Source organism: Rhipicephalus microplus, chromosome X (genome assembly GCF_043290135.1).
Source record: "Rhipicephalus microplus isolate Deutch F79 chromosome X, USDA_Rmic, whole genome shotgun sequence".
NCBI lineage: Eukaryota > Metazoa > Arthropoda > Arachnida > Ixodida > Ixodidae > Rhipicephalus > Rhipicephalus microplus.
The window spans coordinates 326,538,218-326,610,306 of NC_134710.1; the positions used below are offsets into that span (position 1 = coordinate 326,538,218).

The 72,089-nt window shown below is 44.9% G+C and overlaps 1 long non-coding RNA gene across 1 annotated transcript; it reads left to right on the plus strand.

Moving 5' to 3' along the window:
• Positions 1-29,357: 29,357 nt before the first annotated feature.
• LOC142777243 (uncharacterized) lies at positions 29,358-30,989 on the plus strand. The gene is made up of 3 exons (XR_012887986.1): positions 29,358-29,566; positions 29,635-29,720; positions 30,119-30,989. It is a non-coding gene; the product is annotated as an uncharacterized LOC142777243 (long non-coding RNA).
• Positions 30,990-72,089: the final 41,100 nt, after the last annotated feature.

The following is a 72,089-nucleotide window of genomic DNA, read 5'->3' on the forward strand; positions in this document are numbered from 1 at the left end:
GGTAGCCAGCATGAGCAGCTGTTGACGGTGGCTCTGGCGGGCGCCATTGGCTATGTCATTGTGGGGTAGTATAGTGACGTGGTGGTGTCTGTGAAGTGTGGTGGCACCGTGATGATATGTACAATGTGCTTGAAGGTGACGGCAGTGGTGCTTCTTGATTGGGCAGTGGAAAGACGATGATGACGTTGGCGCCTCACGTAACGCAAGAAACTGCAGCCCGCCAAAAGCAAGAGAAAGTTTGCGCGAAAGGTTGTGCTGCCAAGGCACGAGAGGGAAGAGGAAGATTGGTCGAGGGCAGAACGAGGTCTAGCAGGCTGGAGTGACAATCCTGGGTGTCGCGCGACTGCAATGTTGGGTTCCGGATCTGAACGCAAGAAGTCAGGCAAGGCCAGGACGCTCCAGCTGCTGATGGTGCACTCGGAGGTACGCGGCCTTCCAGAGTTCCGGCCATGACTGTTCAAGGTCACATCCCAGCTGTCCGGGCTTCGACTCCGGTCCGGAACCACTCGTGGAGGCCGGAACCTTCCGGGTGGTGATCACCTCCTCGAAACGAGCCAGCATCGGTAAGCAGCCGCAGTTCTTGCTAAGGCAAGGGCTACCTCGTCTTCCACCAAGCGTCGCCGTGCTGGTCAGCGCGTGACTCCAGCTGCTGAGACATCGCCAGCGTCCGCCACTTCGACCCATCAAGCCGCCGCCACCATCAACACCACCGGTGACTGTTCATTTTCATAAACAATATAGCTGGACAACTTAGAGGACATATTTTAGTTTGTCATCTTAGAATCGGTGTCTGTACATTGCAACTTCATCTCTTTTTTCTCTGAATTATGCCTAAAGTTTCAACTTTTCTTTTCTTACTTTAAACGGCTTCGTCATTTCTTAGCTCCAAGGCTTTCTCTCCAAGAAACAATTTACTCAATCGTCCACATCCATACTCAACTGTAATTCTTGACCATGCTTCAACTTTAAAGGAATAGCTGTCTACTTCTGTTCTCGCACGTGCCAACTTGGAAGTTTGGACGTACTTGAAGTTACTAGCCATGAAGATGATTAGCAAAGAATATCAGTTATGGTTCTTGCGGGTGACATTGACTGTTTTGGGAAGGTGGCAGGCCAACCCGGAAGTGCTGGTGTGTGTCCCACGGCCGTTGGTTGGCCAAGCTGCAGTCGGATGTTTGGGGAAGCACAGGTGTGAATTTATAAGTCATTTCTCGAAATTAGTTGCGGCGAAGCCTAATGTAAACTTCTTTGAGGTAGTCTAGCTGGCGATTCCTTCAACTGCCTGGTGAAGTGCTACATGCACACGAGGTGTCCAGAGAGGAAACAGCCGGAGAGTTGTTGAACAACAAGTATTAAACCGCAATTGCTTCAGCCTGCTTAGGTGTCTTGGTTTTGTATAGATCTTTTGGTAAATTACCGTCTGCACGACAAAGCGTATTCATGCCTAAAAACATGAATGTTTAAGGCGCCTAAACTTATGACTCTAAATAATTTGGGCTCATCTTGTTCCTATATTCGGGTAGTCCTGCTTTGTGAAATGGTAGAGAATACATTGTGTTACTAACAATTATGCTCTCGCTGTACAGTGGTGTGCAGTTCCTCTGTTGTGACAGGTTATGGCACCTCCATGTTCTCAAACGACGACTGGCGTGATTGCAGTATCTCCGACTGAGGAAGGTCTGGCGGTAATATACATTACGCATACCAACCCAGAAACCAGAATGGCTCTCGGGATCGTGCCTGGTTGCCACCTTTTGGGATGTAGCGACAAATTGTAGCCTAAAAAATTTTAAATGTAAAGCATTTCATAGCAAAATGCAGGCACTTTGAGAGTTTCTATCTATCTATCTATCTATCTATCTATCCCTGGATGCTCTCGTGATCAGCTCTCCAGCTTACTGTAGACCTGAATTGCTATGATAGAGTGACAGAATTGGGAAAATACGTCTGTCTGGTCATCATATGACTTTCACGAAAATCATGCCTCTAACGTCATCAAACCCTCTCCAACAAACACGTGTAGTACATAGCCGTATAGCACAGGTCGCATTATGTGCCACAGGATATTGAATATTTAAAACTGCCAAGAAAGTTAGGCACCTAAATTTCGTGCATAAATGCAGGAAGGTTGAGAAATTACAATTAAGAAGAGGTGATCTATTGATTGCAATTATTGAAAAATCAAGACCGCAGTGGGAATCGAACCCATGCGTTCTGTAGGGCACTCGGCTACTATACCACAGAGCAATGATAGGCATTGGAACTGCTTTGAATAAGAACCAAAGCAAGCGTAATGTTGGCGCAACGTCAATTGTAATGAAGGGTCGGCTGTCTAATTTTGTACGAAAGCAATAAGCATTGATTATGATACAACAAAGACGCCTTTATTATAGGAGACGCCTGCAGCTGTATGTGTTGTCAGATTAATGACAATTGTCCACTTCTATAACAGTCCAATCAGCATTACGTTGGTATTCATATGGTATTGCGAAAAGCATTTGATAAAATATCTCACAGAAAGATGCTTAAAAAGTTGTCTTGTTGGACTGGTGACAGTCAGCTAGTAAAATAGATAAAGGCATATTTGTTAAATAGACAACAATTTGTTGCATTGAATAATGTCTCCAGCACCAATAAACCAGTCAGATCAGGCGTGCCGCAAGGGTCCGTAATAGGCCCTTTACTTTTCTCTATCTATATCAGTGACATGGGTGCCGATTTTTCTCAGCAAATAGCTATGAAACATTATGCAGATAACACCATTGTGTATGCGAAGATAAGCGCCACTGACAATGAGCTGGAGCTTGATAACCATTTACAAAAAAATTAGTCTTTGGTGCGACGAATGGCAAATGGAACTGAATGCATCAAGAACTCTCTTCATGCGCATGACACGTAAAAAAGACACGTTATCCTTTTCTTACAGCGTTAAAGGCACAGTGCTGACTGAAGTAAAGAATGTTAGGTATTTAGGAGTTCATCTTACACATGTCTTGAACTGGTCCATGCATGTTGACAGTATTTGCAATAAAGCCATGCGTAAACTTTGGTCGTTACGACGAAAAGTTTACGATGCCACCGCGGAAGCTAAAACAATGGCGTATAAAATGACTATTCTTCCAGTACTGACCTAGGCAAGTCATCTGTGGGAACCATACATCAAAACAAATGCACTAAAATGTGAGTGTATACAAAACAAAGCCTTACGATTCATCTTCAACTCCTATTCCAGAACTCAGTCTATTAGTGAGCTTAGAGACAGAGCCGTTTTATTGACGGTGAAACGAAAAATGCAACATAATTGACGGTTATTCTTTTGTCAGATACTCAATGGACACTACAAAGTTCACCTAAAGGAACACATCGCACTACAGCCACTTACCACATCCAGAACAAAACAATCGAAACATATCACACCACTTAGCTACAGAACATATTTATTCAAGTATTCGTTTTTTTGTTCGGAGCATCGATGACTGGAATCAATTACCTCAATACATAGTCGAACATTGCGATTTACAAAGGTTCGAAAAGGCTTTGTCAGAATATTTCCTACCAATTAGCTTGTTCCTTGTCGGTTGATTATGTTCAATGTACTATATCAATATGTTCAATATGCACTATATCACTTCAAATCTTTTTTCTCTTTTTGGTGACGTGTACGGGATGTATTCGAACATGTTTCTTTTATCCGTGACCTATGCAGGATGTATTCTGATATAGTTTTGCGTTTTTGTTTTTGTTATTTTCATATAGTGTGCGTCTTGGGGCGTACAGTGTGAAACTTGTTTCAACATATGTTTTTGTACGTGCCAGATATGTAACCCGAACTCCTGTCTTGGCCCTGGGGGTGACAGTATGAATAAAAAAATAAAAAACTAAAAAAGGTATACTCAAGCGTTGCTCGACCCCAAAGAATACGCTAACGAAAGTTACGTATGAAATTCACACCATCACAGCATTAAGTGGAGATTATTTGAATAATATTCACGCCTTCTCAATAACGTGAGTGCTTACATTACGTCAGACTATACATTGTCCCTTAAACGTAGTGACGTTCTTGATAACCCCGTGATGTGTGCGCTGTCACTGCACTAACGAAAACACGTAGATTCACCTTGCAACGCCTGGCTTAGGCGCAAAGTATTCAGCATAGGAAATTACCCGCCAACTTCTTCGCATCAAACTAATTCCCACAAGTCAAGTTGTGGGATTTGCCGATGTTTTCTTTTTATTTTTGACGTGCGGGAACAGCAACCAAGAACAACCTTCTGCGTGACTCTGTGGACTGGCCACAAGAAGTTTTTTTGCACCCTCATAGTGCCATAGTGCATAGCCTAAATATTGTTAATCTGGACACAATGGAAGCAGTTGCTGTTTCATTAACCGCCTATTAGTGAAATTGAAACGTGCCATAGACTCCGAATGAAAGCACAAACCTATCTTCACACACAAAAAACATCTTAGGCCAGAAATCTTCGCACGAAAAGCTTTCAGCCAATCTTGATGCTGGATATTGCATTAAAAAAAACGACCGGCCAACGAAAAACAACACCAGCGATAAGAAAAATTTAAAAACTTGGCCCCTTGTGATCGATTTGTTTTTTTTTTGCGACCTCATTTCATGTATGTACAGGGCCTGTTTGGGAGGTAACAACACTGAGCCAGATAGAAATAATTTAAAATCTTTTGGTGCTTACTCGTTCATTTATTAAGGTAATTTTCTTGGGCATTCACACACTGAATACAATGCATTTCCGACGTGGCAATTGCTGCCTGAAAGTCAGCTGGCATGAGTTCCCTCAGAGACTATGTAACAGCTTGTTGAATGGAAGAAGCACCGTAAAAACGGTGATCTTTATGGCTTTTGTTGAAATTTGTTAGCCAGAAAATGTCAGTGAGACTCACATAAGGGCTGTACGGCTGCCTTTTAAATGCTCTCTCAATGTACCTTTGTTAATGTTTTAATTACACAAAAAAGAAAGAAAAAAATCAAACGAATTGTCAAAAACGCACCTCAATTGACTTACTAGATAGCAGCGTCAGCGGGTAGGCCATTTAACGAAACACAGCAATATATCTGCAAGTAAACAGCGATCTTGAAAAGATAAACAAATATGCCATTAAAATCAACACACATCATGAAACACATTTCCTTGTGTGCGCATGAACAAACACATCTGGCGAATGAAACACTGCTGACAACTTTTTAAACGGCCGTTTTTTTCCGCACAAGTTCATAAGATGACAACATCAGCACGTTATAAAATAAAACATGCCAGTATAGCCGAAGATCCCAAGCATGTTCGGCGATTGGTATTTATTCCTTCGACGCAAGTCCAAGGCATGCATTTTGTAATTACTCCACATACTTCGATTTGATTGTATAAATAAACTATCCTAGTAGAGAGAAATTTTCACTGCTTGCCTTTGCACTGCGGTGATAAGCTGAAGAAGACATTATTGCGCAGTATGAACACAACCGGAGCACCAGCTACGCACCTGTGGCCGTCCATGGACCGTCCAATTGTGGTGCAAACGAAATCACCTCAACATCCATCCAGTGAGCGAGTTGATGTCGTTTTATGCGAATCCATTGTAGTCGGTCACAACGTGAACAAACATATAAGCTACAAGCCCAGAAATGCCGTTTCTCTGCCGTTCGTCTGCGCAAAGGGGTCGCGCTATATAGGCTGCATTTGTTGTAAGCGAGAGGTAATTTTCGCTGCCAATGTAAGAGTACGCATATCAATTATTAAAGTTCTATCGTCCCTTCTAATATTATTATGCTTAGGTTGTGACGTTGGAGTCCTTGGTAAATTCTCCACATAGTTCCAGCTTTCGATCGAAGATGAGTTACGCGAAGTGTCTAAATGGGAAAGGAACATCACGTAAATAAGCAGGTGTGATCAAACGGGCCACCAATGCATGTTCCCTTTATGTGAAATAACAATGGCTGGGGCGACGGGGCTTCTATTCACTCAGAAGTCGTAAGGGACTATCAGAGCATGCAAATATATTCGCAGCTTTTGTCTTATGCGGACGCAGTAACTGATGCACACTGAGACCGATGAATCTACGAATAGTGTTAGCGAACATCATAACCATCGCCGCAGATTGCATAATTACAAATGTTGCGATTGATGTCTTTCTTGCATATCTGTGTCCCTCGCTGCCCCCCAAAAAATAATCAAAATTTTTAGCTGTGTTTCAGCCGCACACGGTAACAGTATGCGAGGCAGTCAAGGCAGGGCTTCATCTTGCAGACAGGGGAAATAGTTTTTTGACAATATTTCAAGTTTCAGCGAAAAAAAGAAGCAGCCCACTGGAGTATTCCAGATTAAATGCCATTTTCATGTGTGCATTCTGCAGTGACACGCTTTTTTCAAAGTTTGTCGCGGGATGTTCTGGTCTGACGTAACGCAGCGTCCGCATTTCCTGCGTGAACCCGGCACGCTTAGATTCAGCATCCCCTGAATCTCAACTTCCAAGTGTGATGATGACTAATCAAAGTACGTTTATTTTTACGGATTTCTGGAAAAGTTTTCATGCTCAAACTGTCGCGTATTGAAACTTCTTCATCAAAACATATCTGGCCTGAAGTGAGCAATAAGTTTTACATGTTCTTGTTATTTCTTCATATGAAAGAGACTTTAGGTACACCAAACTGTTCCCACAATGACGTAGATTTGGTGTGTGAAGACGAGTGCCTAATCATACTGCAATCTTTATAAAAAGTCTACATTGCATTAAAGAAAAAAACACCAACAAAGTGCGTAGGGTGAAGTGCCATGGGTCTACTGGTGTCCGCTTCTTGACCTTTGTCTCACCAGGTACATAATCACATAAACTTCCAGAACTGAATAGAGCGAGTATCATGAAAGTAGACCATGCTTCCTATAGAACCCAACAGACATGTTGGGTCCACGTAAGTGTTTTCTTTATTTAAAAAATGTTTCGAACAAAGCGGTACAGGAAGCTATATTGCCATGGGTGAGGCAAAGAATGATTCGCGTTATAAAAGCGCGAGCTCCACTAATGTCTTTGCGACAATATTCATTCAAATTCTGCTACGCGGACGCACTAAGGCCACCAGATTATTGCGTAACGAAGTTCTAGATAACGCGAGCATCTGTCTCCCTCTGCGCACTTGCCAAAATAAATATTCGTCCCAAGGGTTCCGGCCTGCACTGTTTCCTATTTGTCTTGCGGATGACGTTTCTTTGCGGGCGCCCACGTCGGCTTCGCCTTGATTAAACTTGGGCTTCTCTTGCGTCTTGTGTTTTTCATTCACGAGCACGGAGCGCAATTTCCCGTGTGTCGAATATTAGATAGAGGAGGCGCTCGGGAGCCGTATTCAATAATGCGTACGCCGAAACGGGGACGTCACGTTTTGAAATGTTTCTTTATCCGATCGAAACCATTTTCTCACGGATATTAAGCAGTGAGCACAGGCGCCTTCCTCACGTGGTTCCATGATGGCAGAAAAATACCAGTATTTTGTTGGTTTTTTTTACTTCTACTATGCTATGTGACGTGAATGCGTGGGCGTTCAATTTCCGTCAGGCAACGAAGCAGCTCGGACACCCAACAATTCCGCAGGGAGCCAATCGAAAGTGACACTCGGTGGTCTTCATTCAACAACTGATAACAACCGGGACTTGATGAAAATGAATCAATGATTATGTTATTGCAGCGTAAAACTTTGCACTGAAGTAACTTTCTCATTTAAATGATATAACAGGAAAGTTGAAAAACAATGGGTGGAATGTTACGTCCCAAGACTACGATATTATTACGGGACGCCGTACAGTAGAGGGCTCCGAAACTTTCGACTATCTCGTGTTCTGTAATGTGTACCTGAATCAGAGTATATACACGGGTCTTGAGCATTTACACGAGTCTCGAGCATATACACGCGTCCATCGAAATGCGGCCGCCACGGCTAATCTTCGACCGCGCTCCTTTCGAGTCAGCTAGTTGAGTGCCAAAACCGCTAAACCACCGTGGAGGGTAACCTGGGAGATTGACATAGCAGCTTTTGGGGAAGTTCCGAATTCAATAGTAGCGGCCAGCACATGCAAGTTGTAGTGTTCAACACGTTACATGGTGCATGAATGCAGAGCCACCATGTTCATTCGGCTGAAAACTTACCTTCATTCGTCGCTGCATCTTCGAGGAGGATTAAATAACATTTATTTAAAACAGCAATATTTGAAAGCATGGGCTCCCTTCTCTAAGTGTCAGCCATGAACTACCGGGCTCTGGCGTCATCCTCTGCTCGCTGAAGAACTTTTAGTTGCACTTCAGGGTCGAAGCGTAGCAGTGCGGCCTCCCACTTTTCTCCGTTATATTTACCATTTTGCCTGTGAACACTGTCACAAGCCCACATCATACGACGTAGGTGCACTCATTGCTGATAAAATGTACACATATCTGGATATAGTTCCGCATAGTAGTAATGCAGTGTTCATCTGTAAGAGGAGCCACGTAACCACCTGCGGCTTGCTTAGCGAGGTGTGTGCAAGCGGAAAGCGAGCTCTTTGTAGTCTGCAGCGTTTTATAATTTCTTCATAACTAACCTTGAGGTATTCGCCCGTCCTCAGGCTTGTCGCTAGCCCAGTTCGCCTGGCGATTCCCGAGTCAGGTCGTGTGCGATTTCTTTCCTGGGGAGAGAGGAGCGAGAAATTGCCCAATGTAATATGAAGAACCCGCTTGTCGCAAATGTTAGATAGAATTCTTAACGCTTGTAGAGATATTCTGCCCTTAGAGTAATATTCATTTTTGTTTTTAGGGTTACTGATTATGGCTTCGGTTTTGTGGAGGCTAGAAGTAGTGATACAGGAACCTCTACCACCATTTCTGCCTTTTCTAGGCGTACAGTTCCATTGACCATGGATTCTCTATTAAGATTCGTTGCGACTATCATCCTATGTTGCACCCACTCTCGTATTCCGCTCCACCTACATAGACCACGTCCCAAACGTTGCTGAATTTCACCTTTTCCATCTTTCTATCTCGGTTACGCTCGGGATGCATAGTTCTAGGTAACGGAGAGGCTATTTTTCGTTCCCTCATTTCCTGCCGAAGCTCTTTTTTTGACTCAATGTTGTACGTCGTACCTGACACCAATTCTTTCAAATATATGTGTATCTGTTCGACTGAGTGGTAACTGGTCATACTGCGCCACCGTGTGGGCCTCTATAAGCTCTGCAAGTGCAATATCTTCGACATCAATATTTTCACCAATATTTACTTATCCTTTGTTCGATCGAACTAATTAGCCATTCTCATCAGGAGCACGCACGGAATCCCTGGAGCACAAACCGAGGTTTCACCCCCTAGAGAATTCTTCCCTCAGCACCCCCTCCCTCTTGCCACAGAAATAAATAGAGAGAAAGAGAGAGAAACAGTCGTATGTGTCCCCTGCGGATGTCAGGCATACTTCTTAATGCTTCAGGCAATTGAGGCATCGTGGCATCTTTTTTTTTTTCGGGAGGACGGAGGATAAAGACGTCACACACAGAAAAATCGATTACTCCAGGACGCGCTTTGGTACACGGAAATGTGGGAGCCTAAAAGGGGCAGACAGAAAGCGTGAAGTCAAAAGGGGAACGAAATGACAAAGAAAAGAGACCCTGACTTATCGTTCGGTGCGATCACTGACAACACCGAATAACCTTGGTTGTAATAAAGAGATCGCTTGCTTCGATCGATACTGGTAACGAGTACACACAGAAGTAGGAGTATATTGTTATACAAGAAGAAAACCGTCATTGGTCCGACGTTTCCTATGTTCGTTCCTCAAATGATAGAATCACATTGCATTATTCTCTCTTCTCGCCTTGCAGTATTTCTTGTTTTTTCAAACTGGTCTTTATACAGTCAGTACCCTAGTTTAGCTTTGCGCGGGTGAGCGGAGCTTATGTCGTTTCACCAACATCGCCCTGCAGAGAGCACTTGGCCCGAGTAATGGTTCGGTCGCCTTCGAGCGCGGCAATTTAGACGCAGCGTAATACGCGTACCCGCGGCCAAATGTGCAGGCTTCCAAGAGCCTTGGTATCGGCACGGAAATTGACTGTTAAGCTAAGCGCCCCCTTCACGTTCATGCCACTGACTACGAGTGGGCTATTCATTATTTCCAACTCCTATGTCTTCATGGAGAGCTAGTACAGGTTTTGCGGAACACGAGACATGAAGCGAGCCCGTCGCGCTAGCAGAATGCACTCGAGAAAGGCGCCTCTTAATAGCGGTTCTTTTTCAGGAGGCGTGCAATACCTGCGCGTCTTTCGGTAGTTGTTTTTTCTTGTAAGCCGCTCAGGTACACCAAACAATTAGTGAGACGTTTGATAGAATACACGGCCTCCTTAGATGAAGTTTCATTTCTTTCTTTTTTTCTCTTTCCTTCTTTCTTCTTTTCTTTCTTTCTTGCTTTTTTTCTTTAAAGGTTACATTTCTTAGCCAGAAACTGGTTGCTTTCAAGGACGCAAGGAACCATGTAACAAAGAACACCTTTTTTACTTGAAAACAGGACTTGCTGCGCAAGCTGGTGGAAAACGCGAAGGAGGACAGGAAAAAGCGCAGTTCCTCCTCATTTACTTTCAGCTTGCGCAGCAAGTCTGGTTTTCAAGTATGAACCAACTAGTCTGCAAAGAAGCATTGCTTCAACGTCTTTCTAACCATTGTGGTCTACTCGATCTTGCGTGCACGGAAGCTGTTCCAATTTCTCTCTATTACGCTACTATAAAGTGAAAAACTGGCACCGTATCTGCATGTTAGACTGCAAATGTCGTCGATTTATTGATTGATTTGTTGTATTTAACGTCCCAAAACCACCATATGATTATGAGAGACGCCGTAGTGAAGAGCTCCGGAAATTTCGACCACCTGGAGTTCTTTAACGTGCACCGAAATCTGAGCACACGGGCCTACAACATTTCCGCCCCCATCGGAAATGCAGCCGCCGCAGCCGGGATTTGATCCCGCGACCTCCGGGTTAGCAGCCGAGTACCTTAGCCACTAGACCAGCGCGGCGGGGCTGCAAATGTCGTCGAAAGACGGTAGTCTTGCGTCTGGAGAGATTGAAAAAAACGTTTATTTGAACTTCAGCGCAAGAAAATTGGTGAATGGTATTCTGGAGGCGCTGCGTTAAAGTGCCTCGAGCGTGCAGTGGAGGCGAACGAGTGCATTAAGTCACGTCACACCTAAGACATGAGCGTAATCTGGCAGTTATCGTGGAAAACGAAGCGCGTGGTGCGCGCGCCCGTCTTGGAGGCGATAAGGTGTAAAACGCAAGGCGACAGGTAGGTGCCGCCACCATGTCATCTTAGCAAAGCGTTGGAAACACGTGCCTTTTCATGCAAGCGTTGCATTATCAGCGAAGCGTGTTAAACGCTACGGTCCTTAAAATAATTTATGTATGCCTTTTCTGGTATAAATTCACACAGTATACAGTTTCATACTGTATACAGTGTGAAACTGTATACTGTGTGCAGTATACTGTATGAAACAGTTTACTGTATACACTATACTGTATATAGTATGCAGTATACTTTTCTGGTATAAAGGCACACAGTTTCTAGTATAAAGGTACGTGCCCACACGTCGCTGGATGCCAGCCGACGTGTGGGCACGTACGCTGGATGCAAGCCTGGGCACCGACTGGGGACACCTGTGCGCAACCTCGTCGATAACAACGAGCCAAGGTATAAACGCCCCATTTCCATCGGATTTCTTCAGTGGGCACGTCCGCTGGCATTCAGCGAGCACCATGTTAAATCTACTCCTGTTTTTCATGCAAGTTAGAAACAATGCTTCCACAATTAAATCCAATAAACTTTGCCTTGTCCAGCTGACGTGTCCACGTAGACTTACTGAAATGTACTTTACTGCCTTAGACTTCGTCTTGTCGCTACTCATGCTATGTGGTGACGTCGAGCCTAATCCAGGGCCTACCACTCAGCAGGTTCTATCTAAACTGCTTGAGGGCCAGAAAATATTCAACAAAGGCTGGGGAATATTGAGGTCAAACTGCAGAAAGTTCATGAAGCTACATCTGCGATAAATGAAATCAAGAATTTGACGCATGACATAGATTTACGTGTTACAGTTTTAGAAAGAAAGCTTGTTGACCTAGAATATTACAGCAGGCGTAACAACCTAATTATTTTTGGTATAGCTGAAAATAAAAAAAATGTATGAAGAACTGTCGCAGCTTGTGTTGAAGGAAGTGGCCAATGATAAATTAGTTATAAAAGTTATTTTGGCAAAAAAAATTCACAGATTGGGTTGGAATCAACCTAACAAGTATCGACCGGTTATTATCAAACTGCTCGATCACCGTGAAAATCAAACATACTAAAACATTGCTTTAGACTAAAGGGCAGTAGCTACTCTGTATCGGAAGACTACTCCCCTACTACAAGGCAAGCACGCAAGAAACTATGGCAAAGCACTGCGGAACTTCGGAGGGCGGGTCAGAAGGTCAAGTTAATCTAGAACAAAATAAAGATTGGTGAAGAACTATTCACTTGGGATGATGCGCATGACGAGAGAATCCCTGTGCACGATAGCAGAGATAAGACAAAAAGAAGGCAATGAAAGCAATGAACTGACACCGGACACACTGAATCAGAAAACTTAGCGCTTCTGTGTTTTAACGCCCGCCGCCTTGTAAATAAGTTAATTGACTTCAGTTGCCTAGTACATTGTCATAGTCCGTCAATTATATGCGTCACTGAAACCTGGCTTAATGAATCCATCTCTGAAAACGAATATCTGCCCTCTGGTTACTCGGTTATTTGAAACGACAGGTCGATTGCTCGAGGTGGTGGCGTTGCGCTCTTTATCAAAAACGACATTGAATATACAACACTGCCTGATCTCCTCAAAACAGAGTCTGTCTGGTGTAAGATCAGGGTATGCTGCGGGTTTGTAGTGATTGGAACTTTTTACCGGCCACCAAGTGAAGATGACCATTGGATAATGGCAATCACGGACTATATCGTTAAGCAGAGAGTTCTTGACAGCAAACTGATCCTATGCGGGGACTTCAATGTACCCCACATTAACTGGGAGTCCTTCACCACAACCGGCCGTGACAAAGTTCTCTGTAATTCAATGATTGACTTCGCTGCATCCCATGATTTTACTCAAGTTGTTCGACGTCCCACCAGAGGTGGTTCAATCCTGGACCTTGTTTTCGTTACAGCTGACCTATTGAATGATGATTCAAAGTGCGAGGATGTAGAAGGTATCTCGGATCACAATGCAGTCTTTGTCCAATTTTTTATTCACTAAGAACTTAAAAAAACCAAAATACAAAGTTCTTACTGATTTTTCACGTGCCAACAATGAAGGCGTACTTTCCCTGCTAGCAGATTCTTATGCAAATGTTATTCTTTCCAGCAACAGTTGAAGTGTAAATGAGTTGGTGGAACACTTTGGCACGATTGTGTCCGACTGCATATCTAAATTCGTGCCAAACAAATGCGTGAAACGCAATTCTAAACACCCATGTTTTAACTGAGAAATAATACAGTTTATTCGCCGCATATCCGATGCCACTCCAATCCAAACCACCAATTCACTTTGTGTACGTTCACGGCAGCACTCAAAAATAAAATGCATGAAGCTAGAGATTTCTATTACAATAACACGCTGTCAACGTTCATCAGGGAAAATCTGACCAAATTTTGGAAGACAATTAATCTACCCTCCTGGAGAACATTCTCTTTCATTATTGAAAACGAAATATGTTCAGATGCTCGGAGGATCTCGGAGGCCTTGAATAGTTATTTTAAGTCTGTTTTTACCGATGATAACGACAATGTTCCTTCTTTTGTCGCACCCTCTGTATCGGTAGCTATTTCGGATATTGAATTTAGTTGCTCTGGAGCTCGTAATCTCTTATTCAACATAGATATTACTAAACGTGCTGGCCCGGACGTTATTCCTAACGCTTTTCTGATATGGTATTCGGAATGGTGTGCACGATACCTCAATTATATTCCAGAAATTGCTTGACTCCGAATGGCTCCCACGAATTCGGAAGATCGGTAATGTTTTTCCTATTTTTAAATCGGGTAAGAAGGAAATAATTTCTAACTACAGACCAATTTCATTATTATCCACGTGCTGCAAGCTACTCGAGCACATCATTAACAAGCACATTATTCAATACCCAACTGACAACAATATCTTTTCAGATCATCAGCATGGTTTCCGCAGTGGTTTTTCGACTGTCACACAGTTGATCAAATTTACACATGACACCGCCTCATCGCTTAATAACGACGAACAAGGCAATCCCATTTTTATTGATTACTGCAAAGCTTTTGACAAGGTATGCCATAAAAAACGTCTGCTCAAACTTGGTAACCTTCTTAGAAGCCCAAATGCTGAAAAATTACTTGATTGGATTACAGATTATTCGTACCTGAGGAGTCAGTTTGATCGCTACAACCATGGACAGTCGTCACAAGCTCATATTTCTTCAGGTGTTCCACAAGGCTCTGTCTTGGGACCCCTTTTATTCATAATTTACATTAATGATGTCACTCAGGTTGTCATTAACACTCCAGTTAAGTAAGCTTCGCCTATACGCCGATGACTGTGTATTGTATTCCAATGTACGTAGCATCACTGACCCAGTTTTTTGAATGATGTGTTTTCTTCCTTTGGGAATAGAGTAGAGCTTGGCAAATGGAGCTTAATTTTCAGAAAACTGTGACCATAACTTTTACAAATAAAAAGGAGCCATTGCAATTTACATATGGTGACTACAATCACACACTGGAAAAAGTTCAGGAATTTAAGTATCTTGGTGTTGTATTCTCTCCAAACTTGAAGTGGCCCAAACACATCGACCTTATTTCTGCAAAATCGCTTAAGACATTAGGTTACTTGAGAAGAACGCTAAAGGGCGCCTCAAAAGAATGCAAGCTTATAGCCTTCAAATCACTGGTCAGGCCTCTTCTTGAATATGTGTCTGTTGTGTGGTCACCACAACTCGCAATTGTCATAAATAAACTTGAGCCCATCCAGCGAAAAGTGATTAGATTCATTTTTAACCGTTATGACCGTGATTTCTCCCCTTCTGAGCACTACCATGCTTTATTGCTAAACTGTTAAGAAAAGAGACGTATGTGTGATCGGCGCACTATGCTACATAACATCGTGCACTATTCCATCCGCATAGCCACACCCATTTCGTTCACCAATCATCCTACCCAGGTGACTCGCCGATACAATCAGTTGAACCTTGTGCCAATCAGATCCTTTATTGATTGTTATAAATACGCTTTTTTTCCCGTGCACAGTTGACACTTGGAATAATCTGGACACTAACTTTGAAACGACTACCGCATGCGCTGTTTGTTGAACAAGTGTCCAATTATGTATATTGATGTTCTTAATTTTACTGTTCGTTTTGTTTGATCATTTGTTGAACAGGTATCTAATTAGGCAATTTTATGTTTTTTTCATTTGTGCTGTTCTTGTTCGTTTATTCTAACCACTCTTGCAATGTCTCAAACATAAGACAGCAGTATCTGTAAATAAATAAATAAACAAACAAATAAATAAATAAATAAATAAATAAATAAATAAATAATAAATACAGAGTATTGACGTGTTATGTTGTTTCAGATATGCGCAATAATCGCTTTTTAACTGACAATTGCACAAGTATGAATGCTAAAACTTGAGCAATATTGGTGGGTGCAGCCGATGGGGTCGGCAGTTTCGGGTATCGTTTGGTGCCGTTTGGGGTACCGTTAAGAGCGGAAAAACAGATAGACAGACATACAGAACAAAATTATTGCATCGAAGGTCCCCAGGAAAAAACTGTCGTCTTTAAAAAAACGTCTTCTCCTCGAAGGGGACCATGAGGTGATGCATCGCGGTTGTGAGCACGAGCAGTAAATTTTTTAGGGGTGAAGCTTTCTATGGTCTGGTGCTATTCCTTCGTCCCTTCATCGTATGCAGACGCGTCTCTTTTGTCATACGATATATGGCGTTGTGTGTGCAAGTTCTCGGAAATAATATCACTTGATGGCGTTACTGGTTTTCGTTTAGTTTATGGACAGACAGACAGACAGACAGACAGACAGACAGACAGACAGGCAGGCAGGCAGGCAGGCAGGCAGGCAGGCAGACAGACAGGCAGGCAGACAGACAGACAGACAGATGGACGTAAGGACAGTTGGACGGACAAACAGAGAGACGGACAGATGGGTGGACGCATGAGCGGACGGGTGAACGGACGCATGAACGAACTCACGGATGGACAGACGGATGAACGCTTCACCCCACTCATCATTTACTCCATGGATGTGCTGTGAATCTTCCTATCACGAAACTCGCTAGCAGACGCTGCCTGCGTCGACTTTGGGAGGCACGAGAGAGGGAGCGTAAAAGAGGAGAGAGGGGAGAAGACGCGCATGCCCAAGGTCACGGTTTTCAAAAGGCTCTGTTAGTAATTAGGCTACATTGGCTCGACTAAACTTCCAGAAACGTCGTATTTCTTGGCACTCGCACCCTCAAAAAAACGAGGTATTTTATTTTTACCGATAAGAGCGACGCGTTCCCTACAGAACGCTGTCGAAATCTATGACGTCACAGTAGTTTTCGTTGAAAGTTTAGGGCAGCGTCGCCTCATGCATTTTGTTTTCCCGAGTTTTCTCGCTTACCAAGCGTATTCTAACAATAACGGGGGTGTTTTGCGTGTTGAGAGTAATTTCCATTACGAGAAAACCGCCACGGTGGTCCAGTGGCTAAGGCACTCGGATGCTAACCCACAGGTCGTGAGATCGAAACCCGATGGTGACGACCGCAATTTCGATGCAAGCGAAAATGCTTTAGGCCTGTGTGCTTAGGTTTATGTTCATGTTAAAAAACCCTAAGTGGTCAAAATTTTCACAGCCCTCCACTACAGTATGTCTAATTATGATAGGGTTGTTTTGGGGCATTAAACCCCAACAATTATAAATTTCAATAGAATAAAGATAGTTTTTTTGTCTTTATTATTGCTTTAGCGAACCGTCGCACGCGCCTGCAATGGTTGACGAGTCACCACAAGATCAGCATATTGTATGAACCAGGGGTCTGAAAAACGTGGCCTGACTGCCTTTTGTTAGAGGTCCGCCGCCCGGAAATTGCAGTTATCATTCCATAATTTTCATGATATTGTGAATCTTCTCAACATTGCTAAATCGTTCTCACAGTATTTATTCGCTTATCACTATTGCCCCGCCGCGGTGGCGCCTCTCACTATTGCCCCGCCGCGGTGGCTAAGGTACTTGGCTGCTGATCCGCAGGTCGCGGCATCAAATCGCGGCTGCGGCGGCTACATTTTCGATGGAGGCGGAAATGTAGGCCCGTGTGCTCAGATTTGGATGCACGTTAAAGAACCACAGGCGGTCTAAATTTCCCGAGGCCTCCACTACGGCGTCTCTCATATTCATATGGTGGTTTTGGGACGTTAAACCTGACATACCAATCAATCAATCGCCTATCACTATTATAACGCTTCGTCCGGGTAAGCGTGCCAGACATCACTGGCCTTAAGCGTTCTTTTTTGTGTGAGGAACTCCACGTGGTCGTCTTGTGGTAAAACATAGCCGTTGGAAAAAAAGCCGTATACTTCATGATTGGAGTCCACATTTTAGTCATTGTATTGATGTTTCTTAAATAATGACGTCAAAACTGTTTCGGTAATGATCGATATACGAGAAATAGAAAAAGTTTTTTAATTACCACGTTACTTAACACTTTGTTCAAATGCCCCCACCCCCATCACTTCCTCCCACTTCCAACTTTTCGCTGTCAGGGCCCGGACTAAGTTTTGTGACAGCAGCCCGGTAGCTGATATGAGTTTCAGAACCCTTGTAAAAGCTCACCACTCAGAAAAGCTGCTGTAATTATGTTGCCCTGGAGACGTTTTCTCTCCTTCTCCTCCATCTAACTACTTTTTTGTTTTTTAGTTTCTTTGGCTATCGTAAGCCAGTGAGATGAGAAAGTGCTAAAGCTGACAGCGTTAGTCGCTTAAAAACGGCACAAGATGGCTTATAACGAGGAGAGCGTTTCATTGGACGATTGAGATGACGTTACGGGTTCTGGCCCCCGCTTGTTTCAGTGGGGACTTATATTTGACGTCAGGGGACTCGAATAACTTCACGTGTGTATAGTTTTATATTGTAGCGATCTAGAACTCTCAGGCTTAAACGGAAACACTTCAAGTTGGCTGTAATGTCTCACAGCAGTTGCTGAGACGTTTGCGTGATATGTCTACCTCGTCTGCGAAGCAGTCAGTCTACTCCACTGATGAAAGGCGGATATGCCTCAATTGTTCTACTTGACAGCTTGCTAAGTTCTCCTGCAAAAAGAGATTGCTAGAAATTACCCATAATTTAGGTTCTGCCAAAATTAATTAGAAAAAGAAATTTTCTCCACTGGCTTCTTTAGCTGCTTTTGCTGCTGCTGTCGTCATCGTTCTTTTTGTTATTCTTGCTGTCAATTGTGATGGTAGCGAAACATCAACCTAAGGAAGCGATTTAGACGTTCACAACTAATTTTTGCCGTATATTATAAATCTTTCATGTACTGTGCATCCGGAATGGGTGAGGCTGCGTCGTCAGAGCTACGCTATGGTCTCATGTTATATGTTTCACACTGATTTGTAATTCGATGTCAAAGTACAGCGTACATGGTGGTCACGAAAAGATAAAGTTACTTTCAATCGCATAGAAGCTATTCGTGTAGTGGCATCCCAGGTCAACGACGATGTAAGATAAAAGCACAACATCGCCATTTTATTATGCCGCGTTGCCTAGTAACTAGTAAGAAGGAAAGAAAGGAAAGGTGAGAGTTTTTTTTTTGCTTTGGCACTACCTTAACGAAAATCAGCTGATAATCAGGTTAAAGAAGGCCCCCTTGACTCCATTTTGTGCTGGCATTCATTCAGGTTGTGTCATAGTCAAAACGATGAATTACTCGGGTCGCAGCGCTGCTATGCTTTATATTCACAAATTTTTCTGGCGCTTTGTCAAAGCTGCACTTCGCAGCCTCTCAGCAGAGGGTACCCGTAAGTGGAATCAAGCACTATTTTTTACCGCATCGACTGCGCGTGCTAATACATCCGTGATCATTCGATCCGACTCATGTCACGCACGCGAGCGGGTAAAAATGAAATGACTTTTTTTCCTGAGTAGCGTGATTATATACGCTGTAACAGCATGATACACCTTGGTGATTTCATAGGCTGAAAATGGTTAGACTAACTATTTTTTACCACACCAGTGTGTGAGTGAAAAGAGAAAGCACTATAAATTATCAATGTGCAAGAACAATTTTATATGTCGCAATAAAGCGACATGGTAACCGACAACAGAGGGATGTATCTATTTCTGGGTGCATTTCGTACAGAGGAAAATGCAGCAGGACATCACAAGGGTTACTGTATATAGCGCAATAAGCATTGAAAATTGCTTCAGTAGAGCTGGGTATCTTCTATGTTGGCGTGCGCCTAATTGAAACGCAGTATCTTCTATCGATATAGCATTTTGTTCCCAGTAATACTTCTTACTTACGTGGTGTCGTTCAGCCCTTGGCTCAACGCGTGGCACCAATAAGCAATCTAAAGGGACACAAAAGACAACTCAAATTTCCACGTTGATTGTTGAAATAGTGGTCCACAAACCTCGTAGTGTTACCTTTGTGCCAAGGAACGACTTATTTTTCAATCAAATGACGTTTTACTGGCCCACATCAGGTTAGCGCGCTTCAAATGACCCGCCTCAAGAAGCAGACTGACTCACGTCACTTTTGCCATGGAAAACGTTGCCCGGCTTCGCTGCATGATCACCGAAACTAGTAGACAGAACGAAAGCAGTGGGAGCCGTAGCAACAACAACGGCCATTGATCAAGAGAGAGAACAAAATGAGGGGAAGGCAAAGAGGTTAACCAGAAATTGGAGCATCCGGTTTTCTATCCTGCAATAAGGGAAGGGAGAATAGGGTATAAAAATGGGAAGGAAAGCGAAGAGTGAATTGACGCGCGAAAAAGAGAAGAAAAAAAGTGAGCTGGGATGCTAAGACCTAGTTAATGGGCTAGATTATTGGCTCCGAGCTAGAAGACGTGTTTTGGTCCAACTGCGCGGCCCTAGATGGCACTAACTGTCCAGCTTATCCACGCAAATAATGAATTTTGAATAACTCGCGCCCTTCTGCAAAGTAAAGTGCGGTGGTTCTTTTTTCCATGAACCAAACAGAAACAAAGAAGCAGCATTTTATTGCGTCTCCTAATGCACGGAAGGTGATTTATTTAGTGCAGCTAGATCAATTCTTAGTGTACAATATTTGGCAGTTTGTATGACATAATCGGTATTATTTTGAGAATTTTCTACTGCGGCGCATCTATTCTTGTGCAGTTACTATAATTTCTCGATAAGGATGGCACTGCTGTCGATAATATTGTCGTTTCATATGTTGTGAGACATTGCGCTTTCACTCTGACGTAAATTATTTGACTTTCGTGTCCCTTTAGGATAGAACACAAGAGGCAATGAAGACGCATACTTAAGCTTCTATCAAAAAGGGAACAAGTGGGTAAATATGATATTTACTTAAGAGTGCCAAAATAGCTTCGAAGGTACACAAAACTGGGGAATTAGGGATAACTGACGCTGACTTCCAACAAACGTTTAGGGTGCGCTTATGAAAAAAAAGAAGCAAGATATCGCCCACGTGATCACACCAAATTACTGCGCGGGAAGTTATGGACAAAAAAGCATCAAGACAAAATAAACGCAAGTGCGATTCAATTTAACTGAACGCTCCCTAACTTAGATACATTTTGCGACAACGGCAGCTGGAATAATTGTAGAGGTACGTTTATTTTCCTGCTCGTGTTTGGCCAGAGTTCTTATATCTTCAAACGCTGCAGGGCAGTTGCAATGGGAGCAGGGAATTGTGAGAAAGCCTTCCATTCTATTTTGCACTTACTGATTGTGTTTCTGTGAACATATACTTTGCCTGTCGGCCCGACGGAAGAGTTTTTAAGTGCGCAGCACATCAGGGGGTGGGCCGTCGTATGCTAGCTGTGGTCATGCGCGGTCGTACACGCTTGTTGTAACCTAGGTAAAACCGCATATAGTGTAATACACACGAGCTCACCTATTTATGGGTGTAATAGCTAGCTGATACAGCCTTGTCTTGGAACACTCTCACCTGGTACATCATACAACAATCGTCTGCTGTTGTGTACATTCTTGCGTTTGCGATGTGCTTCTCCCCATAAACGCAAAGCTATAGAACACCGTGTTTTTGTGCTTCTAGTGGTGCAGCATAACTATAACGGAAACACCTTTACGATAAGTATTCTCTGACATCAGGGTGTAAGCTCAAGTACTCGGCACACGTCTATGTCTCGCGAGTAGGAATGGCAAGGAAGGGGAGGTACCCCCTTAAAATGGCCATTTCTTGCTCTGTATGTAACAGCGGAAAAATAATTCGGGAAGGCAGCCGGGGGGGGGGGAGGAAAGAGGGCATGGATTTGGCGTGCCCCACTCTTGGTATACGCCCATGACCACAGTAACGGCAATACACATAGCATACCTTTCCACTGACTTCCAGGACACAATAATATCTGCGGAAATGACGATGCCGATACAGCCGCCCGATATGTGGCTGCATTGAACTTGGAGCCCTGTAAACATGTATAATCCCTGAGGCACTGAAACGCACATTTTCTGTGAGCAGCGTGTGTGAGATTTCGGAGGTGGAGTATCGTACGTTGCAGTGTGCAAGCACACACGATTCACTGGCAAGCGCCCAATGTGAGCGTACTTGTTTCGAGCGCGCTCCGACGATATCGACACTTCGCTGGCGCTTCGCTATCGAACCACCACCGCAGCTGTTGCTGCGCTAGGCGCTTGTTCACTCGTTATCAACCAGCTATAGCCGATACTAGAAGGATGTTCTTCGAGCTCACCGACGGCACCGCCACCCGGCTCGCTGCCGGTGGCTATTGCTGCTAGTATCACCTTGGAAAGGTTTCAACCTTTCATGGCCTCTCCGGAGCCCTGCGCGCTACCAACCGACGTGTCACTACCTGAGGATATGGACCTACAGGCTTCAGATACCTTACCGCCTCGGTGACACCCCCGACTTCAACAAACAATGCGGCTGCCGCAACCACTGTCGGACAACAACGCATTCACCCGACTCCGAGAGCTCGAGGAACAGAATATCACTGAAGGCAAGTCTCACAATGCTTTTCATTAAGCTCGCATAATTTTTACCGCACGAATGGAGCGAAACGTGCGCCAGGCTTACTTTTGCCGACACCCAAATGACAGCACACTAGCATGCCCAGGAATAAATCCCACATGGGAAGTGCACGCCACACGTCTCTTGCTCCTGCTCGTTACCAAAATGAAGAGGATAAGTAAATACGAGTTGGCTATCGCCAAAAGCAGCAGAACCGTGCGGCAGTTGTGGTGATGCCGAGCTCAGCTGCCCCGCGTTTTTCTCAGCACACCGTCAGCCTTGGGCTGAAGCCACCACGCCGAATGAGCAGTTCATACCATTAGTAATAACTCTCCGTCTTTTGGCTCATCTCAACCTGCCTGGGGAAGACCCACTAATGGAGTTAAGGATTTGATATTTAGGCTATAGCAACTAGCTCGCAGTCGACACGGCTGACCAGGAGTTGTGCAGTGCCCTTCTCGTGATAGCGTCTTTACCAATCACAGGAAAACAAGTACTCTTTCAAGCATACGAATTGTTTTATCACACATTGAAGGCGTGATTTGTAACGCCGAAGACATGACTTTTGAGGTACTAATGAACGCATTGCACTGCCGCAAGTGCAAAATTCTGCAGACATGCCCACTTGGTGAGAAAGGCACTGCCGTGATGAGATTTGAAAGTAACATCTTGCCCTATAAGGTCGGCTTGCGGTCATTCACGATCCGTGTTTTTCCGTGCTGTGCACGAGTGGCCATATTTGACAACGCCACAAAATAGGGCTTCACTAGGAGCAATGCCCCATTATTCGGCAGCTAGATGTTCGACATGTGGTCTGCAGAAACACGAACAGGGTACACAATGCAAGAAGTTAGGACAAAAGTGCCGCAGGTGTGGTGGTCCCTACCTGACCACATTCACGAACTGTCCGAAAAGACATGAAGTATGCAAACAATTGAACAAAAACGCAAGGTGGCTGCCAAAAGGCAATGCAAGAAAGGGAACACGCAGAAGCATCAGCGCTGCTCCTCTTTGATACAAGGTTTTCTGAGACCCACGCTACAACCAACACGCCATGGTTTTTACACTGGGCCGTCAGCACTACCAGCTGTACAGGTAGAAGGCACCAGAGGCACCCACCATAGCGGATGTAGTTCGAAGAACGAACGTACCGCTAAGTGGTTCCAGTAATAGTATACCACATTTATCATGCTGAGCACTGGCGTCCTGTGCGCCGCAGCCTGCCCCGACTGGAGGGGCGAAGTATGCTCGAGGGAACGTATCTCAGTCAACGGGGCTTCCGCATACCAGCGACCATTCACGTCCTCCCGCCCCAACGAAATTCCAAGAATTAAAGAGGCAAGTAGAAAACCGTATTGCAAAAAAGAGAAGTTTTGTTTATGAAAGAGTTGAACTGCTTATTACTCGTGCTATTGAAAAGCACGTCCAAACCACCATGGATTACATCATGCTTTCCAGCATGCTCCCTCTTGGCACAACATCGACGACAACCGCAGGAGCACCTGTGATGCGCACACCCTTGGGGCCGTCAAACTCCACCGCTCCTCATTCAACAAAGCCTCACCATCACTAGTTTTTCTAAATCATTGCCATAGACAACTGTCTTGCAGTGGAACTGCCTTTAGCTTTGTCGCGAGTGGGCTGAAAAGATCACTTGGCTCTCCAGAAATACAGACGATACCAGTTCATTGGTTATGTCCTTCAAGAAGTCAATGACTCTGTGCTGGAAGTTGTGGGCTATGACGGCTATGCCCCGAATGAAGGACAAGCTACTTCCGCGAATACAGCATTGTATGTGTGACTAGAAACTACGCACGTGGAGTTAGATATGCAACCGTGGTGCAGCACTATTCTTAGTGTTGTCTGATGCCGGCTGGAAGTCTCCCCATAGCATACAGTTCTTGTCTTCTGCGTATACTTGGCTCCGAAAAGCACTAAGACTAAAGCCAACAACGCGCCACTTGAGCTCCGCTTCATATCACACTTCAGGAAGATTTATGCACAAGATGTCATGCTGCTGTGCGGAGACTTCAACTCTCAGCATTTCGCCTCAAGATACAACAAATGCAGCCCGGGTGGCAGGCGCATCATCTGGGACGCCTCGGAGGGCGGGCTGACTGCTTCTGAATGCACCCCAAACACACACGGGGCTGGTAGAGACATTTCACCAAGCCGACACAACACCAGATTTTACCTGTAGCACCCACCCACGGCTATTTCAGTGGCAAGTGCTCAATGATTGCATGGGATGCGACCACTTTTCCAAACTCATACGATTTCGCACAGGTTACGCTAATACGAAGATAAAATCACGTGCCAGTATACGGTTGAGTCACATCACACACTGGGACAAATACGGCAATTTACTATAGCAACAGCCTCTAGCCAAGAACATTGACCATCTGTTATCTCAGCTATGCGCAGCGAAGTGACAAGCCACCAAGAACCTATAGTAAACGGGATCTTTTTGACCACCCAGAACCTGATAGGCATCTTCTCATTTTGTGGAATAGAAGGCTACGTATTCTAGCCCAGTAAAAGTGGTTTTGCCACGCTGCGCGTCACAAAGTACAGTTGCGCAAAATACAGCATTATATCGAGCAATAGAGGGCTAAGCTAGCCTCAGACCGCTGGGTGGGAATTTTTGAAACCATCATTCGGCAGACCAACACGTTAAAGGTCTGGGCCATCCTGAACTCTCTCCTAGGCCATCGCAAGAGCTACAATAGCGCGACTCGTGAGGTCCTTCGGGAAGGCATCAGCAATCAGGAGCTCGCCGAACAAGCTACTCAAGTGTTTTACCGCAGACATCTCACCCCACCGACAATATGCGCCAGAGGGATGCAAGCGCTGAAGACACTGAGCCATCTGATAGCACTTTCACTATGCTCGACCTGGAGTAGGCCTTGCAACAGGCTAACGAACGCAGTGCTCCAGAATCTGATAGAGTATGCGTTGCTCATTTACGCTATATGCCCTCTGAGTACAAACACACTCTTCTCGAAGAGTTTAACATTGTCTGAAATACCGGGATACTGCCCTCCACATAGACGTTTTTTGTAGTCAAGCCTATTACAAAGCCTGGTAAATCCCCTCATACCTTATCCAACCTTCATTTGATTGATTTATATGTGGGGTTAACGTCCCGAAACCACCATATGATTATGAGAGAAGCCGTAGTGGAGGGCTCCAGAAATTTCGACCACCTGGGGTTCTTTAACGTGCACCCAAATCTGAGCACACGGGCCTACAACATTTCCGCCTCCATCTGAAATGCAGCCTCCGCAGCCGGGATACCTCCATTCGATCGCTTCAACCTCGTGTGTCTGTAAAGTGATGGAAAGCATGGTTACACACGCTTGAAGCGGTACCTTGAAGATCGCGACCTTTTGGCCCTATATTGTAAGGATTCTGCGTGGGCCTATCAACTTAAAATATACTTCTTCGCCTGAAAGAAGAAGTCCTCGACCCTAACTCACTGCACCCGCGGGCTATTGCAGCAGTGGACATACATACGCAAGGCATTCCTTGCGTATGCATTTTTGCGGCATACCACACAGTACCATCATGACGAAAGCACGTGCACTTGGCGTTAAAGAACAAATGTATAACTTCTTAGCAGGCTTCCTGGAAGGGCAAAGACACCAATCTAAAATCGGCCAAGGCACCCGTACCGTACAACCTGACTACGTAGGCGTTCACGAGCGCTCAGTAATTTCACCCACCCTCTTTAAGATAGCCATGTAAAATCTGAGCACACGGGCCTACAACATTTCCGCGTCCATCGAAAATGCATCCGCCGCAGCCGGGATTCAAACCCGCGACCTGCGGGTCAGCAGCGGAGTACCTTAGCCACTAGACTACCACGGCGGGGCTGTAGACGGTACCAGTAACACCTGTTATGCCACTGCGTGTTACAACCACAAAAGTGGAAATCAGAGCCCACGTTAATGTGTTTCAGCAGAAGTTATGTACAGTAGTGGAGCAGAGCTAGTGGCCATCTTAGATTATTTGCAGTGGCCCTCGAGATGTCACTTCAAGCTGATCATTTTCACCATCCAGTGTACACCGATTCCCAGGCCACCCATCGGGCATGCGCTAATGTTCTTTACAAAGACCCTGTACTTCAGAAGATCCGACACCAGACACGTCTGCTCCGCGAATGCGGTCATGACGTTACAATACACTGGTCCCAGGCATTGTGTTATCTCCGGAAACGAAAGAGCTCACAGATTAGCGCGCGCCTATCACTACACCACGCTAGTCAGAGCTCCTGATACTCCTTCCGCTCTTCCGGCTACCCCACCTGAGCTAGCAGATGTGATAGCAGACAAGCACATTACCAAACAATGTCGTGCTGCCTACTTCACCGCAGTGGGTAGTCTACTCTCAATACCATCGCTTTTTTCGATTGTATTCACACAGCGAGAGTCCGTTCTAGTTCGCAGAATTTCGGCAGGAACACTCCTTACTCCTTTCTTGCTGAACCGTTTTCACAGGTGTAACACATTACCACCCGTGATAAGTTACTGTTCCACGTGCCACTTCCGGGCTGATCTCAACCACTTGTGTTAGGAGTGCTCTGTATACAACTCACCTAGGCTTCGTGCCCTAGGCACCATAAAACGAGCACCCTAGCCTTCTCTCTGGACACGGGCCTGCCCGGAGTCTTCGTCCCCAGATTGCGCCATCGAGTTTTTGTGAGCGCTCATATTTTTCCTCCAGGACGCGGCTGCGCCACCGGTTGGCGACCGGCTCCGCGACAACCACAAGATTAAAGTCATTCAAGCGGCCCCCACTTAGCTGCCTACATGAGGTCTGGTAATAAAACGAAGGCACATCCACCCCCTCCCTCTTCTGTGTAGTGCCCTGTTTCTGTCCACCACAGCACCTTCGGCGTGAATCAAGTGAAATAAACGTAGTTTTCTTCATTTCGGAGGCGAACGTGCCCTCAACAGAGGCTTTTGCAAAAGGTGTACAGGAGCCTCCCCAGTGTTATTTTAGAATTTATTGCGATTTTTAAACCTTATTTATTCATGACTTCACGCAAAGCTTTTTTGTGGGATCCCGTGGGCAGCCTCATCTTATTTTATTGTTTGTTTTTTTCATTTTTGATGTAATAAAAGTTGCTTGAAAGTACACGTCAGTTCTCATCCATCCTTTTATTCTGTTTCTTTGGCACTGCTTATGCAATCATAGAATACCAACTCGCCCAATCACACTTTCTGCTTCGGTTTACTGACAAGGATATCAATATCCTACTACCATTCATCAGTAATTGGGGCCCCTATTCAAGAAGTATAGGTTCCAGAATATATATCTATTGGACGAAAGTCCGAATTAAAACTTTCACCGAACTTATTCGGAAATAAGGGGGAACGCAGTGCAGCACTGCGGAAAGAAAGAGCGCTTGAGTTGGTTAGTCACAGTAAACGTAAACAATGGTAATGGGGGAGCACGATGTAATCTTAAAGGTACAAGGTAAAGAGTCTAACTGAGAAATTGTCTGGTTGGCTACCCTAGGCTTGGGGATGGGGTAAGTTTTCACAACATAATTTGTTCATTATCGTGTGTAAAGAAAACAGGTTACATAATAGATACAGAATCATGAGGTCCTAAAGTATGAGACAGTCAGAGGGACCTCCTATATTTTGCAGCGTACATAAAAGAAAACAGCAGCAAAAAGTGCGAGTAAATAAAAAACGCAGTCAAAAGATCACGATGCATACTAAAAAAGAAAATAAAGATTGATTTACAATAGCAGCATTATACAAAGCTTGAAAATACCCATAAAAACCATGAAGCGATGATGCAAATAGGTTTATTAGATACGAAAAAAGGCTCAATTTACAATATGTTTTTCATGTTGTGTTTAATATTCCAGAAACCGAGATTATTTATATGAAGCGGTATGTGATTCCAAAGATGAATACTATAAAAGCGACCTGTAAATCTGCCATAATTCAATCCCATTTTGGGTAAAAGAAGGTTTTTTTTCTGTGAAAACCTGATATTGTTGTTGAGAAGGACATGGTGCGGAACATTGTCTAATGATATTTCACAATAAATGAGATGGTATGGGCTGAGGAACGAAATGTGATAAAACAATTATTCAACAAGCGGAATGCGCGGCTGTTAATAGGTGGGTAGAGAGTGAAAAAGCAATGGGCTATACTTCAATAATTTTATTTTTTGGTTTTGAAGGCGCTCAAGCGGTTTCAGATGAATGGCGTATGTGCTATCCCATGGTAATACACTGTATGATAAGTGGCTGCTAACATGAGCATGATAAAGCAAGAAAATATTATCAGGCTGAAAAAATGTACGTGTTTTTATGATAATGCAGATAGCAAATTAAATCTTTTTGATGAATAAGTTGACATGGATGTTGTATTCAAGATGTTTCTCCAGAGTAATACCCAGATATTGTGAGGGTGCTGACACTCTCTGTAAAGTTGTTTGCGCCGCCTGTCGCACCTGTCTCGCACAGAAGCCGCACTTTGGGTCTCAATTATTGAGCGGTAGGTGGCGTTGTGCTCGCGGGTGTTGATCACCACTATGATCATCATCATGATTAGAAAACGTAAGTGCAGCTGATGACGCCTGGCGGGAAGCCTTCGTCATGTTGCGCAAAAATAAGCTGGTATCTTGGGCTGGTGGCGTTTGGCCCAAACGGTTGTCTCTCACAATGTGTCTTCCGTGGACGACACCTCAGGCCGTCTGCGGTGGGCCCACGTGGTGAGTCTGGCGTTAGCGACACCGCCTTGTTTGTCATGTTGCTGAGTGTTGTTTAATGGTATGTAAGGATATCTTGAAGTGTTGATCGCGATTGATATTATGCTTCGGTGGACGATATCTTCGTTCTAAATAAGTTAAATAATTGTGTGTATGGTTTCGTTTGTTCCGACCTTGTTTGCTGTCTCAGTTTACTTCAAGAGCATGGTGGTGCTCTCTGAACACCTTCAGACCCTACACTCGCTTCCCAACATAGGGCTCTTGGAGCATCGGATGACAGTCCTTGGGGTTCTGTATAGGCTTTTGTTAGAGTCGGAGTAGAGTAGGCCTAGGGAGACTTCTTTGCTAGCGTCGGTGGTGTGGTTTGTTGAGAGCGAGTACATCGGTTGTTGTGACGTGTCTGAACTTGTCGGCATGTTGAGTTTTTATTTTTTTTGCTCCAAAGTTTTTGTTGTTGTTGGTTTTCAGGAACGTTGTATAGTTGAGTACGAGAGCCATGTGGTCTGCATCCAGGGGTGAGCAAGGCTCAGAGCACGTGGATTTCAGGCCAGGCCCGAAGTGAGTGAGTACGGAAGCCTCGTGGGTGGTCCAATTTTCTGTAAATAGCTTCTTCTACCTTTCTGGGTTCAGGAAGTCGGGCGTCGCTGCTGCCTGGTATTCCGGCACAACGCCACGCTGTCGTGACACCGTCTAGGATGGTAGACGCCAAATGCTCGGTAAGCTGCTGTGTGCGGTGAGCGATAGGGCCACCTTAAACAGAGGATATCTCCTTGCGGCTGCCTCTTCTACGCCTAGGCTGGCTGGCTGCTGGGGGGATGCTGGTTGTTGTCAAGCGGCTCATTAGGCATAAGTCTCTGCACAGCCGCCTGTCGCACGTGGCACAACTAGGTAGATCGTGGCGTTGAGGTATTGCACTCTGCTTCCCTCACTTTTTTTTTAAATCTTGTGATGCATGATTTAAGGAAAGTGAATTTTGTTTTAGGTTGATGGGCATCTCGATCGCCCATGTATTAGCTAGCAATAGTCACCATCGTACCACGTGAGCGAGGAGCCCAAAGCCCCCTTCCTTTCGGCCTACTGCATTGCTCTTTCGAGTGTTTCGAAATGTACGCAGCGGGAGTGATGTAGCCCACGGCTGGTTGTCTTCTGCACATCATCAGCGCCACTGGCCAGGAATGCGGTCGTGAAATCGGGTGATGGAAATGCCTGGGCCCTGCGCAACCTGCAGTCCGGCGCCCTCGGGAGTTCTGGTCGCAACCTGAAGGCGTGTGGGCGCGAGTGACGGTTCATCGCGCAGGCGGCAACGTTGTGGTTGTGGGACAGGTACTGAGGTGAAGTCGTCGAGCTGTCTAGTGTAGCAGTGTCGACGGGTGGTGGTGTCATGGTGCAGGAACATTATGTAGGGACATGGGTTGTCATGTTTTGTTAGAGCTTGTGTAGCGCATTCTTTTTCTTTTCGTGATATGCTTTGAATTAAGGTTAGGGGGGATGTGGGGGTGCTGACCCCCTCTGTAAAGATGGTTGCACTGTGTGGCGCACGTTTCTCGCACAAAAGCCGTATATCGAGGTCACAGCTATTGAGCGGTAGGTGGCGTTGTGTTCGCGAGCAGTGATCACCACTTTCGTCAAATTATGGTTAGAAAATGTGAGCGCAGGTGGTGACGCCTGGCGGGAAGCCGTGATGGCACTGCGAAAAAAATAAGCTGGTCTCTTGGTCTGGTGGCCTTTGGCGCGAGCAGTTGTATCTCGCAATGTGTCTGCCGTGGACGGCACCGCGGGCTGTCTGTGGTGGGCCCCCGTGATGAGTTAGGCATTAGCGACAGCGCCTCGTTTGTCATGTTGTTGATTGTTGTTTAATATTGTGTGAATGTCTCGACGTGTTGATCACGATTGATGTTATAATAATTTGGCGCACAATATCGTCGTTCTAAATTAGTTAAATAAATGTGTGTGCGGTTTGATTTGTTCCGACCATGTCTACTGTGTCCTTTCACTCTAAGTGCATGGCGTGGTGCTCAATCGCCATCTCAAGACCCCACAAAATTTAATATTATCGGAAGTTGGTATAACAGAAGAACAAAACAAGGAGAGACAGGGGGAAGAGGAGTAGGAAAAAAGAAAATATATCAGTGGTGATTTCGGTTATGCACGTAAAATAGCGGCGCTAGTGAAAAATGTTTTTACAAACGCGTCGTCCTCCATAAGCAAAAAAGAGCCTTGCCTGCCTTCTGGGTTGATTAAGGATGGCGACAGTGTTCGAGCAGCACCTGCTCAGAAGTGGTCGATCGACCAGTCATCGCAAATTGTTAGATATACATTTCTAAAGTAAACTGAAACTGAGGCCTATGGCATTAAAAATGATAAAATATCTTAAGGTTCAAAAGACTTCGCATGCTGTTCTGGCGGCCATTGCGAGTTTGCGACTGCAGCACAGCATTTTTTAAAATGACTTACACTGCCAACGATAATGTTCGCAAACGTCATGTTTCGAATCGAACATTTTCTCGAGACTGTACGACAAAAAAATGGTCCCACGTCTAAGAAACACTTGAGCCTACGGTAAAGTCACAAATCAAGCAGTGCAGAACAGAGCTTGAGCGCTATTTAAAGCGAAGAAAGCGCCGAGACACATTCGTTTTCAAGAAAAGCCCGGGAACTTAGAAGATATAGGATGTGCGGCTAAGCTATGCAAGTATATAACTACATCTGAAAAGTGAGAACAGCAAATCTTTAGAATAAGTCAAAAAACCGTGTATTGCTATATGATGCTCAAACTGCCGGTTAGACGGCGAAAACGTATTCTGGTAAGTACTGGCAACGGGAGGAGCCATATCGGCTACAACAGGATTTCGGAAACGTCTCATAACATCGTAATGGAATAAAAGGGCATTCACCGGACAAAATACATTCAATGGCGCTGGCACTGAAAGCGGATGGAAGTATGAGCTTTCCGGCAATCAATGCATAAAGGAAAAAGGCTGGGGGCTAAGCAATGATTGAACCAGAGTAGTTATATGCGTAGGTAGTGGCATAATAACACCCATAAAAATTGGATTTATTGAAAACAGGAAACATCAGAGAGATACTGTAAGAAGACAGATTGTGACAGATAAAAAAACTTGATTAGTTGAAGGGATAAAGGGAAAGTATGCGTACAAAGGAATATATGTTAATAACGGTCAGTTCCGGTTGGCTACCCTGCACAGCGAGTGGATAGTGCAAGGGCTAAATAGAAAGACGGCAGTCGAAGGAGACCTCAAAAAATGCTGACCAAATAAGGTAACCGCGTAAACTGAACTGCAGTAGCTGTAGCTGCTGTGAAAGCCTCTCTTGAGGTGTCCTCAAGAGAGACCCTCAGAAATATTACGCGCGTTATACTCAGAAAATTTGTGCTTCAGTGGCTCAGGAATAATGCAAATTTACGGGGCTTCAAGCTAATGCAGCTGCATCGTTAGGGTGTGAAAGCAGGAACAAGCCACATAGGCCGCTGTCATATGCAGATTGGGTGGTGGTATCAGCATCGTCATTTTAACTGATAATGATGTGTCCTGGAAGTCAATGAAAAGGCATGTCATATGTGTTGCCATGGCTGTGGCCAGGAGCCTAGCCAGGGTGTGGCACGCTGAACCCTTCTCATCTGTTTTCTCTCCCACCCATTTTTTCTGCGGGGACATACAGAGTGAAAAATGACCACTTCCAGTCAAGGGGTGCCCCCGCCCCTATCAGCTCCCAAGTCGGGAGACGTAGATGTGTACCGCGAACATAAACTTGCAATGTCGCATATACATATTGTAATGGTCGTCATCATCTTCAGCCTGACTACATCACTGCAGGACAAAGGCTTCTCCCATGTTCCACCAGTCAACTCGGTCCTGTGCTTGCTGCTGATATTTATACCCGCAAGATTCTTATTCTAATTTGTTCATTAAACTTTCTGTCTCCCCCTAACCTACTTGTCTTCTCTGGAAATTCAATCAGTTACCCTTAATGACCAGCGGTTTTCCTGCCTACGCGCTACATGCCCAGCCTATGTCCATTTCGTCTCCTTGATTTTGACTGTGATATCCTCAACCCTGGTTTGCTCCCTGATCCACTCTCCTCTCTTCTTATCTCTTAAGGTTACACCTATCAATTCGCTTTCCATCGTTTGCTGCGTCATCCTCAGTTGGAGTTTAACCCTCTTTATAGTTCTCCAGGCTTCTGCTCAGTAGCTAAGTACCAGCAAGATGCAGCTGTTACATGACTTCCTCTTGAGAAATAGTGGCAATCTACCAGTCATGATTTGTGAGTGTTTGCCAAATGTGCTCCACCTCATTCTTATTCCTCTAGTTACTTAAATCTCATGGTTACGCTCCGATCTTATTACCTGTCCTAAATACACGTTATGTTTTACAACTTCAAGTGCACTAATACCTATCTCGAAGGTCTGGTCTCTTCCAAGGTTGCTGTTCATTTCTTTAGTTTCCTGCACAATATTTTAAAAGCGACCTTTCTGCTTTCCTTGTCTAACTTCGTAATCTTGAGTCGCAGTTTGTCCCCTGAGTTACTCAACAATTTAATGCCACCGGCGAAGCGCAGGTTAATAAGGTACTCTCCATTAACTCTTACCCCTAACTCTTCCCAGAATAGGCCTCTGAAAACTTCCTGTAAGCATGCGGTAAATAGCATTCGGGTGATCGTATCCTCCTGACTTACACCCTTCTTTATTGGTATTCTGTTGCTTTCTTTGTGGAGCGCTATGGTGGCAGTCCTGTAAATTTTCTGCGTGGTGGTTATATATGTTTCGTCGATGCCTTGATCCCGGAGTGTCTGCATGAATGCTGATATTTCTACTGATTCAAAGGCCTTCGCCAATATATGAAGGTTGTGTACATTGGTTGGGTGTATTCTGGGCATTTTCTATTGCTTGATTGTTCGTATAAATCTGGTCGATTGTTAAGTAGCATGTTCGAAATCCTCCTTTTCTTTTGGTTGATTGAATTTTAATGTCTTAATTTTGTTAGCAATTACCTTGGTAAAAATCTTGTATACAACGGAGAGCAAGCTGATCAGCCTTTAATTTTTGAAGTCCTTATCATCTCATTTCTTATGTACTAAGATGATGTTAGCATTCTTCCAGCATAGTAAAGGTGTTTCCTGGTAAATGTAAGTGCATGCCTAAAAGCACAAAAAAAAACAAAGCATATCCATAGAGTGAATGATGAAAAGTGCTGAGATGTTTCGTCGCTAACCTAAACCGTTTGCGAATATCACCAACTACATCATCAAAGACGTGACGAACACTGTACATATTTATAAAAGAAATTTGGACAATTGTAAGTGGTAGCTATACGTCGCTTCCGTTTCCCCATCCTTATAACGGCTTTATGGTTGGTGAAGTGGTGGATCGGTTATGGCGCCTAGCGCGATATTTGCAAGGGCGAAGTTGTGGGTAGTTGGTAAAGGTGGAACTATAGGTGGTCAAGTTAATGATGATGATATATGGTGTTTTTTTGCGCAAGGGCCATTTGATGGCCAAAGAGCGCCAGTTCATGAGACAGGAATGTGGACAATGGTTGTGATTAGCGGCTGTATAAGGGCCATAAAATTCCTCGCAGTAAAGTGGGTAAAAACATACAAGTAATAAAATAATGACCATGCCGTGAAAGGTGTGTGTGGTGTGAATAGGTGACAAAAGTTGGTGATAATGAAAAACGATGATGGACATGTATGGCATTAGCACAAGTACCTCACACGTTAGTACCCTTGCGTGCAAGGGCCGTGAGGCAAGTGCTTTCCTGTGTAGCCACCGCAGCGAAAACCTCTCTAGAGAGGTCGTGCTACGGTATGCCCGGGTATATGATATGAAAATTATGAATTTCCTTTAAAAACGCTGATAATGATTTGTGACTAAAAAGCGGTTCCCTACCGATGAACATTGCAGGGTGTAAAGGTATATGTTGTCGGTAGGAGAGTGGGAAGTGTTGTCTTCTTAGAGTGTCTAAATGTTTACATTGAATTAAAACGTGAAGAACTGTTAATGCCTCACCACATTTATCACACAATGGTTGATCAGCACCGGACAAAAGATGTGTGTGTGTCGTGTATATGTGTCCTATCCTGAGTCTTTTTAGTGTTACCTCTGTTAGACGTGATTTTGATACTGGTGGCCAATGGCCAAGGTGTGGCTTGATAACGTGTAGTTTGTTTTGTGTGTGTGTATTCCACTTGCTCTGCCAGTAGTCCCTGAGTTTTCGTTTGAGAGACGGCTTAATATCAAGGGCCGGGATTGATGTCGGTGTAATGGCGGTGCTTTCGTGGGCGGATGCAGCAAGCTGATCCGCCATCACGCTGCCTTGAATCTCACGGTGCCCTGGCACCCAGCACACAACAACATGTCTGTTGAGTGTGTAGAGGGTGCATAAAATGGAGTAAAGTGAAACGAGGACAGGGTTTTTTTTGTTTTTTAAAACTGTGCAGAGCCGTTACCACACTGAGGGAGTCTGTATAAATTACTGCTTTTTGTATTTGTGATTGTTTGATGTGTTTAGCTGCCACAAGTATCGCGTAAGCTTCCGCTGTGAAGATATTTGTGCCTGGATGTAGAGGGCTAGCATCCGAAAAGGAAGGGCCAACAGCAGCGTAGGACACAGAGGAGTTAGACTTAGAGGCATCTGTAAAAAACTCAGGACGTGTGTATTTGTGTTGAATTTCCAAGAAGTATGTTCGAATATGGGCAATAGGTGCATGTTTAGTAACTTCTAAAAAAGACACATCGCAATCTATAGTCTGCCACTGCCACGGTGGCGGGTATGCTACAGGATTCATTAAACTGTGTTCGAGTGACACTCCAGTGTCCTCAGCTAGACCCTTCAGGCGAACTGAGAAGGGCTGCCTCATTGAAGGCCTGTTTTGAAAAAGAATGGAGCTCGACAAGTCAATAATAGTAGAGTATGAGGGGTGCCTCTTGTCTGCTTTCACCTAAAGGAAATATACAAAGGACATGCAGTTTCTTTGCAGATGAAGCGACCACTCATTTGACTCAACGTAAAGGCTTTCTACGGGGCTGGTGCGAAAAGCACCCGTAGAAAGGCGGATGCCCGAATGGTGCACGGGATTCAGCATCTTCAAAGCACTTTGAGTCGCTGACTGTTAAAAAATAGCCCCATAATCTAAGCGGGTGCGAATAAGGCTTCTCTACAGGTTCATGAGGCATTTCCTGTCACTACCGCACGTAGTACGTGGCAACACTTTTATAACATTCATTGCTTTTAAACATTTTGTTTTTAAATACTTTATGTGGGGTACGAAGGTCAACTTGTCCAAGATTAAGCCTAAGAATTTATGCTCGGCTTTGACGGACAGTTGTTGCCCGTTCAGTTGAATGTCGGGTTCCGAGTGCATGCCTCTCTTTCGAGAGAACAAGACACACGTGCTTTTTTGTGGGTTAAGTCGAAATCCGTTTTCATCTGCTCATTTGGAGATCTTATTTAAACCCAGCTGAACTTGCTGCTCACACATGGCCAAGTTGCATGACTTGAAGCCAAGCTGAACGTCGTCGACATATGTACATTAGAACATATTGCGGGGAATGGACAAGTGCAAAGAATTCATTTTAATAATAAAAAGTGTGCAACTAAGCACACCACCTTGTGGCACGCCTGTTTCCTGGACAAATGTTTGGGAGAGCACACTGCCCAGACGGACACGGAATGTCCAGTTTGACTGGTAACTTTCGATTATAGGAAACATTCTTCCGCGCACACCAAGGTGGGACAGGTCTCTTAGAATTCCGTAACGCCATGTAGTATCATAAGCCTTTTCGATATCGAGGAACACAGAGAGAAAATATTGTTTATGGACGAACGCGTCTCTGATCTGTGCCTCGATACGAACAAGGTGGTCTGTGGTGGATCTACTTTCTCGAAACCCACACTGAAATGGGTCGAGCAAATTATTTGTTTCAAGAAAATGTACAAGTCGGCAGTTTATAATTTTTTCGAAGACTTTGCACAAGCAGCTTGTAAGTGCTATAGGCCTATAACTCGAGGGTAAAGAAGGGTCCTTGCCCTCTTTCAAAATGAGAATAACAATAGCCTCTTTCCAGGGGGTAGGAATAGTGCCAGAAGACCAAATAGCATTGTACAAACAAAGTAAGGTTTTTCGGGTTTCGTTTGGTAGGTTTTTTAACATTTCATACATCACACGGTCAGAACCTGGGGCAGAAGTACTGCAGGAGTTTAGAGATGTTCGGAGCTCCACTAGACTGAAAGCTTGGTTATATGTCTCGTATCTAGTGATTTGTGTTCGAGTTTCTGCTTTTCTAATCTTGTTCTGTATTTTTGGAAAGTGTCAGTATAGTGGGACGAGCTGGATACCCGTTCAAAATGTGCCCCGAGGAAGTTTGCCTGATCTTCCAAGGTATCACCTTGAGTGTTTACGAGTGGAAGTGTGTGTACTTGTTTTCCTGCTATCCTACCGACCATGTTCAGACTTTGGCCTCTTGTGTGTAAGAATTGATCCCTGATAAAAACTTCTGCCAGCTTTCTCTTCTGGCCTGCCGACGCGTTCTCCTAGCTTGAGACTATTTTCTTGAAGGTGTCAAGATTTTCGGTTGTCGGTGAGTTCCAGAGCAGCCTCCAAGCTCTGTTTTGCTGTTTGCGCGCGTTTCGGCATTCAGAGTTCCACCATGGCACACGCCGTTTTCCAGGGTGTCCATTTGTTTGTGGGATGCATTTTGTTGCAGCATCAATTAAAAATGCTGTGAAAAAGTTGACAGCAACATCAATGTTCAAAGTACATATGTCATTCCAACCTAGACGAGCGATGGTATAAAACTGTTCCCAGTCGGCTCTGTTTATGAGCCACTTGAGAACACGTGGTGGAGACTCAGTTACTGTATTTGTGCTCAAAACTACGGGGAAGTGGTCACTTCCGTACAGATTACTGACGACTTTCCACTGGAGTAGAGACACAAGAGATGGAGATACTATGCTTAGGTCTATGGAGGAATAGGTGTTATTGGCGAGATTATAATAGGTTGGTTCTCTTCGATTTAGGAGACACGCGCTCGACGAAAGAAGAAACTGTTCGATCAGTCGACCTCGCGCGTCATACCGAGAATCACCCAATAGCCTGCTATGCGCATTAAAGTCTCCAAGGAGAACATAAGGTTCCGGAAGTTGATCAATTAAGGAGTGTAAATCACGTTTTTGCAGCTGATAGCTAGGTGGAATGTAAATAGTGCAGATTGTGATCAGTTTATCAAACAGAAGCGCTCGAACAGCCACTGCCTCAAGGGATGTTTGTATTTGTAAGTGTGTGCATGCAGTTCCTTGTTTCACTATGATGGCAACACCTTCGGATGATGTCATGACATCATCACGGTCTTTTCGAAAAATAACGTGTTTACGAAGAAAATTTGTGTGTTTTGAATTAAGGTGTGTTTCTTGTACACACAGCACTTTTGGTGAGTGTTCGTGTAAGAGTTCTTGGATGTCGTCAAGGTTTCTGAGGAGGCCCCTGACGTTCCATTGTATAATTTGAGTGTTCTTGGTGAATGTAAAATAATGCTGTGTGTACGAAAAGCGAGTGGCTGTTTAGACGGGGGAGTTTGAGTTCACTTAACAGGGCCACCACCAGGTCCTGTTATTTGCTTTTTTGTTTTCTTGGCGCGCTCCAAGGAGCCACGCCGCTCTTTCGGCACCAAGGGTGCCGACGTATCCATTGCCTCCTCGGAGGCACTGGATGCCCGCACGTGCGGGCTGTTAGTTCGGATTACGGGCCTCGCCTGGTGAGGGGAGGCCTTGAGACCCGAGGACTCTGGAGTCTCCGGTCTCTGTTTGGGAGTAGGCGGTGTAGCCTGGGCTACAGCCGCCTTGGGGGCAGGTGCCACAACCACCGGCTCGGTATGCGCGGGCTGAAGGAGTGGCGAGGGCTGGTGCGGTGGTGCCCCCTGACGCGCCGCATCAGCATATGTTGCGCCGTAAAATGGCGACACTCTTCGTCTTGCTTCTTTGAATGTGATGTTTTCTTTGACTTTAAGAGTGATGATTTCTTTTTCCTTCTTCCAGTTAGGACACGAACGCGAATACGCGGCGTGTTCCCCGTCACAATTCACGCAGTGGGGCGTAGTAACACAGTTATCAGATGGGTGGCCGTGGCTACCACATCTTGCACAAGTTTCCTGACCCTGGCAGTTCTGCGAGCCATGACCAAATCGTTGACATTTATAACACCGTCTTGGATTGGGAATGTAGGGACGGACAGATAGTTTGATGTAGCCTGTGTCTATAGATGAAGGTAGTGTGCTAGATGCGAAGGTGAGTATTAAATGTTTGGTAGGTATTTCTTTGTAGTCATGTCTGATGACGATTCTTTTCACATCTGTGACATTTTGCTTTTTCCACCCTTCAAGCAGTTCCTGTTCAGACATTTCAAGAAGGTCTGCTTCTGAAACAACTCCGCTTGAGGTGTTCATTGATCTGTGAGGTGAAACAGATACTGGGATATTACCAAATGCTACGAGACTGCCAAGTTTTTCATAGTGGTGTTTTTCAGGCAGCTCAAGGAGAAGGTCTCCGCTAGCCATCTTTGTAACCTTGTATCCTGGGCCAAAGACTTCAGTCAGAGATTTAGCAACAAGAAATGGAGATACGGCTCTGGCTTGTTTTGTTGGGTTTTCGCTGTGCACAACATGGATTTTGGGAAAGCATTGTCTGGGTTGGCTGAAAATTGATATGTCATCGGTGCGTCCCCTCTTAGGCGGAAGACGATCTAGGAGACGGGGAAATGCAGGTGTTCCCATAGTAGTGTACTTTTTTTCGGCAGCAATGGCGACCACCCACCATGGAGTCCAACCAGGGGACGCTGAAGCACTTAATAGCATAAGGCTGCAGACGCCAGCCGTACATTGCCACTATAACCAAATATAACTACTTAAGGTTGAGTAATTACACAAGGTTAACCCTTGCCGCCAGGAAAAATTGGAAGTAAATGCAAGGGAGAAGAAGACAGGACAGATTTAAAGACGAGAAAAGACTAAGATGTAGGAAGAGAGAGATAGGAAAAGGCAACTGTCGATTTCCCCTGGGTGGGTCAGCCCAGGGGTGCCGTCTACGTGAAGCCGGGGCCAAAGGGGTGTGTTGCCTCTGCCGGGGGGGCCTTAAAGGTCCAATCACCCAGCATTGGCTCAACCCCCAGGATCCCCTTTTCCCCGGACACGGCAAAGCCACGCACGGCTAGGCGTGGGAGGGAGCCGAAACTCCCCCGTTAGCTCGGGTCCGTGGTGTCGCTACACACAAAACGCCTACTTGCGCAGGCGCCCCTGCGGGGATATAGGTGGTCAAGTACCGTGCCAGTTTTTATAAAAGGGAACGCGGTGACGCGTGGCCTGCGTGTCCAGCGGCTGCTGGCAGGGCGTTCAAGCAGGAGCGATAGCAACCACAGTCTCTTTTCGCGTCATCTCGCGGTGAGCAAAACAACCATTCGTTGCTGATATAGAACGGCAAGTTTGAAACCCCTGTCCCTTTAAGGCGAATAGCAGCTCTCGCATAATCGCCTTGAAAGGGGAGGGGGTCAAAACCTCGCCACTGGTTTCATATCAGCAGCGAATGGTTGTTTCGCTCGCTGCGAAACGACGCGAAAAGAGAGTGTGGTTGCTCTCGCCCCCGCTTGAACGCGCTGCCAGCACGCGCTCCCATGTTCCCTTTCATAAAAATTCACCCTGTACTTACCATACTTACGTGCAATATTTGAGCCTTCGCATAATTTGCGCACTCCTGATTGATTTGTGGGGTTTAACGTCCCAAAACCACCATATGATTATGAGAGACGCCGTAGTGGAGGGCTCCGCAAATTTCGACCACCTGGGGTTCTTCAACGTGCACCCAAATCTGAGTATATGGGCCTACAACATTTGCGCCTCCATCGGAAATGCAGCCGCCACAGCCTAGATTTGATCCCGCGACCTGCGGGTCAGTAGCCGAGTACCTTAGCCACTTAGCCACTGTACCGGGGCAAATTGCGCACCCGCTAATGTTTTGCTAGCTTTCCGGAAAAAATCTTTACTCGCATATTTCGCGTTCCCCGACCCGCCCGAGCCAGCTCGCCAGTGCACACACCTTAGGACCATTCGATGCTTTGGCCGGATGTGTGCCTTCCGGAGCAGATAAACGCAGTCAAACAGGCTGCGAGTGCGCGAGAACTTCCCCTAAACTTGGGTCCCTCGAATACCGCACCCGTACATGAACCTGTTGACGGGTCGGTGGAACTGTTCTAGCGTTTGGCTCCCCGTATTTCCCAATCTCTACCCCCACGCGCACGTCTTTCTGCATCTGAAGCGTGCGAGGGCCTGTCATGCCAACTGTTCCCTTCGTTCTGCGCGTCCGCGCTCATTAGCATTGCGCCGTGCTCCCGGCCGGGTTGCAGCAATTAGGTGCATTTTCTTATCTTCTAACCACTACCACCACCGTCCGCGCTCCAACGCACGCTTGGTCGATTTCAGAAGTTTAGGTTTCGTCATCTGGCCGATAAGTTTTGATCGCTGGACATGTGCTGCAGTAATTATATATACAGCGAAATTGAAGCTCCCTGTCGTGAATTTCACCTAGGAAAATGGGAAGCGTGCCGCTGCAAAGCACTTCAAGGGTACGTACTTCAACTTGACGACCAGCGTGATCGGTACGCCAGAAAGCAGAAGAGCGCGCTTGCTAGTGCAAGTTTTCTGCGATTGAATAAGGCCCTTTCAATTATATGTGAATGCTCAGTTTTTCCAGTTATTCCGTGTCGTGAGGCCAAGATTCTTCCAACACTGTAGAAATAGCTTCAAGAAAATACAATGCTTCCCAATCGTACTTCGCGATCATTGATTGCCTCGTGGCGCGTGTGACAGAATATGACTGGGTAAAGTACATGCCGACTCTTTGAAAATTAACAAGTACACTTCGTTTTTGTGCTCCAGTTTATTTCTTCTTTTTTTATAAATATATGTATTGCGCACGTTAGGACTATGGCTCAATATTCGTATGCGCTGAAGAAATTCCCACAAGATTAGCGGACCTGTTTCTCTGGGCCCAAAAATTGGAAGAAAAAGTGCAAAAATCGTGCGAGTAAATAAAGTAAATACAAAAAATGAACAGACCCAAGCTTTTAGAAGCTTCGGCCATAAAATTGATGTTGTATAACTCTGCATTTATGAGACAGAAGCACACCGTAAACGCTAGGATGTACGCAACAGCAGGCAATTGTTCTGTGATGTACCACGAGAGAGCGCTCTGAAAAAAGCTTTTATCGACTATTACGTTCATAAATCGGCACGCTCGTCTGTTTGGTGCCATTTGACCATTTCTCTCTCAGAGTAAAAAGGACCATCGCTTTGCAAGTAAGAGCGCCGAGTAAGTGTATCTTGATAGAAAGCTTCATGCCTTGTTTTCTTATATATTTGAACACTGATATTAAATCCTTGTGAAGTCATGGGCACATTTGTGCACGTGCCAATCCTGATGTCTCTACGCACGTATTGTGTATTTTGAAAGTTGTGTGGTTTATGGCTGAAAGCAATGATTTGCAGATCTCTACTTCCTTTTTATCGAAAACAAGTTATTCGTATGAGAAGATAGAGCAGCCCTAATGGCGAAAGTAAGAACAAAATATACTTTATACAGATTGCACACCCAGGCATTATGCAAATGTGTAAGTGCTTGTCAAGGTAGAATTCAGTGACCATATAATTGTAGGGTCTTGAACTTGCCTAGCCTTGAAGAAAAAACGACAGAAACTGATAGGCAAGTAGCCATTCAATAAGCTTGCTTTTAGAGGGAAAGTAAAAGAATTTGGAGTTTCACTACAGAACAGATACTCGGCTCTTATCGGCGAACGCAGCCTTAGCGTAGACGCAATGAATGATAATTTGACAATAATCCATACAAAGTGGGCAGTGAAAGTCGGAGGTACGGTGGTTAGACCGAACACTAGCAAGCTGTCCCAGGAAACGACAGACCCCATTAAGAAAAGCGAAAGCATAAAGTCCTCAAACACGGCAGACAAAATAGAACTGGTAGAGCTTTCAAGTATGATTAATAAGTGCAAGGTATGCGATGTAAGAAGGTAGAACATGGAGAGAATTCAACATGTTCTAATGAACGGAGGAAGCGTCTATGTTGTGAAGAAGAAACTTAGGCCGGATGAAACCAGATGTATGCACTAAGCGACTAAGATAGATATCTGGGGTTTAATGTCCCAAAACCACCATATGATTATGAGAGACGCCGTAGTGGAGGGCTCCAGAAATTTAGACCACCTGGGGTTCTTTAATGTGCACCCAAATCTGAGCACTCAGTCCTACAACATTTCCGCCTCCATCGGAAATGCAGCCGCCACAGCCGGGATTCGCTCCCGCGACCTGCGGGTCAGCAGCCGAGTACCTTAGCCACTAGACCACCGCGGTGGGGCACTAAGCGACTAAGAAGTAATAACTGCCATTAGAGATAGGATAGTTAAAGTAGCAGAGGAGATTTACAGAGATCTGCACGGTATCTGGCACAACCACAACCATAATGTAAGAACTAGCAGTACCCTAGATTACATCTCACCGGCAATGACAGAAGAAGTCAGGAAAACCTTGGAGAAAATGCAAAGGGGCAAAGCTAGAGGTGAGGAGCAGGTGACAACAGATCTGCTGAAAGACGGAGGTCAAATTGTGCCAGAAACATTGACCACCCTGCTTAAAGACTGTCTCTTCACGGGGAGGGTACCAGAATCTTGGAAGAATGCTAATATCACATTAATCCATACGAAAGAAGACGACAAGGACTTGAAGAATCACAGGCCGATCAGCTTGCTCTCCGTCCTAAACAAGATATTTGGAAAGGGAATTGCAAACAAAAGTAAGACAACATTACAATTCATTAAACTAGAGGAATAAGCAAGATTTGGAACCGGCTACTCAACAATCAACCACATGCATAATATCACTCAGATAATAGATAAATGCTCCGAATACACCCAACCACTATACACAACCTTTGTATATAAGGAGAAGGAATTCGATTCATTAGAGGTTTGAGCAGTAATGCAGACATTGCGGAATCAGGGTGTCGACGAAACATATAATAAAACCCTGGAAGAAATGAACAGAGAATCGACTCCCAGCAGAGTGCTTCACAAAGAAGGCGACGGAATACCAATAAAAAGGCGTAGGACAGAGAGGTACGATCTCCTCAATGCTATTTCCCGTGTGCTTACACAATGTTTTCAGAGGCTTATAATAGGAAGAGTTAGAGATGAGAGTTAATGGAGAGTTCCTTAGCAACCTACGCTCCGCGAAAAAGTTTGCATTGCTGAGTAGCTCATGCGACTAATTGCAACTCATGATAACTGAATTGGACAAGAAGATCAAAAGGGCCAGTATTTAAGTTATTCTGCAGAAAACGAAAGTATAGTACAACATCGAAAAAGAACACTGTCATACGTAAAAAAGTACGTCTACGTATGACAGGTAGTAAGCGTGGAGCCGAACCACGAGGTTGAAGTAACTGGAAGAGAGAATGATGTTGAGCACATTTGACAGGCATTCTGAAATTATGGCTGGTAAATTACCACTATTCGTCAAGAGGAGGATATCTAACAGCTGCACTTGGCGTTACTCCTCAACAGAAAAGAAAGCCGGAGGCTCAAAATAATGGTTCAGCCTAAATTGTAGGCAACGCAGCGAGCCATGGAAAGAATGTTAATAGGTGTAACTTTAACAGGTAAGAGAGCAGAGACGGTTAGAGAACAAATAGGGGTTAAGGATATCATAGCTGCTATCAAGAACATTGAATCAAGAAGATGGTTGATATCAAGAAGAAAAACACGGGCTGGGCACGTAGTGCGTAGGCAGGATTGCCGTTGTCATTCTGCGTGACTGACGTGATTTTCATAGAAGACAAGCGGGTGAGGGAAAGACAAAGTTTGCGGTTATAAAGCGGCAGCAGCAAGCTCAAGTCCGAGTTGTGTGTAGGAAAATGGGAGAGGCCCTTGTCCTGCGGTTGGGATATAGTCAGGCTGATGATGATGATGATGACGGTTCATGGTGGCGAATCACGATGACGCGGGCTCGGTACTTCCCGCATGGTTTATGCAGCACTACAGACAATTACGAAAGGAACACCGAGCACACAGGAAGAGCGCTGCGTCAATCCTTCCCCTAGCCCAACTTTCAATTCTACGTCGGTAATCCTTCTTGTGTAGTATATACAAAGTTGAGTTGTAACTAAAAAGCTTCGGCCCCGTGTTCAGCCCTTCCATCTCATGAAAAAAAAATCCCACAAATGCCTCTTTAGTGATTGCTTTGTCACCGAATATCTCAAAAGTAAATAAGTATCATTATGAAAATAACTATCACCATTACCATGCTAATAAATCAACAGAAGAGAATACAGAAAGAACAAACACAGTGTATTCGCCCGTGGACTCCTTCCCAGCATAGAATTAACTGCAATACGGTACTAAAAAATAAAAGACATTGAAAAAAGTCAGGAATTTAGAACACGTCTTGAGTAAGAGAAGACAATTTTTTTCTTTTTTTTCTTTTTATTGTCCTTTCTTCAAGTAATGTAAAGTATCCCTGCTGAGCTTATGTCACAGTCTAGGTATTATTAGCTTTCCCTTCTTTTTCTGATGAGGGTGGGAGCATGTTTTCAGAGCTTTCCGCTTCCGACTATGGATGGTCTACATAGTGTCGTAGGCTACCGGCGCTTCCGTATAAGTTGAAGGAAAAGCACCACTTGTGTGCACTCGGCGGACATAGGAGCAGCACGAGCAGTAAGGTGTATGAAGTTCCTGTGAAAGCCTTGCTTCTTCAGCAGTTATTGTTTCATCGCTATTAGAAAGAGAAGCTCTTCTCAAGGGCGTACTTTAGGTAAACTCCGCTTATGGACATGGTGCTTTGGTTCCGCGTGGTCATGGTTAAACAGATCTCGTCGCCTGGCTTAAGAAAGAAAACAGTACTAATGCAAAGAGTTAAACGAAGCGAGTATAACGTGTATTGAGAGGTTTCCATCTTTTTCTATGTTTTGCCAGTAATATCACCCATGGCCTCAAGGTTCCTCACTGTTCCACTTTAATAGCGTCATTTCTTACATTGAGTTAACACTTCATTAAGGCTGGTGCTTGAGTTTGATTATTGTTTCTTGCATTAAACCTTGATGCTTGTGTATTGTTATCGCCCCTAAACGTACCAACAAAGGTGTCTTGAAGAACAAGCTGGTGATGCCACCTCATATGTAAAGTTCACGGATTTTTGGTGCTACCTACATGCTATTCTTTCGTATTTGTGTTCTTATTTTGCGATTTTGCTTAACGTTTTGCTTTTGGTCGCTTTTTATATATTTGATTTCAGAAATGTTTCTGATACAAATAGCAAAGTAGTGCATTAGGAGAGAATTGCCAGGAAATAAAAAAAACGGGAGGTGGGGGTGATGGAGTGGGCGGCTGGCATAGAGATAGATTACATTGCTCCTCCTTTTGATGTTTTACTGCCTTTTCTCGAACGAGGTATTGTTAAGAGCCGAGGAAAATAACTGACCTCGTTTCAAGGTGTATACTCGCACAAAGAGGAGCCGCGAGGGTCATTAGATGAGACTAAAGAGAAAATAAGAATTCTTTGTGAACGCGTATCGCCACCTTGTGCATTAGAGAACCAGAACAGTTTCTTGTACATGAGCAGGAAAGTGTGAGAGCCAGCGGGGAGCACACTGGGAGCTCACTTTTCAGAGTTCATTTTTGCTTGTACCCCCTGCCGCACTCGCGTAAGAAAATCGTTCAGCACCTTCTCACTCTCGCAGCGAAAGCTTACACAGCAATCCTGGCGCCACGCTCCTTTGTTCCGTAGTCAATGTATTTGGTACCACTTGAAATATTATATGGCTTCACTGTGTAAAAAGGTTAGCTCGGTAATTAAACCACGCTGGCATTGCGTCTTGCACTCAGCACTGGTTTTGTCGTGGACACGCGAACGACGTGTCTAAACGCAGTACACATTGTGGCGTAACAAACCTTCCGCTCGCCTCTCTAGACACGTTTGGTACAGCTCGTGTTGCAAAACGGGCATGCGGCACAAGCACACCTCGATATGAGACCGCTTCTGCATACGGCTTTCAGCTCAGCAATATTGCACGTTATAGTCGAGACTGCGTAACAGTATGTGCACCACTCGAAAACGACAAGCATCATGGTCGAGCAACACGAAAACTTAGGCCTACCAGCAAAAACTTTGAACTACCTCGATTTCTTCAACGTGCACCTACATCTATATGTTCACGGGCCTCTATATAATTTCGCCTTGATCAAAAGTGGCCTCCGCAGCCGGCATTGGATCTCGTGACGTTCGGGTCGGAAGTCGAGCACAATACCCACTAGAATACCCTGGTGAGTTACGGCTACGGGGTGCAATTAGTCAAAGATGAACGTGTTACTACATTTCACTTGGCGTCACAGCCATTATTGTGTAATTACACTGTGGATCGCACCTCTTCTCAATAAAGATCCATACTTCCCTCTCTCTTGAAGATCCGAAAATGGCACAGTAAATGCTATGTATTTTTTCTAGCAGTGAAAGGCATTAGGGCTGACCTTGTTTTTGTCCAATTTTTGTCCATAATTTTTGTCCATTCTCCGTTCATCTCAACTTCTTCGCTCACTCGGCAATCATGAAAATCTTCCTCTGACAAGACGCACCATGTATGTGCTTTCTAGATCAGCCGAGGATGTGATAGATGAGGATGTGCTTGGGAGACTTCGGGCTGAGATGGTGGTTACACTGGTTGCCACCTCTACGTGAAACTAGTCACCCCTACCACTGGGTGCTACGTGTACGTACTTTCCCAACTGCTTGATGGAAGCACACGCGTATCAATTAATATGAACATGTTGTGATGGTGCTCACACACCCTGTAAAGTTATTTTTGACTCATAACGCCGGAGTGTCCTGCGCTCTAGCTGGAGTAGTCACCAGTGTACCCGAGTTGGAACCGTCCTGGGGTGCTATGCCGGATGGCCCGAGCTTCTTCGGCACACGAGTTCACTTGAAGCTCGCACTGTGGCAGTGATGGCGAGAAGACAGTGTGGGCGCATGATAGCAGCGTCGATAAATACGGCTACCTGAACGCACGTGGAGTCAGAAGAACATGTGGGGCATTTGTGGTGGTTATCAAAGATTTGCGGGGGTCATCAAAGCTTGTGAACACGTCAGCGCCACGACTCAATCTGCTCATTGTGCTTCGAAGAAGACCGCATCAACTGTGTAACTGTTTCTTGACATTAAATATGCTAGTTATCTAAGGCCTAACGAACGTAAAATTTAACAGTTTTGTTTTGATTTTTAATGTTACAATTAAAACTGAAAAATTTACTTCGAATGCAGTAAACAAGGCTTTGGTTAGTATGGAGCGATTTCAGGTAATTTTAAATAAATCAGTCCTAAACATGTTATTAGTAAGGTCTAATTATCATAGTTTTACTCAGCGTGTTAATTATCAGCAAAATATTAACACTGTTTAGTTATTACGCTAACTGGCATGCTTTAGTTAGCATATTCCAGGCTTTCCATGGCTTTATAAGCCAAGTGTTATTAGAACGTGGTGTAATTACATTGGTCTTAGCAATCACTTAGCTTGAATAGCTTCATTGCTAGTTCTGACATAACTCGCAGAGCCACCCAGCCAAATAGCTAATTAGCCAGCCGCACGTGCTAGGGAAGCAAGTAGACAATGAATACGACGAAGAGGATGCGTGCCGGCCAAGCGCTGGTTTACGCAGAGATACAGTCATCATGGCTTACCGCGTCTATGTTCGCTCGATTTGTGAATTTGGTTGTGTACAATTCTTCTGGTAAACCAGCATACAAGATCAACTCTTTGATTCTTTTAAAGCGGAAACTTCTTCGCAGTTGTTTAGGTGTGCCAAAATTTACAGCTCACAAAGTTTTGTATGAAGGATCTCGGATACCCACTTTCGCTTGCAGATTTCGTTTTGTAACGGTTAAAACAATATTCAAGTTTTTTGTTATCAGTCCATTTTTGAAGTATCAGTTCGTATTTTTTGTTGATCCAGCATTTTTTTTTCACTGAGCATTGGTCTCGTGTATATGAAACTCAAGTGTTCTTGTTAAAATCCTACTACAGATGGTTTAAATGCTAATATATTCGAGATCATTAAATCAGACGAACCAATCGGCACTGTAAAAATATAACTCGATGACATCTTTCGAAGAAATGCTAAACATTACCCCTGTAAGTATTCAACTGACTTATTAAAAGAAACGTCCGAATAAGAAACTACTACTGTAATTGGTATACGGATGCGTCTATGAATCAAGAGAAAGCAGCCCAATCGAAAAATCTACCGCGCCGTGTCTGGTGTGTTTTTCCCGTTCAGACCAGAACGGGAATTCATACACGGTTTCTGACGTATACGACCAGTCTGGTGTATACCGCTGTTTTCTGGTGTGACACAGACTAATGTGTTTTGGCAAGACCTGGGCTGGTGTTTTTCGGGAAAACCTGGACATGTGTGGTTCGGTTTATGATCAGCCCTAATTCCCCTTGGCAGTGAAGGCACCCCGCAAGGGTCAGTCATCTCTCCCATGCTTTTGACTTAGTCATGCTTGGCCTTGCACAGCAATTACAACAGGTCAACAACATTCACTATACTATCTATGCCAACGACATAACCATCTGGGCGAGCCAAGGTAGTGATGGTCAAGTGGAGACAGCCCCGCAGACGGCGATTTACACAGTTGAGGCCTATCTCTTAAGAACCAGGCTGCGCTGTTCACCGACTAAATCGGAGCTGCTTCTTTACAAGCCCATTCAGTGGGGACGACCCCCCAAACACCTACATGAGCAAAGACCCTGTGACACCATCACCCTTCACCTTTAAGATCACAGCCCTATCCCGCACGTCCCTAGTATCCGGGTCCTCGATTTCACTGTATCAGCCAATGGCTCTAACAGCTTGGCTCTCAGGAAGATCTCCGCTCAATCTCACAACACCTTACATTTTTTCAAACGTATATCCAACCGAAGAAGTGGTCTCAAAGAAGAGAGCCTTCTCCACCTCGTGCAGTCTTTTGTCCTGTGCCATATCACCTACGTTGCTGCTTATCTGAACTGGTATCGTGCAGAACAACACAAGCTCGATGCCCTCATAGCAAAGGTCTACAAACAAGCCTTTGCCTCCCGCACTACACCAGCACTGAACTTTTCAATCAACTGTGAGTTCACAACACCCTCTAAGAACTCATCGAAGCCCAACAACGCATTCAGCTAGAACGGCTCACACTCACTGAAACGGGACGTTCTATTCTCTCTACGCTTGGCTTCACGTAGTATCAGCAACAGGGCCCCAAACATCAATTCCGCATAACATCCGTAGCTGGATCCACGCGGATCCCATCCCTAGAAACATGCATTCTGAGTACAACAGATCCCGGCGCCAAGCTCGCGCTAGAGCCATAACAAAAGCACTTGCCCACGAACCTGGCGCCACATTTGTTGACGCCGCTTAGTATTCTCAAGGCGCACGTTTTGTAGCGCCACACGGAATGTAGTCCTACGCCATGTAACCAGCGTCACTACTTCCTCTGCCAAGACGGCTGAAGAGGTGGCCATCGCCCAGGCCACTCTAGATACCACCTGTGACACCATCGTATGCGACTGTCGCTCAGCCGTCACTAACTACACCAAAGGCCGCATTTTTCCTCAAGCGCTTCGCATCCTCTGCCAGGCACCACACTCTAACGACAACATGATCACCATGACATGGATCCCCGCTAACACGGGCCCAGTCCACCCACGCCTCTCCAACCTCAACAAGCTCCCCTACTCCCTTGCGCGAGGCCTTGTCAACCACGCTGGAGCTACTAGAGACGAGATAAATAACAGGGACAACCTCACTACCAACAATGATCTGGTCAAGAACTTTTACCAAAGACGCCGAGCCTTTCCCCCACCTTACCCCAAGCTCGACCGCGCACATGCCACCACTTTGCGTCTATTTCAAACAAACACGTATTCCTCACCTGCCCGCTTTCACCTCATCTTCCCGGACGTGTACACAACCTCCCACTGCCGGTGCTGCGGCACTCACCCGGCTACGCTTCCGCACATGCTGTGGGATCGCCCGGCACAGTACAGACACACTAACACCACGACCCTTTCGTCGAAGCTCCATGAGCCTCTGTGGAGCCCCGCTCTTTACGACCAAACCTGGGCGACCCAGAACGCCCGTGAGGCAGCGACGAGGCAAGCCTTTGACATCCCCTCATGGAAGGATTAGGGCCAGCCACTTAAACCTGCTGGTTTCTTATAATAAAGTTTATTCCTCCTCCCCCTCCTTCTACTCCAACTTACACATGCTCAAAGTCAATGAGTTCATTCTCAACGGCTTTAACCATTCAAAATGTATATTTAACATAAATGCTGTTTCAGTTGACCCACCACTAACAAAAGACCAACGCAACCAAGCGACAATGTCAACATTTGTCAACCTATCAATATTTGTACTTACTAGTGCTCACAAGTCGACCTTATCAGAAGCCCTTAACTTTTGCCCAGCTTCTAGTGGATTCAATCAATTTCACCTTTAAGAGACCTAGACAGTTTTGCTCGAACCATGCGCCTAGAAGAGTACTTACACTTCGTAAGGATTCTTGTGATTCTAAACTACCTATGCCGTCATACAAGCACTGGACCCCACCGTCACGACGCGATAGATGTCTAGATTTGTATATAAGTAAAGTGCAACGAGCAATACTCGAGGCGTAGAAGACCTGTGTTCGTTACCGACAGAATATTGTCACGTTACTCTCGACAAACTTGATAAAAAATGGGCTCATTTAGTCGACTACTCAAGCAGCGGCTCAGAGAGATCGTCTTTGTCTTCTTTCACTCTTCGATCTCACCCAAGCAAACCATGTGGCAATAGTCCCTTCCTTTGAAAGCATCGACTCGATGCTCGTAAATAAAAAAAATTGAAGGTATACACACGCAGATATAGAGAACCAAAAGAGGGAGAGTGCCACTACTCGCAGCGCAAATGAGGAAGTTTCGCCAACGCTTCCGCCAAGCGCAAAAAGAAAGGGCATAAAAACACACGAGAACACAAACAGCAGCAGCAACGCAATGTCACGGCATGTCGTAGCACGTGAAACCACAAGGGCTACTGTGTGAAGTAGGGCTTCAGTCGAAGGACATGCACGGATTCGGGCCGAAGCTGTCGACGAGAAGACGCTGCGCCATCCGGAAATACCTCGTAGGTAAGATCTGTGATTCGTCTAAGAACCTTGTACGGTCCAAAATAACGGCTTAGGAGTTTTTCGGATAAGCCTGGTCGCCGGACAGGGATCCACACCCACACTCGGTCCCCAGGGTGGTAGGTGACATTTCGATGGCGGAGGTTGTAACGTCGTGCGTCTGCATCTTGTTGGAGACTGGTGTTTATGCGAGCTAGCTGACGAGCTTCTTCGGCGTATTGAGTGTATTGCTCAGCATCTTGAGCAAGTTCATTGCTTTCGTCGCACGGAAGCATAGCATCGAGCATGGTTCGCACGTTGCGTCCGTAAACAAGTCGGAAAAGCGAAAATCGCGTTGTTTCTTGCGTTACCGTATTATAAGCAAACGTGTTGTATGGAAGAATCTCGTCCCAGGTTTTATGTTGTACGTCCACGTACATTGACAGCTATGGTCTTGTTAAGCCTCTCTGTCAGTCCATTGGATTGCGGATGATAAGCCGTTGTTTTTCGATGACTTGTGCAGCTCAGTTTAAAAATGTCCTCCATCATTCGGGCTGTAAACGACGTCCCTCTGTCCGTAATCACGCATGACGGGGCACCATGCTGTAGGACGATTTGGTGCACGAAGAACTGGGCGACTTCAGAGGCCGTGCCACGGGGTAACGCTTTTGTTTCAACATAACGCGTAAGATGATCTGTCGCAACTATAATCCATTTGTTCCCAGAGGATGACAAAGGGAAGGGCCCGAGAAGGTCCATTCCCACGAGGTCAAACGGTGTCCGTGGTGGTGCGATCGGCTGGAGCAGGCCCGCGGGTCTCACAGGCGGAGTCTTGCGGCGCTGGCACTCACGGCAGCCTTTCACATATCGATGTACACTAGTTGATAGTCGCGGCCAGTAATACTGTTGCCGTACTCGGGCGAGAGTTCGCGAATAGCCCAAATGTCCTGACGTGGGCTCGTCGTGGCACGCCAGGAGGATTTCATTACGCATGTCGGTAGGAACAACGAGTAGGAAGGCCTTGTCGCTACCACGGGCGTTTTTCTTGTAAAGAATGCCTCTTCTTAGACAAAAAGAGGACAGTTCGCGAGCATTGTGTTGAGGGACCTGAGAGTGCCGGCCTTCCAGGGAATCAATGACTGGGCGTAATTCATCGTCTGCCCGCTGCTTTGACATAAATTCGGAGTCACTAACTGCTCCGAGAAAGGCATCTTCATCTTCGGAGCCCCTGACAGCGTTCCTCACAGGTGCTCGAGAAAGCGCGTCGGCGTCTTCGTGTTTGCGCCCTGACCTGTACACAATCGTAATGTCAAACTCCTGCAAACGCAAACTCCACCGTGCGAGACGGCCGGATGGATCTCTGAGATTTGCCAGCCAGCAGAGCGAGAGGTGGTCAGTCACCACTTTGAAGGGACGACCGTAGAGGTAAGGCCGAAATTTGGTCGTCGCCCACACGACTGCGAGGCATTCTTTTTCTGACGTAGAATAGTTGGTCTCAGCTCGAGAAAGAGTACGACTGGCGTAAGCTATCACATGCTCAACGCCGCCGTGTCGTTGTACAAGGACAGCGCCAAGTCCGACGTTGCTGGCATCTGTATGAATTTCTGTAGCAGCGTCCTCATCCAAATGGGCAAGAACAGGGGCTGTTTGCATTCTCTGTCGTAACTCTGTGAACGCTGTATCTTGTTCTGCGCCCCAAGTAAAGGGTACATCATCTCGGGTGAGTCGCGTAAGAGGTTCAGCTATCTTAGAGAAGTTGGCGATAAATCGGCGATAATACGCGCACAAGCCGAGGAAACGGCGTACTGCTCTTTTATCTGATGGGACAGGGAAGGCGGCGACAGCAGCAGTTTTGTCTGGATCAGGTCGCACTCCATCTGCACTAATGACATGTCCCAGAAATTTCAGCTCTTCATAGCCGAAATGGCATTTTTGGGGTTTCAGCGTAAGTTCAGCTGTGCGAATGGCTTCCAGAACCTTTCTCAGACGCTTCAGATGTTCTTCAAAGCTCTCGGAAAAGATGATCACATCATCGAGGTAGACAAGGCAGCTTTGCCACTTCAAGCCAGCGAGAACTCTGTCCATCATCCTCTGAAAAGTGGCTGGTGCAGAACAGAGGCCGAAGGGAAGAACTCGGAATTCGTAAAGTCCGTCTGGAGTCACAAACGCGGTTTTTTCTCGGTCTCGTTCATACACTTCAATTTGCCAATAACCACTCTTTAGATCGATGGACGAAAAATACTTCGCACGTCGTAACCTGTCGAAGGAGTCGTCTACTCGTGGAAGCGGGTAGACGTCCTTTTTTGTGACGCTATTAAGCTTCCTGTAGTCAATACAGAATCGCAGCGTTCCGTCTTTTTTCTTTATTAGAACGACTGGCGAGGACCAAGCGCTGCTGGATGGTTGAATAATCCCGTCATCGAGCATCTTTTTTACTTGTGTCTGAATAGCCTCGCGTTCTTTGGCAGAAACACGATAAGGCTGCTGCCGGATGGGTCGGACGTCATCGTCGGTAATAATTCGATGCTTCGTGAGGTGTGTTTGACGGACTTTAGAAGAAGAGGCGAAGCAAGATCTAAACTCCCTTAAAAGGTCGTGAAGTGCAGCCTTTCTCTCGTCTGACAGCGTCAAATTAATGTCGATGTGGTCTAGAAATTCCTTATCCTCATGCGTTTCCTCGGACGCGAAGCACTCCGTGACGTCGGCAACAGGTTCTCCATAAGCTAGGGTGGTTCCACGGAAAAGATGCCGGTGCTCGTAATTGAAGTTCGTAGCTAGTATCGTTGACTGTCCGTCACGGACGCGCACAACACTTCGGGCGGCGCATACACCTTGGAGCAGCAGAAGTGATAAGCTGCTTTCAGCCACCACGTCGCCGTCCTGGAAGTCTTCACAAGTGACTTCGATGGGAACAGTTGCTCGAGGTGGCAGCGTCACACTGTCGTCAGCAACACGCAGCGCAAGTCTGTGGCAGTTATCGGCGTCTCGATCTGTTGCGCCTTGAGTCGAGAAGGTCACGATGCGCTCACGGAGATTTATGATGGCACCGTATTCCCGAAGGAAGTCCATGCCGATAATCAGCTGACGCGAACAGTCGGGGAGAACGAGGCAGCTGAGCACAAACGTTGACGCACGAATTTTCACTCTTGCGGTACAGCGACCCAGCGGTGTTACAACGTGTCCTCCAGCTGTTCGAATTCGCGTTCCATTCCACGGCGTGATCACTTTCCTGAGATCTTTCGCTAACCTCCCGCTGATGATCGAATAGTCTGCACCAGTGTCTACCAATTCACTGACCTGAAGACCGTTAACCAGCACAGGTATGTCGAGCGACACGCGGTCATTAAGTTCAGATGCGGATGTCGGCGTTTCTTCGGCACTGCGATTACTCTCTGACGAAATGCCTTCGGCGTTGCGTGCAAGCATCGATGGGAGGTCTTCCGCACTTTGAGTCCCAGCGACCTTGCCCCCGAAGGCCGCTGCCTTCAGTTTTCCCGACGAGGGCTCGGGGAGCGTTCCCGTGCCGTCACCCCAAAACGTGGCCCAGTGGCTGCGGGTCTCCTCGGAGATGGTGACCGCAATTGCCGTCGTGTAAAGGGTGCACGCTGTTGCGCGAGATATTCTTCGATATCCCTTGGCCTTTGACCAATTCGGGGACGAGGGGAATTGACGGAAAATCCACGCAGTCTAAGTTGCCGGTATGGGCATTCGCGGTAAATGTGACCAGCCTCACCGCAATGATAGCAGAGGGGTCGTCTGTCTGGCGTACGCCAGAGATAAGACTTGCGCGTCGGTGTACGGCGACTATCGATGTCCAAATCAGCGTGCGCTGACTGAATCGCGACTGACGGCATCATTGTCTGGATCGGGACGTATGGCATTGTCTGGATCGGGACGTGCGGCACTGTCTGGATCGGGACGTGCGGCACTGGCTGAATCGGGACTCCTTGACCCGAAAGATGAGTGGCAGATCGCAAGGCTTCCGCGTACGTACGACGGCGACTGTCAGTAGACACAGGAGCCGTTTCCAGATCAACCGACGTGGGCGGAAAACGATGGGCGTGCAGCACCTGCTGGACCTCGTCGCGGATGACACTGGTGATTGAACCAACATCGATTTGCCTTGTCCCGTACATCTTTTTCATTTCTTCCCGGACGACAGATCGAATGATCTCGCGAATCCATTCGGGGCTCTTGCTCCCAGGGGTGGCGAAAATCTCGGCAGTTGAGGCAGCATTCACTTGACGGTCAAACTGGGCAGATCGTTGGTGCAGTACTCGTTCCATTGTTGCCGCTTCAGTAAGGAACTCAGCAACACTTTTGGGGGGACTACGCACCAAACCAGCAAAAAGTTGTTCCTTCACACCACGCATGAGGTGGCGCAACTTTTTTTCTTCTGCTATAGCAGGATCCACTCGCTTGAAAAGCCGTGTCATGTCCTCGACGTACATCGAGACGGTCTCGTTGGGCATCTGGATGCGTGATTGAAGTGCACGCTGCGCCCGTTCGCGGCGGTCGGGACTCCTGTAGGTCTCCAGGAGGCGACGCTGGAACTCGCGCCAAGATGTCAGAACATCATCCCTGTTCAAAAACCACGTCTTGGCACCGTCTTTTAGGCACGTGTACACGTTCCGGAGCTTCGCGGCATTATCCCAGTAATTATTCGCTGCGACACGTTCGAACTCACTCAGCCAGTCGTCAACATCTTCATGCTGCGCTCCGTGAAAGGGGCTAGGCATGAGCGGGTTCTGGACGGTGCAGTAGATCGGCGTGGAAGGTGTCGGAGCTTGCATGGGATCTTGTGTCGAAGTCATAGTCGCTGCGTCAGTGGTTGGTGTCTCAGGCGGTAGGCCTCGTTGGCGGCGGCTTACTCTATGAACAGGAGTGTCCACGGGTGCAGGGCTTGTGTTCCGGCTGCTGGACGGGGTCTTGGGCATCGGGTGGATTGCGAGACGTGGTACCCAGCACCTCCACCAGTCTTGTCACGTTACTCTCGACAAACTTGATAAAAAATGGGCTCGTTTAGTCGACTACTCAAGCAGCGGCTCAGAGAGATCGTCTTTGTCTTCTTTCACTCTTCGATCTCACCCAAGCAAACCATGTGGCAATATGATGAAGGATGAAAAAAGAGCGCTTGAAGAACTTTTTAACAATCCAGATGTCATAAAACCCGCAGATAGAGAGGAGCGATTCTTGTTCTTATTAAGAGTGATTAAACCATGGAAGCGACCAGACAACTCTCGGATACTGTTTTTTATAAACCCTTCCCTAGCGATCCAACTGACAACCTTAGGACCATTTTTGTAGATCAGCTGACAAAACTATTAAAGCAGGGAAGATAAACAAAAAATTGTTAGGTCTCTCATATCACTCAGTCGTTTAGCTGGTAGGTTTTACTTGCTACCAAAGATTCACAAACAAGGCAACCCAGACCGCCCGATATTTTCTGGTGGGAACACTCTAATGGAAAACATTTCACGCTATGCAGACTCGCTTATCAACCAAAATCTTGAAACATTTCTTTTATTTGTAAAGGATACCAATAGTTTTCTCCAAGATATATTAAACCTTAGTATTACAGATAATTTATTCCTCGTAACCCTCGACGTCACCTCGCTTTACACTAACATACTGCATGCTGATAAAATTTTAGCAGTCCTTAAAGCGTGCGAAGATACTCGATCTGAAAATTCTGTAGATAAAGAAACCCTGGGATTGCTGCTGAAACCTATTCTTGAACTTAATAACCTCGAATTCAATAATAGCCATTACGATTAGGTTAGCGGTACTTCTAGGAAAACATGAATAGGCCCGAATTATGCTAATATACTTATGGGTAGTTTGGAGCATAATTTTTATCCAGCACTGACGTGAATCTTTTTTATAAGCGATTTAGTGATGATATATTCATGACTGGGATTGATGGGGATGAAAGCTTTTTAAAATTTTTGGCTACGTTTATTATGTTCCATCCTTGAATCAAACTGTCACATAATTACTCGTCGCTCTCGGTGAACATTCTAGACTTTACTCCCTACTGAAAATTTCTACATGTACAGGACCTGTACATTCGATGTTATTGGATACGGGGCATACAGGTGTTACGGGTCATACAGGTGGTACGGGTCATACGGGTGGTACGGGTCATACGGGTGGTGCGGGTCATACAGGTGGTACGGCTCGTATAGGTGGTATAAGTGTAACGAATGTATGGGTATTACAGGTTATGCAGTGGATATGGGTTGAATTAGCTATTTGGGTCAAAATTAACATGCAGTAAAAGAATGTATTAAGAAAGGCATGCCAGTTCATGAAGCACACAATAAAATAAACAGTGTATAGTAGGTATGCTGCAATGATATCAAATAAACACGATCAGGCTAGAGTAATGTTTTGACAACTCATTTTTTTAAGTCGTTCAACATTTCAGCAATGAATCTGTTCATTTTTCTTAGCCTCTCAATTGCTGCCACTTCAGTTGGTCTTCAAGCAATTTACTTGCTGAAGGCATCTGTAAAAATGAGCAGGAATATGTAGCAACTAGGGACTTACTGGTTCATATAGTTGATAAATTTTATTGTCCCTAAATTCAGCAAAATATACTAAGCATGAAACACTTACTTCCGACTGCCTCGAATTTCTTAGGCGTGAGTGCCCTCCTGGGTGGTGCCTGGTTTTCCGAGCGCACGTAGCGCCGACAAGGGTCTCCTGTGATGCTCCTGTTGTGGAGGGCCCTCACACCCCACAGAAGCTTGGTCGCCTCCTTACAAAACAAGCTGTTTCTCGGACGCGAAAGCAGCCATGCTCATTTTTCCTGCTCCAGGGATATGCCGTTTCCTAGGTGAATCTGCGCAAAAAAATGTGGAATCTTAATAAAAGACTCAAGAGATATCTTCTTTTTGTAAATGTTAGTTGCGCTCTTTGGTCGTGCGAGTATAGTTTTGCTCGTATGTATTCAAATAGTTCTGATGAATCTTACATTTCACTTCTGCAACTGCATGCCATCTTGTATAACACTGGCATACTAAACGTTATCCAAATATTTTTTTCTAAAGCAAGTACAGTTCACAGAATGTATGTGTGTCTACAGGTGCATATAGTGCTCATTATTGGCAATACTACACCAGCCTTCACAAGGAAAATCATTAATTTTTAGATACTGAAAGACTGGGCAAAAAGTGGCGTGGCATAGTAAGTTAGAAAAACATCAACACAATCCCTATTTAGAAGTTGTACACTAATGTGGCTCCAGCGAAAGAAAAAAAGCATTTCTTTCAATGATCATTGAAAAGCAAATCACGTACATCATTGCTGTTATTAAGTCTCACCTAAACAGTTTGTGAGAAGCTGTGAGACATTTTAAAAAGAACCATATTTACAATTTCGTGTGCTCTAGATATGTGTAGAAGTTAAATTAACAACTATGTAACATATCTTACAGTTGTGTTATAGTTGTTAGTAATGTTGAGTCCATGATATTCTATAAAATATAAGAGACCACCAGACACCCTAAAAGGCACTTAGAGCTGGCACTGACAAAAAGTGCTCTGGCACATTGCAGATGAAAATTTCTTTTGTCAAATCCAATAATGAGGCACTCAGGAATCAAAAAGACAGAGCCTCAATTCATTCCCCTTTCTCCTGACATTAAGACTTGTCACAAAAATATTTATGAAGCTTGTACTGAATGCCGTGACATTCCAAAAAAGCGTAATGCAGAAGATTGCACTGATCATTCGTGAAATAACCTCCTGAATCTCTAAATTCACCAGTTCATAATTTACAAAATTATCCGTAGTAGATGAATAAACTAAGCATAAACATACACAGAAGTGAAAGTGCAATGCAAGTTGCATAACTATGTATTCAACCCAGTAGTGAAAGTATTGCACTGAATAAACATAAATTTACAAAAAGTAGAGCTACTTCATCGTTTAACTGAATAAGGGCATGCACACAGAGACGGACACTAGAAGAAGAAAATGCACACAACATAAGCGGTGTTCAAGTGTCTGTACGTGCCCTTATTCAGTTAAAAGATCTAGCCTAACTATCCAAGCTACTGTAAAGCTACTTACTTGATTGTCCACCTGGGAAAACAGCGGCAGCTCATCACTGGCACCTAAACCCTAAAACGCAGAACAAAGGAAAAGTCGATCAGCTATAAAAAATGTTAGGAACACATAAGCCAGCATGGCTTCCAGGTATGAAAGTTAAGCATCATTTCCAAAACTTTTTTTTTAATTTCAGACACAACATAACTATCAGCCCTCATTTGTGCTTTGTTCAGCCCAATAACAGCTGCTGAAACTTTTATCCCTATTGTTTTTCCAGCTTATGCTCCATAAATTGTTAAAAGCCCAATCACTGAGCTGCACAATGAACCCATCAGTGTTCTACATTGTGTTATTAAAACAACCTAATTTTAATCCCACTTAAAACTAAGTTCATGGTTTATACAGTTTCTAAAACAAAGCTCCCTTTTAATTGATTACCATAATTTAATTTCTGCAATTTGGTGTGTTTTCTAGACCAAGAACTTGAGCCTAACGTGAAGTTTACCCATCATATTGCTTATGCTAAACAAAAAACTGCCTTCGGTGTACGAGCCCTCATTAAATCTTCTTTATTTATCTCCTGTGATGCCTTATTGTTGCCTTGCTTTCATAAACAGTCAAATTACCTGCGGCTTTATTACATGGGCAAATATGCATATCAATAATCTTTTGTCAATAGGGAACATTCAGAATCGTGCATACACATAATTACCAACAGTTCTTTTTACTCTAATGCTGCTCGCCTTGTCTAGGCTAACTTCATACTACTTGCATCTGACTTGTTATCACTTAATCATAACGGTATTCAAACCAGCTATTGTATGAACTGAGTTATTATAAAATGTTTAAAAATAATAGGTGTTCATTATTTGCCCATAATTACAACTTCCTTACACATAAACATACATTACCTATGGCAGAATGACATCCTGCTTTACAGTGATTAAATTATAGAATTTACTCCACACACTTGAAGAATTTCATCTCCTAAAACTAGCTTGTCAAGAATGTTTATTTATGCCGAAAGCTTATGCAATTAGCTTAAAAATCTTTGTAAATTTACATTTAGGTTTTATGGTGAGTAACGCTACATGTACAACTATTATTATGTTGAATTCGACTGAGAGATCCGGAACAGCCACCCAAGTCTTGAAGCGAGCACACGGCTTACATCGTTTTTAGATACTGTCAGTTGGGGAAGCCCGTTATGAAGGTGGCACCGACTCGTACACGCTCAGAGGGGCACGGTGCTAACGTAGCCTTGAGAACGAGCTACCGCTGGCTTCCCGCGGCAGCGTTGAATTTGTTTTTGTCTTTTAGTTTGCTTGCTCGGATTACAGAGGCGGGAGCTTCAAGGTTAGATTTCTGTCACGCAAATAGTATTTAACATGGTACACAACAATCAAGCAAGCTTGAGTGAATTAGCAGTTTAACACAGTGAACATGCCGACCTTCAGTGCGCCAGGCTGTCTAAGTGGCTATGCTTATGAGGAAAACACTTGTGATCAGCAGTACTTCTTCAAACCCCCAAATGACGCTGCAGTTCCCAAGGACTGAACAGCTACTATTCCATGAAAAGCCTTGCAGGTAATGGTCAAAACATACATAAATAATCATACATTTCTAAGGTACAGGCCCAAACCTTATTTATCACTAAGTAGTACAGTCGAGTCCACATATAACGGCCCCACTTAAAACGAACTTTCGCTTCGAACGAACAATATCCGTGTGACCAAGAAAATAAACATTGGTTCAATGGCACAAAATCGCACTTACAACGAACGTCTCCGAGCACCGTTGATCGGTTACACCGAACAGTCAGCGGTCTCCCGACTTCCCGGGAAACCAATTTCGACCACCTATCAGGCATCGGCGAGGTCCCATACATTCTTATTGTTAAACGCTGACCCTGCCTCCGCGACCCTCTAGTTTCTGCTCCCCAACCTATGAAGAAAGGAAAGTGCTGACTGGTTTTTGTTATGCACCCCTCCGTCCTTTGTTTCCCCGCTACTCTGAGCACCCCGCATCGCCAGACGAGGCCTGCGTTTTCACACTGCCACCGATCTTTCGAAGACCAGTCGGCCATCTACCTTGTTTTTAATCGCTGGTACTGTCGTTGGCATCACCGGCCTGGAGTGACCAGACCCTTTGCCAACATCGTCGGCCACCGACTGTATCCGATAGTATGCGTCTAGTGCACGGGCGTACGCAACCCCACCAACTCTGATAATTTGTGATTCGTTTCGTGTTAAGGACTTGTTCTCGCTCGCTTCGCACTCGACTCGGCATGCCTTCCGCGCACGTGCGGAAGCGCGAAAACGGCTGTTAATTTTCGCGGGACGAATCGCGAAATATCGAAGTTTGTGAGGCCACGCAAACTCGCCGGCGCAACAAAAAGATTTTTTGACAACAGCAGCCGATTGTTCAAACACCCCCGCGCACTGATCTAGGCGGCCATGCTTTGACTTCTGCGTGCGCAGGCACTTTTTCAAGTTTTTCTACGTGCGAGTTTCGCGGACCTATCAAGCAAGCTACCCAACCTGCCTCCTTCCCGTCCGTTTTGGTTTTCAAGGTCACCCTTCCGCCGCATCCTCTCCTCTCTTGTCGCAATTTGGAAACTAATTTCTTGCTGTTTCACATGCAGAGGTAGCAGACGACGCTCCTTCACCAATCTCAAAGCGACAGCAGCGCCGCCTCCGCGGGATACGAGAGGGCGGCTGCGACAGCGCGTGCTTACCCAACTGACAGTATCTAAAAACGTCTTACACCAAGCCGAATCTGCCACTGGAACACATGAATGCGGTGCATGAGGTGTCGAGAAGCTGTTTACGCATACGACACTTAAACCGGCTCATGAACTTTTTCGACGTGGCCGATGATCTTCGGGCATCTGCACAGCCGGTCAGGCAACTTTTTTTTTTAAATCACGTCCACACACGGTTTGTGGTCGCTGCTGCTACAACTGTCAAAACTTAACCGCCAGTTCATCCAGCAAAGTCAAACGATGCCATTTTTAGAATGTAAAGAAATCCATAGGGTGATGAGACACCACCTAAAAAAACGTTGAAGACAACCTTATTCCCCGATCTTACCAAAAATGACAGCCCTACATTGCAGGAGTTCCAGAAAAATCTACCTCTGCCAGATGAAAGAACATGGAAGCCTCATTGCGGAGTGGTTTGCTCTGAATCTGCCAGTATAAAGCGAGAAATTGCTCCGAATTGACCAGAAAATTTTTATCCTGCTCAACCAGTGCGATTCGACATTGACAGATGGTCACACTGCATTTGCTCAACTTTAAAATACTTGTCTGCATACCACTAACAATAACTAGATGTATATTGATTGAATAAACAAACTGAAAAGGTACAGGAGGCTAGCCTGACAATACAACCCCTAAATCAGATTGAAAAAACAAACAAACAAACAGCCATTTCAATTATAAAGTACACACCTGGCTGGTAGGTTCTTAAGAACCACTTGAAGTAGTTCCAGGGTGTGGTACCGCTGGCATCAATGGGCATGGCTGCATCCGTGGCTGCTCTGAAGAAGGCGACGGAGGCTCTGGTAGCAGTAAGTGCTGCGGCGGTGGCAAAGGCAGCGTTGCTGACCACCCTTGTGGAGACAATGACGAGCACGGCCATAGTGGTGGTGGCGACGGTGGCGATGCGTGTAGCGATGGCTGCATGAACTGCAATGGCCTTGCCTGAAAATGCAAAAAACTCTATATTACACTTTTGAAGCAAACAGCTTTCTTTTTGCAAGTTGAATCGAATTCGTTTTTTGTCAGTTTTATAATTGTATCTAACTTGTCTAAACTCACTCCAATATGCTTTTGTCGCTTTGTTTTTGGTGCAGTACAGCCAAATCTCATTAACTCAAGCACGCCTAATTAACAAATAACAATTCACGGGACAGTGAAAGCTATATGTATGTCATCTAAAACAACAGTATTATTAACAGCAGTGCCCTACTTACCGAGAAATTAAGGTAAATGCATGGGAACAAATGCGCCGCAGTAGGACGTTCACGAAATGATCCTTATTACGTCAGACAAACTGCCTACAACTAATCACTGGTAATCAAACTAGCTCACTAAATAAAGAACCTTCCAAGTATCAAATGACGTAAAAAAATGCTGCTTGTTGAGTTGCTTCGCATGAAAAAAGAACCCACGGGAGTTACAATGGAGAATGGCACAAGTGGTTAGAAAATTCAACTTTTTCCTGGTTAAACTAGACAGGCCGTGCCATCTAGCGGGGCCCGATTGGGCCAATACATGTCTGCCATTTCGGAGGCTATTGTAGGAAATTGATCGATGGCCGCTGTTGCTGATGCGGCTCCTGGTGCTTTAGTTTCGCTAGTAGTGTCGGCGACCGTACAGTAAAAATCCAGGCAACGTTGTGCACGGCAACAGTGACGTAAAACTTTCCGCTTCTTGAGGCGGGTAAGTTAAAGTGCGCTACCTGATGCAGACCACTAAAACATGATTTTATTTCAAAATAAGCACTTCCTTGGCACAAAAGGTTTCTGGACCGGTAATCCAACAATAAAGGTCGACCACTTTGATTCTCCAGCTCGCACATTTGCCTCAACTGTACTGCTGACATCACTTCAAGTCGACCTATGAGAAGTCTCCGTTAACAAAACATGACTGCACAGCCATGTTTGCCAAGCCATAGTTGAGTGAGGTTTGTAGTACTATACTGGTTCGATTGTGCCACCCTAAAGATATTTCTTCTTTCATATGTTGTGCAGCAATGTGCGATGATGTACACGGTTGACTGAATATTGCATCGAAATGTTTTCAAATCGGCGTGTCTAATCATTACTGAAGCAGGAAAATAACAACTAGGCACAGCTTCATTCTCCTTCACGGCTGCTTTGAAACAACAGATAACGAAAATCTTCTTTTTATTTTAAGTCGATTGTGTTGAGCCGCCACGACTCCCAACAGCTTTCTGCACTCCCAGTTGTTTCGCAAAAGCCTCCGGAATAGGCAACCTTAGAACAAGCAATGACATCATGTGACGTGGTGATGACACGACCAATTTGGAAAACTTATTTCTGATGCCACGATGATGGCATCACAAGGTAATATTTGTCACTTTTGTTGGTGCTGACGGCCACTTTTCGCACTTGATGAAGCGTTCCAAATGCGTTGTCACATGCTCATACCTTCTCTTGAATGCTTCTGTGGGTGGCCTCATGTTCATAGGCGCCACGATTAGTAGATGTGATTAGCATTGATTAGCATTGGTGGCCGCAACAGGAACGGCTGGCCAATGTTTCTGTGAGAGAGCAAATGTGAAAAATAAAGAGCGCACATTTCTTATTGCGTCCTGAACGAAGCAGTACTTTTTCAGAACTTCAATATATTACAACCTGATTCTTACAAACATAATTATGTTGTATTTGCTCATAGCTACACCAGTGCGTCAGGCTAATATTTTTCCCGATTTTACCGGAGTGCTTTTTGCTAAAATCCTCGGGTGCCATAAAACTCTTTCATACTCTGAAGTGCTCCAACCAAGTCGCCTTACCAATTTACTCTCTAGGAAACATGTTATAAACAAAAGGAAATTAATCCCATGCATAGTGTAGCATACATTCCACTCAAAAAGATGGGTGATGTTGAGATATTGACTGAAGCCTGTTAGGGTGAGAACATGATAAATTAATGACACCAACCACGAAAAGGATTACAAATAAGACATTTCAGCTCTCATGATGGGAGTCTTGTTCAGAGTGACAACTAGACGGAGTGAAAATATGCTTATGAGGACTTCAAAAGTGACTCGAAATCGCGAGTGTAGATAAGAAAGAAGGTTCCATGTGTTATCGATGGTTCCATGTGTTATTTGTATCCATTGTTTAAATCAGCATTGATTGCAAGTGGTGCCCTGAAGAGTTTTTTTTCTAAGCTTATGCCGTTATGCTAATCTGATTTATTGCTCAAGTTTTCAGGGTGTTTTGCCAAGGCAATGAAAGACACCTTTACCTCGTTGACATCATTGACATGCTGTCTGACCTGATGTTCTAAATTTCCAGTCTCACTGATATATACACAATCACAGTCTACAAGGTATCCAATAAGCATCAAGATACCTTTCTTTTTTGTCCTTCATCTTTACCAGCTGATAATGCAATTTGTAGGAACAGAACTACTTGGACATCGTAATGGTTTTTGAACTAGTGCCTGACTCGCACGCATCAGACACGTACAGTATAGCGGCACGTTTTCTTGGGAACACGCGGTCAGATCTTTGCGGCTGAAAGAGCTGGCGTTTAACCAGAGTTCGAGTAGCCGGATGCTAAGAGATCTCTGTGCACTTGCTGTAGGTCAGCAGCCCTGCTAGTCTGCGTTGTGCAGATGCTATTGGTTCTAGTGACAAGTGAGACAACCACCAATATATTCTGGCTTGTCAGTTGCACCAAGTCAATGCCGGTAGCTGATGTTGTGTGTTTTTTTCTGTAGACGGGAAACTTCAAGCTGCCCTGGTGATATTTGACTAGGACTAGCAAGCGTGTGGCTGCACTTGCTGTCTTCCAGAAATGCTTTGGAGAAAGAAGTATCGTTGATGGCACACGGCACTACACACCAAATTTTTTGGGTGGTTTGTGGCTTCCTCGATAAGCTCCGCTTTTTTAATAGATGCCGCAAAAAACAAAAAAACGAGAAAAAAGAAGCACTGCTCGTTAAATTGGCATGAGGGAACACATTTTAAAAACGACGCTGTTGGTTGGCGCCCAATGTGCCATATCCAATGCTCCTCACTGCTGGAATTCAAAATGGCAGTATAACATCAATGGCAAGCTCCCAAGCAGGTGATTATTCAAGCACATTCCAGTTCTGCATGCACAATGAAATGCGGGTAGAAAAGCAACTAGCTCACTATCAAGGAGGTAGGAGTCAGTTACCCCCTTAGAATAAATGTAGAAATGGTGGGTGCATATCTCGCGACACATAGCTAAGGTCACAGGATATGTTTTTTTTTGCCATTGTAAACACGTCTCAGCTCATTTCAGAAAAGAAAAGTATCCACATACCGATGCCCTGGATAGTATTGCGATACTGGCGTTACATCGTAAAAGTATTTCACTGATGAGATACAAATACATTTTTAAGAAGTAACTCGATACAGCAATACAGGCACTCAAAAGTATCAGTGAAATACTGTCGCGATACTGCCCAGCCCTGCTCTTGAGACAGTTGTACACTAACAACTCCTCTAAGTGTCGTCAGACAATTCAAACTGTTCCTTAGAGTTTTCAAAGGCAGTCCTCTTTAATGGTCGATTCCTGGTAAAGAGATGCATTTTTGTTACAAAATTTTTTTTGAAGAAAGCTAATAGGTTCAGCAGGGTGGGTCGTGACGTTATATGTTCCTCCTCTGCTAAGCCGCCTGACCCTCCCCCCCCTGGTACATATGAATATAATGAGAAAGAATGCACTTTGATGGGTGGTGTCTGATAGCATCGTGCCTAAAGCCACAAAAGTTTCTGTTACCTTGCTGGAGCCGTCTACAGTTTAGTGAAAAAGGGTAAGAGGAGCGGAGTCCATTCATACAGAACATATGCTTTGCTGGCTGCTGTTTCCTGCTAGTGCGGCTCTAACCACTGCACTGTCGCAGAAGGAAACACCATTCAGCAACTATCACAGCTGTTTCCATAATAAGTGGCCACTCTCTCACACAAATCTGATTCCATAAAGGGCTACATTGTTTTGGTTTTCTTTACTCTGATCATACAGTTAACGTCCGATTTCTTGGACTACCGAAATCCTGGACATGCCTGATTTCCCGGAATGATCTGTGGCACCATCAAGTTCCCCATACAGTCAATGTATTAAAGAGTCCGAAATTTCGGACATTTATAGCTTTCACCGTACGATTTTACTGCTAACTTTTTACTGCTGACAGCGGACTTGAAGTCACTATCAGCACCACTATTTTGGTTCTTTTCGTACCCTCGAACCCACTGTGACATGGCTGCCGTACCCTCGACACCGCAAATGCCGGAATCCAGGGCACGCCAATTTGTAGCCAGTCGTGGCTTAGACAAACCTGTGGCCACAACTGCATGGTGTTGTTACTAATGTTACTATAAGGCTGTGCTCCGGCGGGAAAGCTACGCGGTTGACCGATAGTCTGCCGTCGGCATGCTTCCCGACTCATAGAAGGCGATAACGCAGCAGACTCCCAGGAACTGTTTTTGCCACGCCAGCTTTAAAATTTACGCTGAAGCGGCAGTCTCTTAGAGAGGTCAGCATGTGTAAAGAACTTCCAACTGCGGTCGTTGCTTCAACGACCCGCACGGTGCTGGTGTTTCGATTTCAGCCGGGATAACCTTGGAGGGTTTTTCCGACGCTAGCGAAAATCTTGAGCTGTGTGCAGAATTTACCAGTGACGAAAGTATACAAGTTACTGAAGGTTTCGACAACTCCGACACGGAGATCAAAGAGGCAGAACCTACACGGGCAACAAGTTCGGTGTTGACGCGAGCACGACATCGTCATAGGTGTACAGTGACAGCATGACATCAGCTGATATTGAGGCACACATAATCGGGGCAAGTGGAACTCCGTGCAAACGAAAATAAGCGAGTCGTTTTAGCGCTTAATTTTTACAAATGCAGTAGCGTCGGTCACATCAAACTTTTTCTTTTCGCTTTTTTTATTACAAACGGCTCTTTTCGGGGCCACCTAAATAATGCACTTGCTGAATTGCAACGAGAATCCTGTACTCCTGCCGTGACCCTTTCCGTCAGTGAAAAATACCTCTTCAAAAAGTGTATTTTTACTTGCATTCGTTTTTCCAGACTGCCTGATTTTCCGGACCTTTCGCAATCCCTTGAGTTTCCGCGAAATCAGATTTTGACTGTACAACATTAATCCAAAGGGCTATTTCAGGTACCACTTCCTCATTGTGGAACAAAAAGCATCGAAATAGCATGACGATGCCAAAGAAACTGTGTTTGGGTACATATAACCACAGCACTCACTGACTGCATGAAAAATCAACTTTTTTAAATTCTAAAAGGCAGCATGGAATGAATATAACTTACTGAGCTCATTTTCCAGCATTTCTTGCAGCTTGTAATTTCTCTTCTTAAGTATTTCTAGTCTTTCCTCTAGTCTTTAGTTTTTTTCTTGAGCTGCCTCGTAAGGTTCCTCTCTTTTTCGAGCCGACTCAGTTCGACCAGCTCTTCTTCGGAGCTCGCACTGCTTCGGCACCTCTTTGTTCTTGGTTGCTGACTTTTTTCTTTTTTTCTTTTGAATGCTAGCAAATAAACACATCAACCCAAAGCCAACATCACTGATTAGAAGCCGAAAACGAGCAAATATGCCAGGAAACATACACGCTCCATTGATACAAACATAATTCAGGTTGTAGCAACTACCTAGCGTATGAAGTTCAGTAGGGTTGAAAGCTGGGCTAGTTGGTGAGATATCATTTCAACATATGGTATAGTAGCGCAACCTCGACGGGGACACAGAGGACAAGAAAACACGCCACTGTTTGTGAGACTAGCGAGTGCAGTGTTTTCTTGTCCTCAGTGTTCCCATCAAATTGGCGCTACTACACCATATGTTAAAATGATATGTAGCATATTCCAGCCATGACTAGTGAGCATTCTAACACCCTGTCACACAGCAAATCTATTGTCCTTCATTTGCAATCTCCTTTCTTTGCTGTCACACGGGGAAACTAATGCCATTTGATGAAAACGACCTTTTCTGTGGAACGAGTTCCTGCAACATAATCGCATTCGATTTCTGACTAAGTAGTCTCAATGTCAGGGACTTTTAGAGAAATGACTATAACTTCAGTATATATACATTGTATAATTTATGAAGATCTTGTTCCTCTAGCTCAACTTAATACTGGTTTGATGGCATGATAGCAGGTGCAAAAGTTTAAAAAAACAAATTAAGGGACCCTAAAGTTCTGTTTTTAGGAGTTGAAGGCAATGAGGATATTCTGTTGCTACTACGTGCATCGAACACTTGGTGTATGAAACCTTTTCGAACTTCTTACGCACCCAATACGTGGCCTTAAGGGAATAGGTGCATTAGCGCATGTGCCTTTGGTAGTGGGTGACCGGTTTTAAACCTCCAAGCCATTATGATAATGACATGTTATGTCGCCCGCTAGAAATGGCAGGTTGTACCACGCATTAATACTGCAATATTTCATGTTGCATTGTAAAGCATGAATACAGTACGTGTGTGTTTGTTAAGTATGAAAGGTATATCTCACTACATTTCCAAGCAGAGGAAGTTCGTTCATTGTATTTCCAAACAGATGCGTGGCCGTGTGGTAGAACATCCGCTTGCCATGCAAACAAACTGCGTCTCAAGAATTTTTATTGTTTATTTTATTTGCATCATTCTCAGTTTTTCAGTAGAGCATAAGATGATTTTTCGCTCACAACCAATGATGCCTACACCGGAATTTCTGTAAATCGAGCTTTCTAATGCCATAGCGTTAAAAAGAAGCTACTCTCCATGACAGCAGCTCAACGCAGGGCATGTTTTGTTCGTGCCCTGTTGTCATTATTGCCTGTATTGTGGATATTAATCATGTGGTGACCAAGGTGGTGACTACACGAAATCGTTGCTGCCGTCTCATTTCTGCAGGGGGGGAATAGGTTGTGCACCCTGCTTCAGTTGACTGTACTCATGCCCGGTCATACCATCGGCCAACGGTATTCGAGTGTGTCGTGCAGCGGTGGCAAGCTTTTATTTAAAACTGCCACTTTTTTATTATAGGTGGACTTTTCCACCCATAAAAATTATTTTTGTGGATACACGCATGTTACATACAAGTTTTATTATATGTTTATTTTTCCCAAAGCCATGGGTCAGGAGGGCTGAGGTCATGGTCATTTCAAAATGACATTTCTTTTTGTCATGAGGCAGCACGCAGGTAAAATGAAATTAGGTCCGCTTAATGTAATTTGTGTTGAATGGCATTGAATTTGCCATGCGACAAGGGTATACCATCTCTCACTTTGCATGGCGTCCCGATAACCACCACAGCCACCACAGTTGCAGTGATATTCGATTTCAAACAGTGCAATTTCCACAACTCCAGACTTGTGCTAAATTGTCTAGAAAAATTCTTAGCTGCATCACAACATCAATAAACACATAGCTACCATGACTGCAACAAAAACAACTATGCCATACCAACTTTTGCCACATAATAAGATAAAATCGACAACACTAACTCATATTGTCAGCTAAAAAGCTGACAAATGCATATCTGTGAAATTTAACATAGGTCACTATGTAAATTGTAACCAAAATGCTGGAAGTTGCTGCACTGTGCCTGCTATTCTCTCTAATGTCACTCTGTGCAAGGCAAAGTTACCATTTGTGTAACAGGCAGCCATATTACGCCTACCTAGCTTAGTGTACACTGATCAGATTTCTACACGAGTTTAAAGTAATCAATTACTTTTCCAAAACTAACATTCTGGGTAACTCAATTAGGTTTACTTGTCATTGATTACCAGTTATCATTGACTTTTTTTATAAATAATCAAGTTATAACCAGTAAACTACAGCACGTTTTGTCCTAATACCCTGTAAGGACCCCCTCCCCTCTTTGTCAGACAATGACCACAACAGACTGCACATGCATGCTCCTTTCCTTAAGGCCTTTTCAACTGTTGTGAAAGGGAGAGTTTCTCAGTATGTTTTGCCACCTATCGGTTGTAAGAGTGCTGCAACCTTGACTTTGCATCTCCTGTGTCGCGTACACATCAGAA